Consider the following 61511-nt stretch of genomic DNA (forward strand, 5'->3'; position numbering starts at 1 on the left):
ACTTATTATGTTCAGGACATAGGTTTTTGATATTCTATCTGACCTGTGTACTATAGATTTTGGTATGTGACCATCGCTTTTACAGTACCCATTTTGTATATATGGATATGGTTATGTTGATCAGTTTTTGTTATGCATAGTGACATGCATCATGATTGCATCTTTGTGCGATTATCGGCTCCACTATGGTTGAGCCCATCGCCATTTACATGCACACACCCCACTCATGGTTTAGTGGTATATCATGCGGGTGTGTGGCGTTCTGCTGTTTAGCTCCGTTGGTCATATGACTCGGCGTGGTAGCCGGCAGTCGTCTGTTCCGCTGGCATTTAGTGTAGCAGAGTAGTAGCCGGCAGACGGTGGACTCTGTTGGCTCCGTTGGTCGGCATCGTGGTAGCCGGCAGAGATACCTCCCCGTCATCGTGTACCGTGAGTTGAGAGCATTGAGCTCCCCATTTATGATTTGGGGTCACGGGACATGAGTACTTCGACAACATCCGTCCACTCGGTCACTCATCGGGGGCAGTGAGTGCGCAGTTGTCATAGCCCTACCCACTCGGTCTCGCCATTTGTGTGTGAGAGGATTGACGGGGGTGACCAGGACGCATCATTAGCATCATATGCATTGATGTATTTATATTATTGTGATTGTGTTTGCTGCATTTGGTTGCTGCATTTTGGTTGGATGCATACCTTTGACCTGCATACAGGATTATTGACACTTTCGGTTTGACGACCCTTTTGTCTGGATAGGAGTTCCTGGTGAGTACAGCTTCCTCAGTTACCTTTCAGTTTTGCATATTCCCTATATATGATTAGGAAGCTGTATTCCATGTTTGTTGCTGTTAGATATATCTTACTACTCATGTCCATTGGTATTCGCTGAGTTGTTGAACTCACCCCCGTTGACACTATCTTTTTTCAGGTACCAGGTTATTTATGGTGTCGCTTGAAGCATCCTGTCTGCTGGTCCCCACGTCACATCAGAAGACTTATCGGTTTCACGTATGATTTGTTTGTTTTATGTATCAGTTTGTTTAGCTCTGTACTCTGATTTTATTTTTGGAGTGTTGATGTTGTTATGTGGTATTTTGTATTTATGTTATTGGTTGTGTAAGTCTAGCCGGCTAGCAGTTTTTGTGTTTTGATTTTGGTACAGCCGAGTGGGCTGCTTTATTTTTAACTGCGTGGTTGTGTCAGCCAGAGGCTGAATTTGATATTAACTGCGTGGTGTTTGTTTTCTTTTATTGTTATTATTCCAGCCGCATGTGGCTGAGGTATATAGTACTTGTAGAAAAGTTTCAGATTGTCCGCCGTACAGGGGAGATGCTGCCGAAATTTCTTCGGACAGAGACTCCTCCGGGGCGTGACAACTGTTGTTATTTAAAAGAGGGTAAGGACTACTTATATTCCTAGTGTAATGATTTGAACTTTGAAGAATACTTCTCAAACTTTATCAAATAAATGTCTATATGATTGAGTTCTAAGTCTTGATTCATGTCTCTTTCTTGTGTTTCCTTTCGTTCCTTGTCATTTCTCTTTTTTAAGTGAACCTTGAGGAGGATGAGTGCCAGTCTTGCTTATCGTCGGCTTACTTGAGAACCAGAGTGTGGAAAACCAAGGAATTACTAAGTGTGAGAGTATACTTGCTTGCAGCTTGTGTTGAGGCACGAGTCTGAAATATCAATCAGGAAGTCGTTGGTCGTGAGAGCATGCTCATTTATAACTAACACTGGGACGAGAGCCTGGAGGCGTGAACGCAAACTCACTTATAACTCGCGCTGGGACGAAAGTCTGAAGGCGTGAGAACAAGCTCACTTATAACTTGCACTTGGGCGAGAGTCAGGAATACCGAACGGGAGGTCATTGGTAGTGAGAGCATGCTCACTTATAACTCGCGCTAGGACGAGAGTCTGGAATACCGATTGGGCGGTCGTTGGTCGCGAAAGCAAGCACACTTACAAATCGCGTTGGGACGAGAGTCTGAAGGCATGAGAGCAAGCTCATTTAGAACTCGCGCTGGGACTAGAGTCTAGAATACCGACCGGGAGGTCGTTGGTTGTGAGAGCATGCTCACTAATTGTTAGTGTTGCAAGGTTGCAAACATACACCCACATTAAAAACACATAGGAAAGATCATGGATTTATAAAGAGAAAAATATCTCCATTGGCATGAGACCTTTTGGATAGAGCCCAAGAGCAAAACCATGAGGACTTAAGCTCAAAGTAGACAATATCATGTAATTATGGAGATATCTAAATTTCTTATGATCCTACAATTGGTATCAGAGCCCGGACTGCCAGAAGGTTTAACCACCGACTGTGCACAAGAACTATGGTCTTATTGAGCCATGTGGGTACAATATTGACCTCGAACAAAGAAAGTGGGGCTCCTATGTTTGGATCAAAAGGACCAGACACCAAGCAAGAAGTCCTAGTTGCGGCTAGGCAAGGAAGTCCTAGTAGGTCGGGTGGACCGAGGGGCAGGAGGACCTGGTGGGTTGAGGATCGGGCATGGGAAGCCTGTGGTCCTTTATTTAAAGGGGGGATTTTTGGTGTTACAAGGTTGCAAACATAGTCCCACATTGAAAACACATGGGAAAGATCATGGATTTATAAAGAGAAAGATATCTCCATTGGCATGAAGCCTTTTGGGTAGAGCCCAAGAACAAAATCATGAGGACTTAGGCCCAAAGTGAACAATATCATGTAATTATGGAGATATCTAAATTTCTTATGATCCTACACTAATGACTCGTGTTAAGGCGAGAGTTTGGAGATATGAGAGAAAGCTCACTTATAACTTGCGCTGGTGCGAGAGTTCGGAATACCGACCGGGAGGTCGTTGGTCGTGAGAGCATGCTCACTTATAACTCACACTGAGACGAGAATCTGGAGGCGTGAGAGCAAGCTCACTTATAACTCGCGCTGTTACGAGAGTCTAGAGGCGTGAGAGCAAGCTCACTTATAACTCGCGCTGGGACGAGAGTCTGGAATACCAACCGGGAGGTCTTTGGTTGTGAGAGGATACTCACTTATAACTCACGTTGGGACGAGAGTTTGGAGGCGTGAAAGCAAGCTCACTTATAACTCGCGCTGGGACGAGAGTTTGGAATATCGACCGGGAGATCTTTGGCCGTGAAAGGATGTTCACTTATAACTCGCGCTAAAGCAAGAGTATGGAGGCGAGAGAGCAAGATCACTTATAACTCGCGCTGGGACGAAAATCTAAAATACCGATCGGGAGGTCGTTGGTCGTGAGAGCATGTTCACTTATAACTCGTGCTGGGACGAGAGTCTGGAAAACCAGCTGGGAGTTGATCCAGAGACCTGACTAGGAATGGCTCGGAAGGTTTGACTAGGACCCGATTTGGATATTTGATCTGGAGGTCTACCCAGGAATTTGATCTGAAGATTTGTACAAGAATTTGATCTGGAGGTCTGCCCAGGAATTTGATCTAGAAGTCTGCCCAGGAATTTGACCTCCAGTAATCTGGAAGTCTGCCCAAGAATTTGGCCTCCATTAATCTAGAAGTCTGCCCAGGAATTTGACCTCCATTAATCTAGATGTCTGCCCAGGAATTTGCTCTGGAAGTTTGCCTAGGAATTTGATCCGGAGGTCTGTCCAGGAATTAATTTAATCTGAAGATCTGTTCAGGAATTTTGATCTAGAGACCTGCCCAGGCATTTGATCTGGAGATCTGCCTAGGAATTTTGATCTGAGAATCTATTTTGGAATTTTGATCTGGAGATCTATCTAGGAATTGGATCTGGAGATCTGCCCAGAAATTTTCTGGAGGCACCTTGGTGCACGCTCAGCCTTCACTTGATCAATAATGTACTAAGAGCTTCTATAAGACTATGTACCTTTATGCTCGGTCGAACTTTGCCGGACCGAGCGCGTGAAGGCACCTTGGTGCTCGTTCGACCTTCACTCGTTCGATAATGTACTACGAGCTTCTATAAGGCTATGTACCTTTATGATCAGTCGGACTTTGCCTGACCGAACGCGTAAAGGCACCTTAGTGCTTGCTCGGCTTTCACTTGGCAGGTAATATACTAAGAGCTTCTATAAGGTTAAATGTCTTTACACTCGGTGGAGCTTTGCCTGACTGAGTGCGTGTAAGCACATGGGTGTTTGCTTGGTACCCACTCGACCAAGATCGTACTAAAAATTGTAGATAAGGCTAAGTGTCCTTACGCTCGGTCATACTTTATCCAACCGAGCGCAAATACACATACTAGCACTCGTTTGGCTCTCACACGATCGGTAATATACTATAAGTTTTTATAAGACTAAGTGTTGGCACCCCAAAACTGTTTTAATGTGACTAAACAAGTTAGTCCTGTTGTTTTTAACCATGTGACTAAGTGTGCAGGAACTTAGGAGCACAAGAAATCGAGCAAAAGACGCAGATAGCGAGACGAACGGCACGGGAGAGAGTCGACGGACTCGGTGCGTCTGAGGGATGAGGTGGTGCGAAAGATTTTGCTGGCGGACGAGAAGGAGACCCGCGACGTTTCTAAAGGACGAGAAGCTGGAGCAGAAAATTGCTAGAGAAGGCGGGAAGTTGTATTCGAGTGAACCCTATTTCGGATGACCGAAATCACCCAAGCGAGCGAAGCCGGAACAAATGATCCAAACCAAAACAAACGAAACCGGAGCGGAATGCAAGACAAGAAAGAGTCAACATGGCTGACTTTTCTGGTCCGTACGCCCGAAACGAAGTCTTATCCGGATCGTGTTTGACCGCGATCTGTTACGAAGGGGATAATATTTTATCCCCTGCAGGCGCTGGAAGGCCCGACCAAGGTTATAATAAAGGCTTAGTCCAAAAAGTTAAATACAACAAGCATCTTGAGAAACAACACTTGTACGCTTCTAGTATTCATTTAGCTTTTTTTTTTGTATGATCATTGCTGTAAAGAGGCTTCTCCACCTGAAGGAGATATTAGCATGTTATACTTCTTTAGATTAACAACCTCTCCGATTGTAACCAAGTAAAAACTTATGTGTCTCTATTCTTTTGATTTCTTATTCTTTTTATGCAAGTGTTTAATTAAATTATAAGCTGAGAAAGATATTTTTGTTTGATTTTGTGAATAGTCTGCCACCAAGAGTCCTAACAAGTGGTATCAGATTCAGAACGCTTCAAGAAAACTAACCGCCTATAGAAACACACGAGATGACTAGACCTAACATTTACCCATCAAACATCGAGGGACAGTTCGCGGACTGGAAAAAGAGAAAAGAGATATTTTTCAAAACAGAATTTGATTTATTATTAATAATGAAATTCAATTTTGAAGCGTCTGAAGACAAACAAAAGTATCAATGGACGAAAAAGGAACAAGCAGACTTTATAGCAAACGACAAAGCAAAATTTCATCTACTTAGCGTTCTCCCGTCACAAAAAGTCAACCAAATCGGAGGTTACGTGTGTGCCAAGAAGCTCTGGGAAAAAAACCTAGAACTTCACGAAGAAATCTTGAAGGTCGGACTTGTAAGACGGGACTTACTTCATAACCATATCAACAACCACCAATTAGAAGAAGATGAAACAATTACACACCTTCACTCGAGGATCAAGAAACTCATCATCAAACTTTCGAATCTTGGAAAAAAGATAAGCAATCGAGATTCGCTAAGATACACACTTAATGCATTCCCTAGAAATACAAAATGAACATTATTTATAGATACCTACTCTATCTCTAAAGATTTAGAATCTATTACCATAGAAGAATTATTTCAACTTTTACAGTCCATGAATCGAGATATGCAGGTACAAAGAAAGAGTCGAAGCACGACATTGCCCAAAAGACAAAGACCGACGAACAAAGTTCAGAGTCCTCTCTCGACAACGACGAAACGATAATGATGATAAAATATTTTAAAAAATTATTTAAATCTTCAAAAATTAACCATCCGCATGGTAGAAAAAGAAGAACGATCAGATACTACCACTGCAATAAAAAAGTGCATGTTAAAGACAACTGTCGTAAGTTAATGATCAACAAGAAGAACAAGGGAAGAATAAATACAAGACCCTAAAGGTGATGTGGGACAAAACATCGTTCGAATCAAATATCAAAGTATTTTCTGAACTTGCATTGATGACAAGTCATCAAGAAGAACATGAAGAAAGCACATCCGAAATGAACATCAAGAGCATCGATGAAGGGGAAGTGTCAACAGAAGAAAGTAACTGTTCAGAAAAAACTACGGACAACGAGATTGACAAAATAAATCAGGTACGATCTCTTCCACATGATAAATTATTTAAATATATTAAAATATTAAGTAAAGATTATTGCAAACTTAATAAAAAAATAAAAAATTAAAATTAATTCTAATTAAATCATGTCTATCAAAAAAATTTTGACAAAATAAATTTAAAAAATAATATTTTACAAAAAGAAATAAAGAACCTGAAAAATCATACATTCTCATATAATACAAACTAAGTAATAAAAAATTTAATGGTCTAAATTAATATTTTTATTATCACAAAGGACAAATTAAAAAAAAATCAAAAATATATACCAAAGAAATTTCAAATTAATCCTATTGAAAAAACCTATATTGGGTTTTAAAGACTTGCCTAAAGTAAAATTTAATTAAATTTAAAGATTTCAAAGAGTACATTAAATATTTAATTTTATTATAAAATTTTATTTAAAAATGGTTGATGATCCAATAGCCAAAAAGGCATAATTGTTCACTACAACCTGGAAGTCAATTAACGAAATAAAATATTTAATTGACTAACTGATAAAATATTTAATTATAATTAAAAATATTTTAAATAGTTTCTTTTTTTTTATTTTTTAAAATTAAATATTTTAACTTAAAAATTTTTTTATCGACTTTACTTTTTCGAAAATTTATTTTTACAAACTTAGAAAAATACTGATATTATATGAAAAAAATTTAAAAAAATTCTAAAATTATTTTAAGTGCTATCAAAATAAACTTGATAAATTTTACAAAATATTAAAAATCAATTTTTTCAAAAAACTTTCCTATTTTTTTTAAATTTAATCCTTAAATTTTTTTTGATACCCCATTTTTATATGATCAAAGGGGAGAAAATAAAATTAAGACTAGGGGGAGATAGTAATTTCATATTTCACTTTTACACCTAATTGTAAAATTATGACTTTTATTTTATGTTGATTTACCTTAACTTGGGTTGCTCACGTCAAAAAGGCAAAGATTGTTGGTACCCCAAAGTTATTTTGATGTGATCAAACAAGTTAACTCATGTTGTATTTAACCCTGTCTAAGTGTACAGAAACTTAAAAACATAAGAAATCGAGAAAAAGACGCAACTAGCGAGAAGGACGGCACGGAAAAGAGTCTACAAGCTCGATGCGTCCGAAGGACGAGATGTTGCGAAAGAGCACGCGAGCGGACGAAAAGGAAACACTCAACATTTCCGAAAGACGAAAAGTCGGAGCAAAAGATTACTCGAGGAGAAGGCATGAAGTTGGATTCAAATGAGCCTTATTCTAGATGACCAAAATCACCCAAGCGAACGGAGCCGAAGCGAAATCCTCAGACCGAAGCAAGCGGAACCAAAGCAGAAGAGCGGACTGAAGAAAGTCAACATAGTTTACTTTCTTGGTCCGGACGTCCGGACTCAATCTAGGCGCTCGGAAAAAAGTTTTATCCGAATCACATTTAATCGTGATCCGTTGTGAATGAGATAAAATTTTATTCCCCTCCACCCGCCTGGAACCCTTCCAGGCGCCCCGACCAAGACTATAAATATAATCTTGATCCAAGAAATTAAATACAACAAGCATCTTGAGAAACAACACTTGTACGCTTCTAGTTTCATTTAGATTCTTCTTTTTGTGCGATCATTGTTATAAAGAAGATTCTCCGCCTGAAGGAAATGTTAGTGCACTATACTTCCTTAGATTAACAACCTCCCCGATTAGAACCAAGTAAACACTTCTATACCTCTGTCTTTTTTATTTCTTTTTTTTTATGCAAATGTTTATTTAAATTATAAACCGAGAACGATATTTTTATTTAATTTTGTGCAAGGGCTATTCACCCCCTCTAATCGACCTCCAATGGTCCTAACACTAACTACCTTTACACTCGATCGAACTTTGCCTGACCAAGCACGTGTAGGATATTGATACTCGTTCGACCTTCGCTCGGCCGGTAATATACTACAAGCTTCTATAAGGCTAAGTACCTTTACGCTCAATCGAGTTTTATGCTACAAACTTCGCCTGACCAAGCGCGTGTAAGCATATTGATACTCACTCGACCGATAATATACTACAAGCTTCTATAAGACTAAATACCTTTATGCTTAGTCGAGCTTCGCCTGACCAAGCACGTGTAGACACCTTGGTGCTCATTCGACCTTCACTCGATCGGTAATATACTACAAACTTCTATAAGACTAAGTATCTTTATGCTCGATCAGACTTTGTCTGACCAAGTGCGCGAAAGTACATTGACTATATACCTCTCCTATCCTTCTCGATCATGACTTCATTCGATAAGCCGACCTATCATAATCCGTATCACATAAAAAATCCAAGATTTTTTTAAAATTTAAGGGGGCAGTTGCATCCCTCATCCCTAAATGGCTACACCCCTATCTTACATTTAGATGTGAAATTAACTTTCTTGGATGATTTTCTTAAAAAAGAATCAGGCATTGAGCAACCCTAAGATTATGTAGACAATGGGTATAAAGACAAAATTCTCCGAATGAACATAGTATGTATCTTAGTGCAAGCTTCAAGAGCATAAAATGCTATGATTAATTCCTTTGTTAAGAATAATTACATTATATAACAACTTTGTCTCATATTTCAAAGAATATATATATATATAAACCTAACTAGTCCTAAGAGTGATCAATCCGGTCCTATAAAATTTTTTCACGGACCACCAACATAAATCGAAAAACGCTCACTACTGACGGCCAAAAAATCCAACATCAAAATTATAACAAATTCATCATAGCTAAAGATTGAATCGCAAATACTTGGACGATAACCTTGAATACCCTGCCACTGCACCAAAATAGGTATTAAAGAAGTTCAACATGATTGATAATGCCTACTTGCCATATAAGTTGAAGCAAAGTGAATTAGGCATCTTCACAAACAGCATATTAAAGACAATTATCGGAGCCGATAGGATGACATATTCCAATTTTTACTACAATACACAAGACAACTACTCAGAAGGTTTAAAATGGAAGACTGGAACCTAATCAGCACCCTGATTGAACGTCAAATAAAGTATTCAAGAAAGATAGAGGTGAAGTGGTTCATCCAACCATTTAGGGAATAGTTGGACGCTTAAAATTTAACAATACAAGAGGTAGAGCGTTCTTTATTGTGTTGGATTAGTGAGTCAATTATTCATGGAGAAACCAAAAACAATTCATTGGAAGATAGCCAAAAGAATTTTGTGCAATATGACTATCAGAAGTTTACTAAAAAACTAGCTACAAATATATCAAAAAGGTTCAACAAAAGTTTTCTTGGATAACAAATCTACAATCTCACACACATATCTATCTATCTATCTAAGATTATGTTTGAGTTCTCAAGATGAACTCAAATAATAAAAAATGATAAGAAAATTTTATATGACACAAAAATGATAATTATGTCATTCAAAATAAACTTAAGAAAAAATAAATCAAAACATAATTTAGTTATATGATTGAACTATACATACACAACACAACACAACACAAAGGATATACAAAGATACATATTGATCATTATTAGTTATTATTTTCAGGAAATGAATTAAGTTGTCAATTATTAGTTGTGTCTGACACAAAAAACAAAAACAAAAGTGTTAATCAATTTTATATGATTTTACACAGAGGTCTATAATTGCTCCATATATGACTGTATATGATCAGGACACATTGCCATATTCAACTAACTAATGTATCTATTCAAATTCAAAATATATATGAGAGGTAGCAGCATTAACTACGCAGACAATTTACTGTTATCCATTCAACTTACAAAGGGAAATCCCAAGTTCAAACAGCAAGCGTATCCTTGTTTAATTAAACATTAGCTCCACAAATAATCAAACAAATAATAAAACAGGTGCTTACCTTTAGAATTCCAGTTAATTACATGTTTACCTTGCCTTCTTTACTACCGAATGAAACGAAATACTTCAGCCGAATCAACATACAGTAAACCTTTTGTGCAACACTATCTATTCAACGTTTATACACAGGAGTATATATATAGAACATGCCTGACTACATTTGTGAGTTTAATTATAAAAATAAAAGGAAGTTAATTATTCTTTCAATTATTTATTTATTTATTTATTTATTTATTTATTTGAGTGGAAGTATAAACAAAACACCATAGAGAGGACAAAACAACTGAGAAGGAAAAAAAAAGGCTGCAGGATCCAAGTTCCTATATATGCAATGAAATCTCTGAATACTCTCCATGAACATCACTTTTTATGCTTGTAAAAGAGAAAGGCATACCACCTGACCAAAAATAGATCAAAAACGACCTGAATGGGCACATCACAAATCAATAACTTTTAGTATATCTATATATATTCACTTTCTTAATATTCTTGATTTTCAGTACATCTTATATAACCTAAAAATAGCAAATTCATATAGTGTGCTGTAAGAGGCCAAGAGGTCTGAAATACTGCAGCAATGGCTTGTTGACTCCAAGTACAGCCTTGCTTTCCTGTGGCTAGACTCATCGATTCACGCACTGTTACCTATAAGTAGCCTACTCTTTCTTTGATTCCACCCAAAATTTCTATCGAGCATAGTTAATTCGATGATGCCGACCCTTTATCAGTCCCATCACATTAAAGTGAGGCACAGTAAAATCTCACGAACGCACAGTGTGCATATAGTTTGAGAACTAAGGATATGCTTAAGCAAGAAAAAAGAAAAGTTTTTAGATAGATCAAAGGTCTCAAACTTGTTCCATGTATATAATGTGTTTGTATATATAATTTTAACCGAATAATGAAAGCATGATATAGTAATAGAAATAATATAAGAAGTAGCAATTCATTACCGATGGTCTGAAAACTAAGGAGATACATTAATTAATTAATTATAAGAGCTAGCTAATGATGGGATCGAGGAATTAAGCACGAGAAGCTCACACAGTGAGTGAGGAATTGAAGACGTTGATGGTGGTGGTGGTGGTGATCAGGAGGCGGAGGTGGGGGGTTTCTTGCGCTTCTTCTTCTCGTAGCTGACGCCGCGTGCCTTGGACTGGAGATCGCGGACGTCGCGGAGGTAGAGGCGGATGGCTCGGGCGGCGAAGGGGTTGTTCTCGGGGCAGCCTCCGTTCTCCTCGTAGGCGGCGCGGAGGCGGCCCACGAGGGCGTCGAGGCTGCCCCAGGCCTGGCGGAGAGGGCAGGGGCAGGGCGCCGGAGGGGAAGGGTGGCCGAAGAAGGGACACACCTGGACGTGCACCTTCGTCTTCCCGAACTGGTCCAGATACCGCAGAAACTCCAGGACGTGCGCGCCGCTGCACCGCGCCAAAGACAGCGGCGGCCGGTGGTTCCTCAGGTACTGTCCGAAGGTGTTCCAGTCGCGCCGCTTCTGCGACTCGTACCGGCTCAGCGACGGCGACGAAGAAGAGGATGAGGAAATTCCGGCGGGAGCAGGCGGCGGTTCCTGGTCCGAGGGGGGGCTCTCCGGATTCGGCAGTATGTCCATCTCTACAGTAGATCGAACCGAGGACCTCAGTCTCTCTCTCTCTCTCTCTCTCTATCTATCTCCGCTTGGACTGATCACAACGTTAATATATATACCGATTTCTCAACGGATTCATGGCAATATTTTGCGATTGTTCAGCGTGCTGCCTGGCAGCTAAGGCCAATTGTATAGCTGGGAGTGGAGAAAGGTTCGATGGAGGAGAGAGATGAGGCGGGGAAAAAAGAAAAAAAGAAAATAAATATGTATATAAAATTAATTATTAATGTTTAAATAAGATAAGCATATAAAATACGTTACCTTTGAGAGTAGATCTGATGTCAGAAGCTTGCGTCGAGGAAGGATTTTAACAAGCAGTGGCTCTGAGGTGAGGTTAAGTGGACAGAGGATGGCAACAGCTGGGAGGAGGGAAAATTAAAGAGCGACTGGGCGACTCCAGCAGCCCTTCCAACTTATCAGGAGTTTCTTGCTGAAAGAGAAGGAGGGGGAGTAGGAGAAGAGAAGCCGCAGGGACGGAGATGGTGTTGCTTTCTGTAAAAAGGAGGGATGAAGGGTCATGGTTTTTCAACGGGATGTACGATGCAAAAGGAAAAAGGAGGAGGGAGATGGGGGATTAGGGTTTTCTTTGGAAATGGAGACAAGTTGGCAGGAGTGATGTGACAGCAGGAAAAAAAGATTATTTTTTTTATTGTGCAATTTATGGTATAAAGGAAGTTTTATTTGGCTGCTCAAAAGTTTGGTATTGTTGAAAAAATTATTGAAACACTCTAAAAAATCGAAAGGTGTTTCTTGCCTTCGTAACTCTTAGCCGTCGAATGCCCATGCGGCAGCATGAACCGCTCCAGCCGACAAAGAATATTATAATTTATTCGTTCAGTCACTATAACAAGTTAGACATTTAACTATCTGAAATTTGGATCATTAATGTGCTAATAAATACATTTTGATACAAGTTAACCATCTAATGAGTCGATTTTTACTTTTTTTATCTTTAATTTTTAACTATCGCACTAATTTAGTGATCGAATTGAAATAGATCTTTAAATTTAAAAATCGAGTAGTACATAATTCCATAGATATATTGTATATTAGTGAGAGAAATTTATTAGCAATCATTTTTAAATCATGGTATCAATTTATAATTAATCATCAAATTGACTAAGGATTCTTTAGAGGAAATTTTTTGAGAGAACATGCATCGGTAAAAATATAATCTCTACCTATTTATCAACAGGTAGAATCTCTTCAAATCAAAAATTGACTTAGAATATTCAAGAAAAGTGGAAGGGGAGTCTAATAGTTAAAATAATATCATTCTAGATGTAAAACCTCACACGAGCTTTTAATTTTACATTCTCTACCTTTAATTCTTTCACATCAGAAAATGAACCACGAGGACTACTCCTTAGGGCCCTAAATAAGTTAAGGTGAACTAAATTTTGGGTGTTAAAATTTATTTAATAAGATAATCTAGCTGAATCAAGCTAAGTCTAAAATGAATCAAGTCTTTGAAATAGTTGTTCAAGTTTGATTTAATTTATTTTTATGAGCTTGAGCTTCACTTGGTTCATTTAGATGTTATCAAGCGTTTAATTTAAATTTAGTTTGAGCTTAGTACGTTTAGATATTATCAAGTTCTTAATTTAAATTTATTTGATTGTTTGATTGGTCATTGAGCTTGATAATAAATTTATTTGTTTATTTTTAAAAAAAAATATTTATTTATTTAGTATGTTAATAAGAGTTTTATTAATGAATATAGTTCGCGAATATTGTTCACTATGATAAAGGCAAATACTCTCGCCCCAGCGCCCCTGCCAACCCGTCCCAGGACCAACACGGAGGAGGTAAATCACGGACGGCTACTAGCCTTTGGAATAGTGACTAGCACATAAGAGAGGCATTTACCTCAACTTTGCCGAGATTCAAACCACATACCTCATTGTGGTAACACCTCATGCGCTAGCCACTAGACCCATCTTAGGGGACACACAAATATTGTTCACGAATCTTGTTCACGAACATTAACGAATTAAATATATGTGAATTCAAGCTTATTTGTTTAGTTTAACGAATTGTTCAAGCTTATTTATTTAATCGATCTTGTGTATATTAAACAAACATAAATAAACCCTTATCAAATTAAAAATTAAACTCGTTCACCAACTGTTACAGTCATACTACTCCTAACCTTAGAAGTAGAGATCACATATAATCAATCATTAATTTAGTTATCAAATCAAAATCGATTGTTAAATTTAAAGATTGAGTATTCGATCGTTAAATTAGCGATAGAAATTTATTATTCTATATTTAAATTAACGATCACTTTTAAATATCCATCAAAAATTAGCGTCTAAATTTTTTTTACAACAATTGTTAAATTTGCAATGAAAATTTATTATATCGGTCTCTATTTATTGAACAATACACTCAATCTAGCTTTGTTTTTTATTGAATGGATATACATTTACAATATTTATATCAAATTAGAATAATATTTACCGTCAACATCACTGTGCATTCAAACATGTTTAAAAACGTATAATCCTACCCCACAATATTTCAAAATATTTGAAAAATTCAAACGATTATAATCTTTACCTACAATCAAAAGATAGAGCCTCCTCATAATCAAAAACCGGTATAGAATATTCAGAAAAAAAAGGAGTATCTAATGGTTGAGACATCATATGAGATATAAAATCTCACATCGTCACACGAGCTTTTAATTCTACATTCTCTACCTTCAATTCTTGCACATCAGCAGATGAACAACTAGGACTGCCCTGGCGTTAGGAGTAAACATCAGATGATGGAAAATATAACATTTATCTGGAAGCCAAAGTTGCAAAGGCACCTCTTATTAATCCCACCACCAACCTTAAAATATATATCATTTATGGCATCAGCTAGATGCTTGTGTAACTTTTACAGTCATATTGTCCTATATAAAATAAATAGAGTTTTGATGCACTTAAAGAAAAATCTCAAGGAAAATTATTAAGAATAGACACATAAATGATGAAACTCATCATTCTCATCATTTATATGTCTATCTTTAAAAGTTTTCCTTGAAATTTTTCTTTAAGAATATCATTTCTCAAATAAATATTACTAATATACAAATAAATAAAGTAAGTTATTGTTATATTTTAGAATTTAAAAATATTTTATTACTTACGTCTATGGTCTATGGCTTGTGATCAAGCATTAATAAAAATATCATCCTTTCATCGATGGGTATTACGAAATAACTCACAACAATTAGTTAGTCATTGTAAAGTCTCTTTCTGTACAAACAAATTAAAATATATTAGTCGTTAATATTAAAGGACTACTTATATGAATTTATGTCACGCCTCCAGAAGAGTCCCTGTCCGAGAAAATTTCGGCAGCATCTCCCCTGTACGGCGGACAATCAAAATTTTCTACAAGCACTAAATACTCAGCCACAGACGGCTGGAATAATAACAGTAATGAAAATCAATCACCACGTAGTTTATATATATATATTCAGCCTCTGGCTGACACAACCACGCAGTAATAATACTCTGACTCGAAATCAACCCTACTCAACTACACTCGTAAAGCCCAAATCCGATTTTTTTCTTACCTCTTCTGCCGTTCAGGCAGGCATGTAGTAGAGTAAATCCAAATCATACGAAAAGTTCATCCAACGGAAAGATTCCATACAATATCCATATGTAAGTCCAAAACAAAACTAAAATAAAGTCTGATAGCGAAAAGCTAAAATGAAACAACTCAAAATCCAGCTGCGGAGTGGCACTACGTGCAGTGGGGACTAGCGACTGGAACTCCCTCCTGACAGCATCAAATAACAACAATGGAGGCGGGTGAGTCCAACACTCGGCAGGTACATTGATATGCAAAGTAAAGAAACAACACCTAGCACTAATCATGCGTACAGTCTCCTGATAAAAAAATAAGAATGCATCTGAAATAAACAGGAGAATACTGTACTAACCAGGTCCTGAGTATAAGGTCAAACAGTCCGAGGGATAAGGAAATCCTGTATGCATGTCAAACATAGGTATCGAACAATATGGAAAGTAAATGCAAAACACAAACACAGCAATAAATGCATCATGCATATGATGCCAATGATGCTGGTCACCCCCGACGATCATCTCATACAAAAGTGAGGCCGAGTGGGTAGGGTGTGACAACCGTGCACTCTGTCGTCACTACTCCCGATGAGTGACCGAGTGGACGGGATGTTGTCGAGTACACCTATCCTCCTACCCCAAATCATAGATGGGGAGCGCAATGCTCTCACTGTACTCAAAGACGGGAGGAATCCCTGCGGATAACACGTTGTGTCACACTACCCATGAGCGGACCAACGGTGCCTAACGGAGTCCCTGCTGCAACACACTCGCCTGAATCGACCACTAACCCATGAGTGGTGGTGTGTGCAGGTAACCGGCGATGTGCTCAACAATAATGGAGCGGACTATCGCACAGCATGCAATCATGCAAATGATGCATGGCAATAACCATATAAACATCCTGACCTAATCCATATATATAGAAAAGTGCACCCTAGGTCAACGAATCATATCGAATCAAAGGTACACAGAAGGTATAAAAACCTAGGTCCTGAACATGGTCAAGCATGGCATATCACTACCCCTATAAGCATGTACAAACAGGTAAAATATACCTGAGATGCAAAACCAATCAATCAATCAAGCATGTAAGATTTGGGTAGTGATTAACCGAAACAGATAAGAAACACAATTAATGCAACATGTTAATTTAATTACTAAGCATATCAAATGACATAAGTCAAAAGTACCCGCCTCCGAAAATAGAAAGGTCCAATCTGACTCCGAGATACTCGTCTCGCGTCAAAGTCCTGTAATACCAAACATATACGAATTATTTAGCTAAATTCCTATAAATAGCTAAATAAATTCTTTAACCCTAAATTAGGGCAAAAACCCTAATTCCAAAAACACATAAACCTATTTCAAATTCATCATCATAATAATCCAATTCCAACCTAATTCAATGTATTTACCAAATCTAACAATCATCTACATCATGCATCAAATCCCTACTCCTTACCTCAATTCGTATGTATCACTGTTGATCCAAAATCAAAGACGTTGGCTGCTGAAACAAGATCAGAGCCGCTGCTGGGGATCACAAAGTTACTGCCCAAACAACACATGTTATGATAATACACTGCATCAACATCTCAAGATTGCAAGATGAATCAAATTGAAGCCCAACATTTCATACCTAAATCTCAACTCTGTATCAGCAGTCCCTTCCCAACCAAACCACACCAATCCGTGACCTCCAAAATCACACAGAACTCGGCTGATCCTGATGGCCGGCGGCAGTGTGGTACCAAGACAACGACACCAGGAAAACTAGGGCAGAGGAGAAGAGATGAAAGTGAGGCTCGGCAGATTCAGGGCAAGGAGCTTGGTCGGCTGTGGCCCAAATCTAGGGCAGAGGGCGTCCGAGAAGAATCGGTTGGAAAAAAATCTCGAAATGGAGGAAGAGGAGAGATGGCCGGCACTGCTCGGCGTCGGTGGAAACACTAGGGCACAGACGCACCTGCGGTGGATCGGCAGTGGCGTCGGCGTCGCAGGAAGGGAAGGAGAATTGGTTTCGGCGTCGGCAGAGAAGAGGAAATCTTCTGTGGGTGTCGGCGCCGTCGACAAGGAGACTAGGGCACAGCCGACGGCTTGACCAGCAGTGGCTCGCGCTCGCCGGCGCTTGGGCAGACTCCGGGGAGGAAGAAACCACCGGACCGACGGTTAGGGCACGGCGTCGGGAAGAAGAAGGGAAGAGTTGCGGGGATGGCTTGGGTTCGGCGAGGTGAGGAATAAGAAGAGGAAATAAGGAAATAAAAAGAAACAAAAGAAAAGGAAATGTAAATATAAACATTTCCTCGCTTAAACGAGGTAGACTAAACAGGCTTTTCCGGGCCCCGTTTTTATCCCCGTTAACTCGTCCGTACGAACTCCGAAAAATCCCCGAAAAATGTCCAAAAATTCCGGAAAATTCCCTTATTCATATTCGCCTATTTCCGGTATTTTACATTCTCCCCCACTAATAAAAATTTGGTCCCCAAATTTCGTTATCTACCATCAGCAAGTACCAACAACAGATTTAGAGTATAAATGCTGAACGGTAATTTAAATCACATCCTCAAGTGAAAAGATGGGGGTATCAAGCTCGGATGGTATCCTCGAGCTCCCAAGTAGCCTCCTCGTCTGAATGATGCTGCCATCCGACTTTAACCAGCCGGATAGTCTTGTTCCGCAACTGACGCTCTTTCCGGTCGAGAATCCGTACCGGAACCTCCTCATATGTAATGTCAGGCTGAACTGGAACTGGAATATCTTCCAACACATGGGTCGGGTCGGGCACGTATCTCCTCAGCGTAGATACGTGGAATACGGCGTGAACGCCTGCCAAGGACGACAATAGTGCCAACCGATAAGCTACTGCTCCAATCCTTTCCGAAATCTCGAAAGGGCCAATTTACCGCGGAGCTAGCTTACCTCTGAGGCCAAATCTCTTCACCCCTTTCATGGTGAAACTCGCAGAAATACCTGGTCGCAAATGGAGAACCCTAAGGGTCTCCGACTCCGGTCAGCATAACACTTCTGGCAGTCTTATGCGTCTGACATCCTCTGTCCGATAATATGGACCACTTTGCCTCACGTTGAGCTCTATGAGGTCTCAACAACTGGGTCTCTCGGATTCTCTTCCTGATCGACGACTGAGCAACCATCGTAACAAGAATACCATGCTCTGTCTGTCCCTGCTCCTCAATGTCTAACTCAGAGAAATCCTGAATCAAATCTGTGACCACAACTCGGTGGCAAGCTAAAGTCCCTCTGGACTTTTGGCTAAGTGCATCGACAACCACATTAGCTTTTCCCAGGTGATAGCTAATGGTACAATCATAATCCTTCAGGAACTCCATCTATCTCCTCGGTCGAAGATTAAGTTCCTTCTGAGTGAAACAGATATTTGAGACTCCGATGGTCAGTGAGAATCTCAATGTAATATCATACAGGTACTGCCGCCAAATCTTCGGGCAAAAATAATAGCAGTCAACTCCAGATCATGAACTGAGTATTTTCTTCTCAGGCTCCCCCAACTATCAAGAAGTATATAAGAATACTCAACCGTGCTGCATCAGAACAGCACCCATACCCTGTAGAAACGTGTCGGTGTAGAGGACAAATCCGTCCTCTCTAGAAAGTAAAAACCAAAAATCGAAGCCGACACTAGTCTTCGCTTCAGCTCCTAGAAGCTGATCTTGAAATCCTCAGTCTAAATAAACTTCACGCCTTTCATGGTCAGGCGTGTAAGTGACATAGCAATCCGTGAGAAACCCTCAACGTATCTCCGGAAATATCGGCCAAACAAAGGAGGTTACAAGCCTCTTCTATTGACTCCGTCTACTCCCGACGGTAACAATCTCGATCTCATGTGGAACCACGGTATACTTCTATTGGTGACCGTGTGGCTCAAACATCTCACATAAAACAATCCAAACCAGCACTACTGATAATCACATATAGATGTTCTCGTCGAATCATCTCTAGATCTATGCAAAGGTAGTGTACGTGACTCACCTCGGATCCGTAATAGGTCACAACATCGTCCACAAAGATAATGGAAACCCATCCAAACATCCTCGACATACCAGGATCATCGAGTCCCTGAAAACATCTAAGGCACTGTAAGCCTATATGACAAAAATCAAGACACATAATGTCCGTATCACAGACATTCCTATCCATAAGATCTCCAATAATAAATCGAAAAAAAATATGATCATCAATAACATAAATCACCAAAGAATAAATCCTCCAGGGTGAGAGCAACGCTCCATCACAGGAAACACCACATATGTGGGAGCAACGCTCTACCACAAGAAATCCTCAATATGTGGGAGCAACACTCCACCACAAATAATCTGAAATATGTATCTGCAATAAATATAGGAGCAATGCTCCGCTACCAGCAATCCGTGATATGTGGGAGCAACGCTCACCACAAAATAATACATAAGTACCCCAAGGCACCTAACTATCCAGCTAGAGATTGTACAAGATCTCTCTACCACAAATCACTGTGGTTAGCCTAGGCTATAACTACCTAGTAACTAATCAAATCCATCATCAACTCTATCAGCATCCTAGTGGGTCATCCACTGATAGGAAAATTAGTTGATGGGTTAATCCAACAAACGACATAATGCAGTCACTCCACATTCTGCATTCAGTATAAGTAGAATCATCATACTGCTACCAATAATACACCTAGCACACATGCTCACACAACATATGTATGATCAACAAAAACCTCCAATTATTACACACCAAACCTACTCACAACATAGGTATAAATCATCGTGATATCTCCAACAATGCATACCGAACCCGTGTGCAAAATCAACATAGGTAAAATCAACAATACACCTCAAACAGCACTCACATAACATATAGTATAACCAACATATGCTTCCAATAAAACATACAAACCCAGGTGCACTCACAAATCAAAAAGATACCTCAAATACCACACCAAACACATATATACATATCACAACTCAGATTAAATCGACAAATGCCTCCATCAAAACACCACCGATGTACTTATACTACATCTCGGATTTAATCAACAAGACATCTTCAATAATACCTCCCGATACATACACCGAACTACATAGCTATGATCCATAAGAAACCTACAAACCATATCAGAACATGGATACATATACTATTTGCAAATCGACAGTCTTCCACAAGACTCTTACAACACACAACAATCAAAATTACATGCAACATAGACATGTAAAATGAGCATACCAGCTCAATCAAAGAGACCAACCTTATGCTACCAACACTCATGGATTACGGGTACATCTAAACAAGATTCATGCATATGTATCAAGCATGAATACATCACTCAAAAGTAACCCAAAATAAAGTAGCCTAATCATCCAGTAACAACCCTGCTCTAAGTTCAAAGGAACTAGTATCGGACAAGAAAGGTATACACACCCTGGTATAACATTGCAAGTCAATGCCATATGCTACTAAGACTATATCTAATGGGAAGATTTTATCATCATAAATCCAAATGTACTCTCCCAGTATACACTAGTAACGATTGTATCCCATAGGTGTTAAGCAATTAGCTCTACACTTCCTTACACCAGCGGGGTCACATATCCCAACGCACCCTCTAAGTTATCCCACCAAGTATATACAGTCCACGGTTAAAGTCTTCATGGAATAGGATACATCGATCCGCTATAAACTATCCAAGCCGACAATGATATACGGCTGAATCTGTCCTTTCCACGTCAGTACAAAGCATGTACTCAAATGTGCTCTAGATACATAACTAAGCACAAACAACCTAAAAGTTCAAACCTCTAAAAATAGAGTATGACAATCCTCTACTGATCAACCAACAAAACTAAATCATTCATCTACTAACTAATCAAGAATACCTTAATCCTCCATAAGCAACTAAGGTATATCAAACCACGATCAAATGGTATACTACATTATCAAATAACTAAATCAGTTCATGGGTCAATTCAACACTAATACATCATCTCAAACTAGAGAATGTCAATCCACATAATATCATATGAATAAATGTGTACGACCCAAAAGAAAAAACTAGAATTCAATATCATCGAGACACCCTCATTTTTTTTTTATCCTCAAAAATATCAGCCCACTAATATCAGATGAATAAGTCTCTACTCTCCATGAGGGTAAGTTAGCATTCAAAACATCAAATCATTATTTATCCACATAGTTCAATATCAGATGAAACAAATATCAATTTTATCATCCTGTTAACTAACCACAATTAACCAGATTTATTAAAATCTCATAGGCACATTCAACCGTAAACTCTCCAGCACCCAATTTATAATCTGATCACCAACCATAATCATCAAACCTGTAAATATCATAAATGACACTCACTATGTCACCATCAATGACAACCCAAATATAAATCATCAAAATAGTTATCCACTAATAGATCATCAAAACAAATATCTAGTAATTGATCATCAGACAACCACATAACATTTACTCTCATAAATCATTAGAAATCAACATATCATAATATCTGATCTCACAATATCCCTCAACCTCAAATCATTCTCAACAATGATCAAACATGGTAACCCCCAATGATCAATTTCCATCGTACCTGGTACCCTAATATCCAAAAGATATGAGTATAAAACTCTCCTGGCTAAGTCAACAGAAATATGTAGGTATCATCCACTACCCAGCTAACAATAGCAGAGGCTAGTATGTGCCTCCATCTCCTACGAGTAGTAACAGAAGCTAACACTACTGATGGTATGATAAGAAATATCACCAGAGATTATAATCCTTTATCTCTATTAAGGTCAACCATCCTCAATGGCTAACCCATCACAAGTAATATGTGCTAAAGCAACCAGACAGGTACTAAATAAAGAATGCTAATACCTGTCATAAACTATAAAATTAAACATCATACCTATATGCCGTCTGGAGATGTTCCATCGCTGTCCAGTCCCAAAATGACCTCGAAATTCCGTACGAGAAAAACACCGGAAATCCATATAAATCCGAAACGGAAATCCGAAACATAACCATATCGAAAATCCGAAAATGCCCGGTTTGACTCGCAAACCTGGCTAACCCAAATATCCGAATACCAAAAGCGGTATCCATAACCTGCTCTGATACCAATAAATTGGTATCAGATAAATCCCGAAAATCCAAAACACAAAAATCCAACAAGTATCGCCAAACTTGGCGCTCTGATACCATATCAATTGGTATCAGGTTATACCAACTATGCAAAATACGAAAACAAAGATCGTAAAAATCCAGAACACACAGCAAGTATCGTATACCTGCTCTGATACCACTAAATTGTCACGCCTCCAGAAGAGTCCCTGTCCGAGAAAATTTCGGCAGCATCTCCCCTGTACGGCGGACAATCAAAATTTTCTACAAGCACTAAATACTCAGCCACAGACGGCTGGAATAATAACAGTAATGAAAATCAATCACCACGCAGTTTATATATATATATTCAGCCTCTGGCTGACACAACCACGCAGTAATAATACTCTGACTCGAAATCAACCCTACTCAACTACACTCGTAAAGCCCAAATCCGATTTTTTTCTTACCTCTTCTGCCGTTCAGGCAGGCATGTAGTAGAGTAAATCCAAATCATACGAAAAGTTCATCCAACGGAAAGATTCCATACAATATCCATATGTAAGTCCAAAACAAAACTAAAATAAAGTCTGATAGCGAAAAGCTAAAATGAAACAACTCAAAAACCAGCAGCGGAGTAGCACTACGTGCAGTGGGGACTAGCGACTGGAACTCCCTCCTGACAGCATCAACCTGAAAATAACAACAATGGAGGCGGGGTGAGTCCAACACTCAGCAGGTACAGTTGATATGCAAAGTAAAGAAACAACACCTAGCACTAATCATGCGTACAGTCTCCTGATAAGAAAGATAAGAATGCATCTGAAATAAACAGAGAATACTGTACTAACCAGGTCCTGAGTATAAGGTCAAACAGTCCGAGGGATAAGGAAATCCTGTATGCATGTCAAACATAGGTATCCAAACAATATGCAGCATATAAATGCAGCAAACACAAACACAAGCAATAAATGCATCATGCATATGATGCCAATGATGCGTCCTGGTCACCCCTGACGCCAGTCGATCATCTCACACAATAGTGAGGCCGAGTGGGTAGGGCTGTGACAACCGTGCACTCTGTCGTCACTACTCCTGATGAGTGACCGAGTGGACGGAATGCTGTTCGAGTACACCTATCCTCCTACCGCAATGCTCTCAACTCCCGGTACTCACTCAAAGACGGGGAGGAATCCCTGCCGGATAACACGTTGTGTCACACTACCCATGAGCGGACCAACGGTGCCTAACAGAGTCCCTGCTGCAACACACTCAGCCTGAATCGACCACTAACCCATGAGTGGTGGTGTGTGCAGATCCATGTAACTGGCGATGTGCTCAACAATAATGGAGCGGACTATCGCACAGCATGCAATCATGCAAATGATGCATGGCAATAACCATATAAACATCCTGACCTAATCCATATATATAGAAAAGTGCACCCTAGGTCAACGAATCATATCGAATCAAAGGTACACAGAAGGTATAAAACCTAGGTCCTGAACATGGTCAAGCATGGCATATCACTACCCCTATAAGCATGTACAAACAGGTAAAATATACCTGAGATGCAAAACCAATCAATCAATCAAGCATGTAAGATTTGGGTAGTGATTAACCGAAATGATAAGAAACACAATTAATGCAACATGTTAATTTAATTACTAAGCATATCAAATGACATAAGTCAAAAGTACCCGCCTCCGAAAATAGAAAGGTCCAATCTGACTCCGAGATACTCGTCTCGCGTCAAAATCCTATAATACCAAACATATACGAATTATTTAGCTAAATTCCTATAAATAGCTAAATAAATTCTTTAACCCTAAATTAGGGCAAAAACCCTAATTCCAAAAACACATAAACCTATTTCAAATTCATCATCATAATAATCCAATTCCAACCTAATTCAATGTATTTACCAAATCTAACAATCATCTACATCATGCATCAAATCCCTACTCCTTACCTCAATTCGTATGTATCACTGTTGATCCAAAATCAAAGACGTTGGTTGCTGAAACAAGATCAGAGCCGCTGCTGGGGATCACAAAGTTACTGCCCAAACAACACATGTTATGATAATACACTGCATCAACATCTCAAGATTGCAAGATGAATCAAATTGAAGCCCAACATTTCATACCTAAATCTCAACTCTGTATCAGCAGTCCCTTCCCAACCAAACCACACCAATCTGTGACCTCCAAAATCACACAGAACTCGGCTGGAGGCTAAGGCAGAAGCAAGGCGGCTGTGTCGCGAGAGACAAGAGGAGGAGTCGAGGTGACCGGCGTTAGAGAGCTTGGTCGGCTGTGGCCCAAATCTAGGGCAGAGGGCGTCCGAGAAGAATCGGCTGGAAAAAAATCTCGAAATGGAGGAAGAGGAGAGATGGCCGGCACTGCTCGGCGTCGGTGGAAACACTAGGGCACAGACGCACCTGCGGTGGATCGGCAGTGGCGTCGGCGTCGCAGGAAGGGAAGGAGAATTGGTTTCGGCGTCGGCAGAGAAGAGGAAATCTTCTGTGGGTGTCGGCGCCGTCGACAAGGAGACTAGGGCACAGCCGACGGCTTGACCAGCAGTGGCTCGCGCTCGCCGGCGCTTGGGCAGACTCCGGGGAGGAAGAAACCGCCGGACCGACGGTTAGGGCACGGCGTCGGGAAGAAGAAGGGAAGAGTTGCGGGGATGGCTTGGGTTCGGCGAGGTGAGGAATAAGAAGAGGAAATAAGGAAATAAAAAGAAACAAAAGAAAAGGAAATGTAAATATAAACATTTCCTCGCTTAAACGAGGTAGACTAAACAGGCTTTTCCGGGCCCCGTTTTTATCCCCGTTAACTCGTCCGTACGAACTCCGAAAAATCCCCGAAAAATGTCCAAAAATTCCGGAAAATTCCCTTATTCATATTCGCCTATTTCCGGTATTTTACATTCTCCCCCACTAATAAAAATTTGGTCCCCAAATTTCGTTATCTACCATCAGCAAGTACCAACAACAGATTTAGAGTATAAATGCTGAACGGTAATTTAAATCACATCCTCAAGTGAAAAGATGGGGGTATCAAGCTCGGATGGTATCCTCGAGCTCCCAAGTAGCCTCCTCGTCTGAATGATGCTGCCATCCGACTTTAACCAGCTGGATAGTCTTGTTCCGCAACTGACGCTCTTTCCGGTCGAGAATCCGTACCGGAACCTCCTCATATGTAATGTCAGGCTGAACTGGAACTGGAATATCTTCCAACACATGGGTCGGGTCGGGCACGTATCTCCTCAGCGTAGATACGTGGAATACGGCGTGAACGCCTGCCAAGGACGACAATAGTGCCAACCGATAAGCTACTGCTCCAATCCTTTCCGAAATCTCGAAAGGGCCAATTTACCGCGGAGCTAGCTTACCTCTGAGGCCAAATCTCTTCACCCCTTTCATGGTGAAACTCGCAGAAATACCTGGTCGCAAATGGAGAACCCTAAGGGTCTCCGACTCCGGTCAGCATAACACTTCTGGCAGTCTTATGCGTCTGACATCCTCTGTCCGATAATATGGACCACTTTGCCTCACGTTGAGCTCTATGAGGTCTCAACAACTGGGTCTCTCGGATTCTCTTCCTGATCGACGACTGAGCAACCATCGTAACAAGAATACCATGCTCTGTCTGTCCCTGCTCCTCAATGTCTAACTCAGAGAAATCCTGAATCAAATCTGTGACCACAACTCGGTGGCAAGCTAAAGTCCCTCTGGACTTTTGGCTAAGTGCATCGACAACCACATTAGCTTTTCCCAGGTGATAGCTAATGGTACAATCATAATCCTTCAGGAACTCCATCTATCTCCTCGGTCGAAAATTAAGTTCCTTCTGAGTGAAACAGATATTTGAGACTCCGATGGTCAGTGAGAATCTCAATGTAATATCATACAGGTACTGCTGCCAAATCTTCGGGCAAAAATAATAGCAGTCAACTCCAGATCATGAATTGAGTATTTTCTTCTCAGGCTCCCCCAACTATCAAGAAGTATATAAGAATACTCAACCGTGCTGCAACAGAACAGCACCCATACCCTGTAGAAACGTGTCGGTGTAGAGGACAAATTTCGTCCTCTTCCGAAGGTAAAAACCAAAAATCAAAGTCGACACTCGTCTCCGCTTCAGCTCCTAGAAGCTGATCTTGAAATCCTCAGTCTAAATAAACTTCACGCCTTTCATGGTCAGGCGTGTAAGTGACATAGCAATCCGTGAGAAACCCTCAACGTATCTCCGGAAATATCGGCCAAACAAAGGAGGTTACAAGCCTCTTCTATTGACTCCGTCTACTCCCGACGGTAACAATCTCGATCTCATGTGGAACCACGGTATACTTCTATTGGTGACCGTGTGGCTCAAACATCTCACATAAAACAATCCAAACCAGCACTACTGATAATCACATATAGATGTTCTCGTCGAATCATCTCTAGATCTATGCAAAGGTAGTGTACGTGACTCACCTCGGATCCGTAATAGGTCACAACATCGTCCACAAAGATAATGGAAACCCATCCAAACATCCTCGACATACCAGGATCATCGAGTCCCTGAAAACATCTAAGGCACTGTAAGCCTATATGACAAAAATCAAGACACATAATGTCCGTATCACAGACATTCCTATCCATAAGATCTCCAATAATAAATCGAAAAATATGATCATCAATAACATAAATCACCAAAGAATAAATCCTCCAGGGTGAGAGCAACGCTCCATCACAGGAAACACCACATATGTGGGAGCAACGCTCTACCACAAGAAATCCTCAATATGTGGGAGCAACACTCCACCACAAATAATCTGAAATATGTATCTGCAATAAATATAGGAGCAATGCTCCGCTACCAGCAATCCGTGATATGTGGGAGCAACGCTCACCACAAAATAATACATAAGTACCCCAAGGCACCTAACTATCCAGCTAGAGATTGTACAAGATCTCTCTACCACAAATCACTGTGGTTAGCCTAGGCTATAACTACCTAGTAACTAATCAAATCCATCATCAACTCTATCAGCATCCTAGTGGGTCATCCACTGATAGGAAAATTAGTTGATGGGTTAATCCAACAAACGACATAATGCAGTCACTCCACATTCTGCATTCAGTATAAGTAGAATCATCATACTGCTACCAATAATACACCTAGCACACATGCTCACACAACATATGTATGATCAACAAAAACCTCCAATTATTACACACCAAACCTACTCACAACATAGGTATAAATCATCGTGATATCTCCAACAATGCATACCGAACCCGTGTGCAAAATCAACATAGGTAAAATCAACAATACACCTCAAACAGCACTCACATAACATATAGTATAACCAACATATGCTTCCAATAAAACATACAAACCCAGGTGCACTCACAAATCAAAAAGATACCTCAAATACCACACCAAACACATATATACATATCACAACTCAGATTAAATCGACAAATGCCTCCATCAAAACACCACCGATGTACTTATACTACATCTCGGATTTAATCAACAAGACATCTTCAATAATACCTCCCGATACATACACCGAACTACATAGCTATGATCCATAAGAAACCTACAAACCATATCAGAACATGGATACATATACTATTTGCAAATCGACAGTCTTCCACAAGACTCTTACAACACACAACAATCAAAATTACATGCAACATAGACATGTAAAATGAGCATACCAGCTCAATCAAAGAGACCAACCTTATGCTACCAACACTCATGGATTACGGGTACATCTAAACAAGATTCATGCATATGTATCAAGCATGAATACATCACTCAAAAGTAACCCAAAATAAAGTAGCCTAATCATCCAGTAACAACCCTGCTCTAAGTTCAAAGGAACTAGTATCGGACAAGAAAGGTATACACACCCTGGTATAACATTGCAAGTCAATGCCATATGCTACTAAGACTATATCTAATGGGAAGATTTTATCATCATAAATCCAAATGTACTCTCCCAGTATACACTAGTAACGATTGTATCCCATAGGTGTTAAGCAATTAGCTCTACACTTCCTTACACCAGCGGGGTCACATATCCCAACGCACCCTCTAAGTTATCCCACCAAGTATATACAGTCCACGGTTAAAGTCTTCATGGAATAGGATACATCGATCCGCTATAAACTATCCAAGCCGACAATGATATACGGCTGAATCCGTCCTTTCCACGTCAGTACAAAGCATGTACTCAAATGTGCTCTAGATACATAACTAAGCACAAACAACCTAAAAGTTCAAACCTCTAAAAATAGAGTATGACAATCCTCTACTGATCAACCAACAAAACTAAATCATTCATCTACTAACTAATCAAGAATACCTTAATCCTCCACAAGCAACTAAGGTATATCAAACCACGATCAAATGGTATACTACATTATCAAATAACTAAATCAGTTCATGGGTCAATTCAACACTAATACATCATCTCAAACTAGAGAATGTCAATCCACATAATATCATATGAATAAATGTGTACGACCCAAAAGAAAAAACTAGAATTCAATATCATCGAGACACCCTCATTTTTTTTTTATCCTCAAAAATATCAGCCCACTAATATCAGATGAATAAGTCTCTACTCTCCATGAGGGTAAGTTAGCATTCAAAACATCAAATCATTATTTATCCACATAGTTCAATATCAGATGAAACAAATATCAATTTTATCATCCTGTTAACTAACCAAAATTAACCAGATTTATTAAAATCTCATAGGCACATTCAACCGTAAACTCTCCAGCACCCAATTTATAATCTGATCACCAACCATAATCATCAAACCTGTGAATATCATAAATGACACTCACTATGTCACCATCAATGACAACCCAAATATAAATCATCAAAATAGTTATCCACTAATAGATCATCAAAACAAATATCTAGTAATTGATCATCAGACAACCACATAACATTTACTCTCATAAATCATTAGAAATCAACATATCATAATATCTGATCTCACAATATCCCTCAACCTCAAATCATTCTCAACAATGATCAAACATGGTAACCCCCAATGACCAATTTCCATCGTACCTGGTACCCTAATATCCAAAAGATATGAGTATAAAACTCTCCTGGCTAAGTCAACAGAAATATGTAGGTATCATCCACTACCCAGCTAACAATAGCAGAGGCTAGTATGTGCCTCCATCTCCTACGAGTAGTAACAGAAGCTAACACTACTGATGGTATGATAAGAAATATCACCAGAGATTATAATCCTTTATCTCTATTAAGGTCAACCATCCTCAATGGCTAACCCATCACAAGTAATATGTGCTAAAGCAACCAGACAGGTACTAAATAAAGAATGCTAATACCTGTCATAAACTATAAAATTAAACATCATACCTATATGCCGTCTGGAGATGTTCCATCGCTGTCCAGTCCCCAAAATGACCTCAGAATTCCGTACGAGAAAAACAAACACTGGAAATCCATATAAATCCGAAACGGAAATCCGAAACATAACCATATCGAAAATCCGAAAATGCCCAGTTTGACTCGCAAACCTGGCTAACCCAAATATCCAGAATACCAAAAGCAGGTATCCATAACCTGCTCTGATACCAATAAATTGGTATCAGATAAACCCGAAAATCCAAAACACAAAATCCAACAAGTATCGCCAAACTTGGCGCCCGATACCATATATTGGTATCAAGTTATACCAACTATGCAAAATACGAAACAAAGATCGTAAAACTTAAGCACAGTATCGTATACCTGCTCCGATACCACTAAATTGTCACGCCCAAGAAGAGTCCCTGTCCGAGAAAATTTAAAACACTCTATATCAAAATTTTCACAAGACTAATAAAGTAGCATTCTAAGGAATAATAATAATGAAAATCAATCACCACGCAGCTTATATATATATTCAGCTATCATACACAACCACGCAGAATAATACTGACTTGAAATCAACCCTACTCAACTACACCGTAAAGCCAAATCCGATTTTTTTTACCTCTTCTGCCAAGCATGTAGTAGAGTAAATCCAAATCATACTAAAAGTTCATCCAACGGAAAGATTCCATACAATATCCATATGTAAGTCCAAAACAAAACTAAAATAAAGTCCGATAGCGAAAAGCTAAAATGAAACAACTCAAAACCAAGAGTGGAGTAGCACTACGTGCAGTGGGGACTAGCGACTGGAACTCCCTCCGACAGCATCAACCTGAAAATAACAACAATGGAGGCGGGTGAGTCCAACACTCAGCGTACATTGATATGCAAAGTAAAGAAACAACACCTAGCACTAATCATGCGCATCGTGATAAAAAATAAGAATGCATCTGAAATAAACAGAGAATACTGTACTAACCAGTCCCGAGTATAAGGTCAAACAATCCGAGGGATAAGGAAATCTGTATGCATGTCAAACATAGGTATCCAAACAATACGCAGCATATAAATGAGAAACACAAACACAGCAATAAATGCATCATGCATATGATGCCAATGATGCGCCCTGGTCACCCCGACGCCATCGATCATCTCATACCAACGTGAGGCCGACTAGGTCGGCCTGTGCCAACCGTGCACTCTGTCGTCACTACTCCTGATGAGTGACCGAGTGGACGGGATGCTGTCGGAGTACACCTATCCTCCTACCCCAAATCATAGATGGGGGAGCGCAATGCTCTCAACTCCCGGTACTCAAAGACGGGGAGGAATCCCTGCCGGATAACACGTTGTGTCACACTACCCATGAGCGGACCAACGGTGCCTAACAGAGTCCCTGCTGCAACACACTCTGCCTGAATCGACCACTAACCCATGAGTGGTGGTGTGTGCAGATCCATGTAACTGGCGATGTGCTCAACAATAATGGAGCGGACTATCGCACAGCATGCAATCATGCAAATGATGCATGGCAATAACCATATAAACATCCTGACCTAATCCATATATATAGAAAAGTGCACCCTAGGTCAACGAATCATATCGAATCAAAGGTACACAGAAGGTATAAAAACCTAGGTCCTGAACATGGTCAAGCATGGCATATCACTACCCCTATAAGCATGTACAAACAGGTAAAATATACCTGAGATGCAAAACCAATCAATCAATCAAGCATGTAAGATTTGGGTAGTGATTAACCGAAACAGATAAGAAACACAATTAATGCAACATGTTAATTTAATTACTAAGCATATCAAATGACATAAGTCAAAAGTACCCGCCTCCGAAAATAGAAAGGTCCAATCTGACTCCGAGATACTCGTCTCGCGTCAAAGTCCTGTAATACCAAACATATACGAATTATTTAGCTAAATTCCTATAAATAGCTAAATAAATTCTTTAACCCTAAATTAGGGCAAAAACCCTAATTCCAAAAACACATAAACCTATTTCAAATTCATCATCATAATAATCCAATTCCAACCTAATTCAATGTATTTACCAAATCTAACAATCATCTACATCATGCATCAAATCCCTACTCCTTACCTCAATTCGTATGTATCACTGTTGATCCAAAATCAAAGACGTTGGTTGCTGAAACAAGATCAGAGCCGCTGCTGGGGATCACAAAGTTACTGCCCAAACAACACATGTTATGATAATACACTGCATCAACATCTCAAGATTGCAAGATGAATCAAATTGAAGCCCAACATTTCATACCTAAATCTCAACTCTGTATCAGCAGTCCCTTCCCAACCAAACCACACCAATCCGTGACCTCCAAAATCACACAGAACTCGGCTGATCCTGATGGCCGGCGGCAGTGTGGTACCAAGACAACGACACCAGGAAAACTAGGGCAGAGGAGAAGAGATGAAAGTGAGGCTCGGCAGATTCAGGGCAAGGAGCTTGGTCGGCTGTGGCCCAAATCTAGGGCAGAGGGCGTCCGAGAAGAACCGGCTGGAAAAATCTCGGAATGGAGGAAGAGGAGAGATGGCCGGCACTGCTCGGCGTCGGTGGAGACACTAGGGCACAGACGCACCTGCGGTGGATCGGCAGTGGCGGCAGAGAAGAGGAAATCTTCTGTGGGTGTCGGCGCCGTCGACAAGGAGACTAGGGCACAGCCGACGGCTTGACCAGCAGTGGCTCGCGCTCGCCGGCGCTTGGGCAGACTCCGGGGAGGAAGAAACCGCCGGACCGACGGTTAGGGCACGGCGTCGGGAAGAAGAAGAAGGGAAGAGTTGCGGGGATGGCTTGGGTTCGGCGAGGTGAGGAATAAGAAGAGGAAATAAGGAAATAAAAAGAAACAAAAGAAAAGGAAATGTAAATATAAACATTTCCTCGCTTAAACGAGGTAGACTAAACAGGCTTTTCCGGGCCCCGTTTTTATCCCCGTTAACTCGTCCGTACGAACTCCGAAAAATCCCCGAAAAATATCCAAAAATTCCGGAAAATTCCCTTATTCATATTCGCCTATTTCCGGTATTTTACAATTTATTTTAAACTCATCAATTTCAATTGCATGCTCTACCATAGAGCTCTTTCAGCTGTGTGCCTCTAACTCTCATTCCTAGGCTAGCAATTTCACTTTTTCTATTACTTCGATAGCAAATTCCCTAATAACATGCTCAATTCTATGAATATTTGTCAAATATTATTGGAAAATAGATCATGAAAAATTATTGAAATAAGTTTTTATATAAACACGTGACAGTATTTTCATTCTAAACATCTTCAACTTATACATACTCACATATCGAGTCATATTAAAGACATCCATTAGGAAATTTGATTTCTTTCAACTTGCTACATAATATATGTTTACTTTCTTTATTCAATGTGTAGAAAACTTTTGAAAATTTATTAATTATTTCATTCTAATACAATTCAAATCTAAACCCCAATTCTTTCATTTTCTCGTAAAACTTTAATTGACATGTCCTTTGTTTTTCCTAAAACATTTATCATAATATTAAAAATATTATTGAAAAAAAATCTAAACAAGCATCGCATCTAAATTATTTCGAATGAGAAAGCACTTCTAATATAGCAACTCCCAAAATAAATTTTGTTTCTTCCAACTATATTTGTACACCCTAACAATCTATTCATTTACTTCATCAAAACTAATTTTAGTTATTGGTACAAACTCATAGTTGTCTAATTTTTTAATGATTTCTTCTCCTGACTTCATTTTAAGTGAAGTTTTGTGACCATTTGATTCTTTATAAAATCTTTCTTATTTTGTCTGAAAAGGTATACTTATAAGGCAAAAAAATACAATGATTATCAAATTAGGATATATTCTCACTACAAGATAATATAAATGCATCAAATTCATTCATGCATTGTGGACACGCTAGCTTACCAATCGTGCTCCTTCGTGATAACATTGAGTATGTTAAAAAATCATTAATTGTTCATAATAAAGCATCATGCAATTTAAGTTTTATTTTACTTGCAACATCATAAATCTCCACCCCTACAAGCCATAGGTCGTTAAGCTCAACAATAGCAATTAGAAGTTGTAAGAAAATATTTATCTTGTCTTTCCATCTCTTTGGACCTAGAACAAGCATAGTAAGAAATATGTATTTGTCGTTGATAAACATTTAAGAGGGTAAGATATATGGTATTAATATGACTAACCAAGAATAATAGTATTGTATGATTGATCAAATGACTAAAATTCATATGTCAAAAGTCTCTACCACACATTTCATGGTTCCATTGCAAAATAAGAAAAAAAATTCATCTAAATGTTTTCATACAGGAGAGTTAAAAGAATGGAACATTATATATCCTCTGTGTGCATGCTTATAATATCATCTCATGCGACTTGTTGTTACAACATATGCATACAAGTGTGGAAGTAGGAATTAATACATAACTTTCCATGAGATATTTTTCTTCTTCTTCCCTAATACATGACTATGTTGCCTATTACAAGAGTAGTTACACATCTTACATTCAATAAGTTTATTATCATCCTTCCAAAACATCATGCAATTATTGATATAAAAAATTAATCTTTTCTGTAGGCAAACCTAAACTTCTTACTAATATTTTATAATGTAGAAATTATCAGACATTATGTTATCATAGGGAGAAACTCTAATATCAACCGATAGATATCATTATAATATCGTTCAGAGAAATGATGCTCTACCTTGATGTTTAATAGCCTCACAATAATGGATAGTTGGGAATTGATGTCATTTGAAGGCGATGAGATGGTGCGCTGGCTCCGATAGGTGGTTGCTCGATGGACAACAAGCTTCTCAAGATCTGAAGGAAACTCCTCAACAATCATGCGCACAGTTAGATGAGTCAACAAAGCGTTAGTGACCTAAGTCCGGGGTGGGAATCCCTGGCTAGGTCCTCTGACGCTCAAGTCAATTTTCTTGCTCAAAGGTGGAAGAAAATCAGTATCGAAAAAATGCAGGAAAGTAGGGTTTCAGATGCAGATGTTTGTATTGCGTACCATGTCAGCAGAGAGGATTCCCTTTTTTATACCACCTTACATAACCTCTGCGATCGTGAGGTGGTCCCCGGCTTATTAGAGTTTGTTAAAAGATGAGAGAAGTACAACTTGGACGTCATGCAATAATTTTTTGAGAAATCTTTTTCCTACCCCAGATGTACCTCTTTCGTCGTTTATAACTTGGTCCCTTGATGAAATACTCAAAGGAGTGTATCACTGCAACTGATTAATTAATAAAGAAGCTTCGAGGGTATATTTCCCAACAAGTTCGTCAGGTTGTCAAAAGGTTATCGACTACTTGTCTGTTGAATATATCTTAGTCAGTCAATAAGCTGGTCGTATATTGAGAATACCTTTTATTGAATATATCCCGGTTGATTATTAAGCCAGTCGTATATCGAGAATACCTTCTATTAAATATATTCTGGCTGGTCATTAAGTCGGTCGTATATTGAGAATACCTTCTGTTGAATATATCCCAATCGGTCATTAAGTCAGTCATATATTGAGATTCTTATAAGGCTAAGTAACTTTAAACTCGCTCAGGTTTGCCCGGTCGAGCGTACCTTATGTTTGTTCGGCCTTCGCTCGATCGATCGTATGCTAAAAGTTTTATAAGGCTGAGTACCTGTAAGTTTGCTCGGGCTTTGCTTGGTTGAGTGCACAAAAGCAACCTTATGTTCGTTCGGCCTTCGCTCAGTCGATCATATGCTAAGAGCTTTATAAGGCTGAGTACCTTTAAGCTCGCTCGGATTTTGCCAGATCGAGCGTACATAAGTAACCTTATGTTCATTCGGCCTTCACTCGGCCGATCGTATGCTTAAGAGATTTATAAGGCTGAGTATCTTTAAGCTCGCTCGGGCTTTGCCCCATCGAGCGCACATAGATAACCTTATGTTAGATCAGGTTTATAATCGGTCGACCCTATTTGAGCATCTTGTTCGGGAAACGCTCGAGCACGCCTTCAGGACTTTGATGCAGGACGATCAACAGAATCAGGTAACAAACATCACTCTGTCCCAACCTTGATCACCACCTCACCTTAACTTTAATATCCCTGTCATTTCTTGAATCTGCTTGTCATAACCCATATCAGGAATGACTAAAAGAAATATCTTTCAAAACTTTTCTTTCACTAGCCTTTAATATGTCATATAGTTTCTGATGGCAGGTGTTGATATTTGATTCATGTTCGAATGATAAGTAAATTTATCACATTATAAATCATCGATTGCATTGTGTTGTATTAGATGGTCTTAAAACCCCGAGTGGTGAAGCCACAATTGTTTAGAATGTTGTCAAATAAATTTAAATTAGGTCTTGCATATTTTTCTTATATGTGTGTCTAAGATTGCAAGGACTTAAGAGAACAAATGAGTATTCGATGGATCAGGATCCGGTGGAGTATGATGAAGAGTGATATGGAATACCTGAGAGATCGAAAAGGATGAGGAGCATCGGAGACGGCAAGATCTTGGCAGAAGAAGCAAGTGAGCAAGAAGGATGACACAGGAAAGGAGTCGATGAGTTCGATGTATCTGAAGTACAAGAAGCTACATAAGAATACTCCGATGCAGCGAAAAAGATGGCACGAGAAGTGAGCATCCAAGGAATGAGAAACTAGAGGAAGCATACGCAGGGTAAGCTAATGAGATGAGAGATTGAGTGACCTATATTTGGATGAGGATAGATTCAATCATAGGCAAACTTAAGAATAGTCGACTGAGTTAGGAGGTTCAAGTGATCAAAAAAGGGTTTCAAATCAATCAAATCTTTCCATCGATCAAACCAATGGTTCGGTAGACCAAAGCATAGGATAATTGTTATCTGCTATAAATTATCGCTGAAGTTGAATCAGTCGATCGGACATTGGGATCAGGCGTTCAGACATTGGTATTTGGCGACCAGAAGCTATGTGGAAGTTGATCTAACAGCAAGGATCCGATGTAAGTGGGATCGCAGCAACCAAAGGTTAAGATCGAGTGACAGAGGACATGTGGCAGCATATCCAAAGAAGTTATCTAAAGTTGACCAGGTTTCAGTCGGCTGGTAAATTATTAGGTCGTCTGAAAAGATGTCATGCTAGCAAAGCGATGAGTGAAAATCGTCGAGTGGATGAGCTCTATATGTCATGTCATTAGTTTATGGTCGATCGAACAACCCTTCCAATCAACCAAGCATGTCATGTCAACATCTCAAATAGAAACAATAAAAGGAGACGAGGAGCTCAGTTACAGAACACATATTTATGACCAGTGCTTTAATTACATTCTAGAAAGTCTTCCTTCTTTTCCTATTTTTTTTTGTAATTCAAAGTTCTAAGAAATTTCTCCGCCTCCAACACTTATTGAAGAGGAGATCAGGATAGTCAATAGGTGTTCCTATGAATAAGTCTCGGAGTAGCAACTTAGAGTTATGAACCAAGTAAATATTCATGTCTCTACTTTTTTTTTTTTTTGTTTGCTTTTATTTAATCGGTGTGTGTTTGAGTAGTTAGCATGAGAAAATGAAAATTGAATTAGTAGGTACGCTATTCATCCTTCCCTCTGGCAATATGTACCACTTCCACAACAGAAACAAGTGGTTCCTCTCAAGTAATAGGAGCAAAAGATTGGCCAGTAGAATATTTAATTGACTCAATCCAATAAGGCTTTGACTCGATCTAATAATTTAGAATAAAATCGGATTTTCTTAGATATACTTAACAGTATTTTCATCATAAAAAATTATATATCTACGTTTGCGATCAGAACACTGACAACATAACTTCTCAGTATTTATATAGTTTGAATGAGACTTAATGAAATTCATAAATTCTTCAACCCAATTTAGATATTTTTCAATTATAAATTCATTTTCTAACCTAGCATACATCCCAGCTTTATTCATTCATGGTAACATAAAGAGGAATAGAAATGTGACATTATTAAAAATCTAAAATAATCAATTTATATGTATAATATATAAATAGCACTATAAATGACAACACATCATATACTAACTACTAGACCTGGATACACTATAAATGTAAACATGTATATTATTGAAATAAAAGCTCAATACATCATTAAAACCTAAATGATACTGTGATAAATGATTTGTTTTCATAACACTTCATTTTTAAACCTCGGTTAGAATCTAAATATTTGAGCTCATGATGAACTTTATGTCTACGTAGACATAAAACAATAAAGAATATACTTTTTTTTTCAAAAAGTTCCATGAAAACTAAGGGCATGAATATTTACCTTATATGTCACCAATTATCTAATAAATTAATAGCTCTTTAGATGATAACAACATAGTAATTTAGATTGGGGATTAATGGTCCGAATATAAATAGGCCTTCAGTTTCACAAGGAAGATTTTAATGCAAACATATCATAAATAAATAGGTCTTCACTTGCACAAGTTTCATAGAATAATTACTATACAAATTCTCAACAAGAAAATTCACTCAATGATAATCCTATAGGATATTAACTACTAAGCTTAACATGAAAAGGTCTACATATTGAAAAAAAAATCTCATAATGTAGATTAAAGATTAAGAAAAACTAAACCAACAGGAAGGCGCATATACAACTATATAAAAAAATAAATACAATTTATTTCCAAAGAGGATATTGTGTGACACAACTACAATTATAGTAAAAGGTGAACGCTCACCCTAGACATCCCTCACAATCCGTCCCCAGATTATGTGAAGAGAGGTAAATCATGAAGTCAATTTATAGCCGACCACCAAATGACTAGAGGATAGGAAAAGTTTTTTGTCCCCAAAGTGTGATACAACTACATGCTAGGACATGAGGTCATGATTGATGAGAAGCTTACAACCTATGATAAGAGGAAGAAACAAGTCATGAGAATGTACAACCAACTCATGGTATCTCCTCATACAGGCACAAGCAACCACTCACGCACCGTGAGAGGCCACAGTCGATCTCCTATCACAATCACTGACTCCTAGAGCACCTGGCTAGGGGTGGCCGTGTTAGGGCATCGGGAGCCCTTGGCCAGGGCAGTCGAAGGGTGACATGGGTGACCTTATCATGACCCTATATGGTTATAACAATACCTTTCTTTTTGGGATCCATGAACATCTTTTTGTTGAAACTTTTTCTCTTCCTCGTCATTCTTTTGACAAAATGTGTCATTTTGCTTGATGAGTAATTGTCCTTACTCTAGGTTTCATTCTCTGGGTTTGATAATGCCTCCTTCTTTCTCTTTTTCTTAGACTTCTTTTTGTTTTTTTTTTGTTTTTGGCAACAAAGGTCAATCTCTTCTCTTTGAAAACAAGGTTAGCATACTTATGAAGCTCAAACTAACAAGACAACTCATCTAGTGTGGAAAGGTCTCCAAACACTTTGTAAGCATCCAACATAGGTGACAATAAAGTCGTGCTAGGGGACACTTTCAAAACCTACCTTAAGAGATCATAATTAACTATGCTTTCTCCTATAGCATGAAATCCATTCAAAATCTCCTTGAACTATACATAAAGTTGACTAACAATTTCTCCTTTCTTCATTCCTCAATTCTACAATTGACTCAAAAATAGATCATGTTTAGTTATTCTTGAATCACTTGTACCTTCATGAAGCTCGATGACCTTCTCCCAAATCTCCTTGGAATTTTTGAAGGGGTCAACTTTATTGAGTTTGTCCTGTTAGTATTAGCCCTAGTATCAATTATGAGATGATTGTAAAGGGCTCATTTTGTATCATATATCATTATTAATACAAGATAAAGTTGGTTATTATATTTATTTCAGTTCAATGTCAATTGAATAAGTATAATAATGTCCTTGGGTAGTAGGTTCTTATCTACAATATATCAATTGGTTGAATTGATAGTGAGATATTGTAGAGAATACTATTCTTAACTGTTCTTAGTCGAGCATTAATATACAAGAACAATATTAATGCGTTGAGACTAGCATGTAGGTCAACGGATGACTTGATCTCACAAGTCATGGATATGAGATATCAGGTTGACACATAGGTATATATTAGAGAATATATACTGAATGACCTGTCATGAGAATATTTCATGGATCGTTATATGAGTGTCATAAATATTCTCATGTGACTATTGGTATGAATAGTCCTTAGACCTGAAGTCGCTACGGTTCCCTACATAAGGAGTTGTGTACTTTGGTATCGACAAACATCACCTATAACAAGGTGGACAATAAAGTCGATCACTGGGTATGCAATGAATTATGCGGAGGGATGTGAGTGATGTAGATGGGATCTATCCCTTCCATATGACGGAAGTGATATCTGTGGGCCCCTTGATTAGTAGGACACAAGAAAACATGACCATGCACAAATGAGTCAATATGAGATATTGAGCTTATTTGATTGAGTGTGTCTACTTAGAGATCAAGAAACACAAAGGTTGATAAGAGGATGACACGGTCTATGCCTCATTGATCAACCTAGATATCAAGGATAGAGGGGTAAAGTCATACAAGATAATAGCCACGGACAAGTTAGGTCGGATCTTGACATTCTCGTCACTTGGGTAGCAATGATGCCTTCCTAGATGTCACTCATTGCTTATATATCTAAATGTTGATTTGGGTGCATTGCCAACGTTACGAGAACCTATTGAGTCACACATAAAGAACAAGTAGATTTGGAGATGAGTTCATATGATGAATCATTGGATTAAGTCTAATCCAAATTGGACTTATTGAGTTGGGCTCAATTGGATCTAATTGTTGGATTAAGTCCAACTCAAATTAGACTCAAGGAGTCAATTTGAATTAATGAAATAGTGATTCATTAAATTTGAATTGCATGAGGATTAATTGAGTAAAACTCGATTGAATTAGACTTGAGTTAGACTCAAGTGAATTAGACTTGAGTTAAACTCAAGTGAGGAGACTTGAGTTAGACTCAAGTGAGGATTAATGGAGATAATTATTGAATTTCAAAATTTAATTATTCATGTTATTCAATTTTTGAAATTGAATTTGAAATGAGGAGTTACACTCATTTTGAAATGAGGAGTTACAAGTGTGATCCTTAATGGTGTGTAAATACTCATTAAGGCCATTAATGCTAATTAAGTGTTTTCATTGGATGAAAATACTTAAACAATTTTCTCTTCATTTTGGGTAGATATTCATTCTCATTGCTCCTCTCCTCTCTTGGCCGAAATTCACTCCATAGGTTGCTAGTACAACCTTTCTCCATCTTGTGAGTTTGTGAGGCAAACGAACGCTTGTTCGTGTGGATACCGTAGAGGCATGAACGTGAGATCATGCTGTGATCCGAGCTGTCGGGAGTCCATGAGCACGTACCAAAGGTATAATCTCTCATACTATGTTAGAAAACTTAGTATATGTAGGAATTTCTCTTTTCCTTCGCATGGATCTTCTGGAGGAAATATGTTTTTTCGTTGCGCGTTTGTGTGTTTAGCAACATATTTCCTTACAGGTCCGTGTCAACCCACATTATAGAATAATGGTTGCATTGCTTGCACCTTCTTTTTATGCTTTGTAGACCATTTGATGGACTTGGGAACTTCTCCAAATTCATCAATTAGTACCTTGAAGTCTTATTTTACTATGACCATGTTTCTATATCCGTCAAATTGTACTTCATCCTATTTTTCGAGTAGGTAATTAAAGTCTATTCCATCAAAGAATGAATGTCTTCTTTGGTTAATTAGTACTCATGTGCAATTGTTTTCATCACTATATAAAAAAATTATGCAACGAAAATAACAATGGATTGAAAGCACAACAAGAAGAGAGCAAAACCAAAGTCTCTGTCATCCTCCCAAGGACCCCTTACTCCATGACTATGATCCTTAAGGTGGATTACTCTTCAAAAGCACCTCTAATTTCCTCCTTGATCAATAACTAGAAGCGGAGAAACTTCTTACAATAATGAAAATTTAAGCACAAGGGAGAGAAATAATGAAGAACAACAAGAACTTATTACAAGGAGAGTTAGAGAGCAAAAGTATAAGCTTAAGTAGTTTTCTCATATCTCCAACACTTTGTATATATAGCCTCTTCTTTTACTTAAAATTAATTATAGTTCTATTTTCTAGGTTGTCATTAGTCAATTGTCACTACATATCAATCAATTGACTACATAAGATATTGTAGATATCCAACCATTAAAGATCTCATGACATCAAATCAATAGCTCCCTATAACTTTTACCATTGGTGTTTTACTTGATTATTTTGACTAACCAGTCAACTGGATTGATAATAGTAGACTACTCCCTAGGTTAAAAACTTATGTTTGATTTAGTTTAATGTTGAGTCAATTGATCCATGACTCTAATTAACTAAACTCATTATCAGTAGGTTAAATAGTCGATTAACTCAAAACAAAATATTACACTTTGTGATTTGGAATTGATTTTATGAGCAGTTTATTAGGCAAAGTATTAGTCAGCTAAATATAGTATCAATCGATTGTCTAGTTCACTATTGCCTGAACAAAATGAACAAAAACTCATCTATTTATTTTTGTTTAAACATAAGTCGACTACCTATTTGCCTCAAGTATCAATTGGCTGAAATACTCTTCTAGTCAACCAATAATTTGAATACTACCACTTCAAAGGTTGAATGTGCTCGTAAATCACCAAGTACATGTGCACTCTACTCTCCTCATAGGAGATCACCTTCATGTTAAGTGATTCTTCGTTACCTCTAGGAATTTGTTATGCCTAGCATCCAGTCCTCGCTGACCTATTAGGATTTTCTTGTGTTACCTAGAATCCAATTGACCTCAACCTATTAAAGTTTTCTTATATTATCTAGCATCTAGTTAACTTAACATAATGGGATTTCCTTGCATTGTCTAGCATCTGGTTGACATCAAAGCCTAGAATCCGATTGGCCTCAACTTGTTGTGACTATCTTCATGTGAAGAGCCTACTCGAGCTTCCATTGTTCTACTAGCAACCCATGTCAAGCTTACCTACAGTTGCACACTTAACATATATGTGAGATCAACAACATTGCATAACTTAAACATTGCTCAAATATCAAAATCACATGTAAAAATATGCTTGGGGAATTATTGCACTAAGAGTCTGATGATCCCTCTAATGAACTATACCATCCTTCTTTGATCTTCAACAAACCTTGATCCACCAAACAAACCAACTTGGTCATGCAAAGTCATGCTCCATGAGCTACTTCAACATCATTTCAACGCTTCTCATCTTATCTGTTAGTGCAATCATACCCTTAGTGGTTAGGTTTAATTTTGGATTTCGATGTTTGGGAAAAAAGTTTAAGTTAGACCTTGCATTATGGTTTGATGTGTGTGTTTGAGTGTACAAGATTTGCAAGTTTACATAGAGCTTGGAGAGACTTGAGCTCAATAAGGTCAAGTGATGATATGAATGATGACTTGGCATGGCTAAAGCAACATTCTTAGTGGTCTAGAGGTCCATGAAGATTGGAGAAGGTTATGTGAGGAGACCAAGGGATTACAGGATGAAAGCACTACTTGGTGTTGGAGTAGATCTAGAGCATGAATTGTCATGTCCAAGTTGGTAGCTTAATAGCTTGAAGTTTATAGAAATTGAAGAATAATGAAAATGGGGCATCTGACAGATCGTAGGATGAGGAGCATCGTAGGTAGCATTGACGATAGATGATGAATGTGCATTATATAGGTGCATGGATAACATGTCGAACGAGCCAAAGGCTCGATGGATCCAAGGGATGTGTAACTTGATAGGAGACTATCATGGGTGAAGTCGAGCTATGAAGGTAAACTCTAGTGAGCTATGAGAGTTGAAAGGCATGCGTGCATGGGACAAGGGTAGATCTCAACTTAAGTGTGAGACTCAATTATTAAGATGATTAAAGACAAGTTCTAGTCAATTAGAACTAAGTTTAATCGACTTAAGTGTTAAGTCAACTAAGTAGTTCATTTAGGTCCATCTGTAAGTGAATAGAATAATTTTTTCATGATTGAGTAGATTGAGCAATTAATTGAATTAGGGTTAATCCACTTATGATGGGAATCAACCAACTGATGTTATAATAGGAAAGTAGGAAGGCGACATTGACCTGACAAAGTCACATTGCGACAGTCGATGAACTAAGAGCTACTATGGAAGCAGTCGACAAATATGAAAATTTAGTCAATTCAAGTAGTCATTGGTACACTCAAGTAGGGTAGGCAAAAAAGGCAATCGACTGATGGTGGCTAATAAACGATTGATCAGTAAGAGATCAATTTCTAACAAGTGAAGAATGAAAAGGTGTTCAAAGTTACAAAAGGGGAGCTCCACTACAAGAATAAACCATACTACGACGAAAAATTCCTTCATAATTCCATCGGTGTAGGTGTTTCGTGACAAAATTACCATGAAAAATAATTTATTAGGAGATAATTCATCGAAAAGGAGTTTACTGACTAAATTATATTTTTTTTTGGTGATTTCCAACGGAATTAATTTCCATAGTTATTATTTCCCAATGGAAAATGAATTTTTATAGCAAATACTACCGACGGAATTGAAGATTTTGTTGGTAGTCCATAATAAGATTTACTGACGGAATTACTAATTCTGTCGGTATTTCATAATAGGATTTATCAATGGAATCGATGATTCCGTTGGTAATTCGTTTCGATATTTACCAACAGAATAACCGATTCTGTCGGTATTTAAAGATTGCAATAAATAGTTTATATTTAGGCTTCAACCTATTTATAATTTTCATATATAAAAGAAACCATCACAAATGATGGTATTTCATACATACAAACAATTTAAAGTGTTTCACAATCCACACAATCACATTTCACATTCATCCATATGATCACATTTCACAATCCACACATACAAATACATTTTCATACATCTTAACAAATACATTTTATACATGTCATACAATTCATAATATCACTAACATAAATATATTAACATCCATACAACCAAACATCCATACAAACAAACTAATATAAAGTATCTAAATATCCATAATAGAAACAATCACAATCATCTAAAACAAACAAAATTTAAACATTCATACAAATAAACGTCCACACAAATAAACTAATAGAAAAAAACTACACTGTCCATCCATATTCATAATCTAAATAGTACGTCCATATATAAAATAGTAATATAAAATCCTGTAAAAGCCAAATATAATAGATTTATATCATATTTATGTATAAATAAAAATATTACATATATGTATAACTAATTTTGATACATGGATAGAAGAAATGAGCAAATAATGATCATCAATGTCAAAAGGCCTGGACTCCTGAAACATATAGTCATACAATATTTAGAAATTAGCATATTAGATTATAAAAATAGAATAAATATATTTTGTATGATTTATGTATGATAAAAAAATTGAGTTTTAGTTGAACAAATCTCAGAAAAAGTTAATCATCATAACTTGATGGATCCTGAGTGTCCTGTGAATCAAAATGAAATGGAGCTGGTGGCGGAAGCAAATTAGCTATGAATGCTCGCATATGAGCCATAAGAATGTCATGATCCTCGGCTCACTTCCGATCCTCATCGATTCGCCTCTTATCCTCCTCTAGTCACCTCTACTCCTCAACAATTATCCATTGATCCATCCTCTGGTCCATTGAGACAATTTGATTGCGCAGTTCTTTATTTTTTTGCCTTAAAGACTGCATCTCAGTAGAAGAAGAGGAAGAGGAACCATCACGATCCCTAGAAGTCCTCAAATAATCAAATGCGATTTTGGCCTGAGAACCAAGGTCGTAGAGGGTGGAGTTTTTTGTCCATCCATCGACAACATCATAATATATCTTATTCAGTGTATCAATGGATCATGACTCTCCCCCTACCGATGGCTGAGATGCCTAAGTCACTCTATTTATTATTTGATCTCGTGTGAAAAAATATAATATAAATATTATTCAATTTGATCGCAATTACTAAAGTTAATCAAGATAGAAACGATTAAATGTAATAAAGTAAATAATCTTACATGTATGGCATTCGATCTAATATCGACAAATGTGTCATCCTTCTTCTTGTGGATCTTTAGAAAGACCTCCATACAAGTAGGTTGGCGAGCTAGTTCACATTCCTGCATACACAAATAAATTGGGGCAAAATTATATAAATTTAATAATAAATATAAAAATTTCTTATTTAAGTTTAAATTAAACTCACCGGATCTATGACATGCTCAACAATAGATCTAGATCCTGACGTATGTCGAGTCATTCTGGTGCTCGGGCCACCTAGCTCTATATTTCTATTTGCTCTAGCATTTTCAGTATTTGCTTGATACCTTTCGATGTCCCCTCGGGATGATCTAGTGGCTAGCGCATGAGGTGCTGCCACCATGAGATCTGGGGTTCGAATCTTGGTATAGCTGAGATAAATGTCTCCCTTATGCATCAGTCACTATTCCAAAGGCTAGTAGCCATCCATGACTTATCTCCTCTGTGTTGGTCCTGAGACGGGTTGGCGGGGGCGCTAGGGGCGAGTGTAGTCACTTTTTGCCACCTTGATACCTTTCGGCAACCCAGATGGTTATCCATGCACTCCATATCTCGACTAACACATACGCCAACTTGGTGCCCTTCTTTCTTATATAATAAAGAAGGTCTTTGTCAAGTTTGGAACAATAACTATTCCAAGTATTTTTAAATTATTGCTCATGACCTTCCTCCCATGTATATCTTTTCTACAACTAAGTATATTAAAGGATAAATATATTATAGAATACAAATATATTAAATATACTTATGATAAATTCATTATAATAAAATGACTTAGTCTCTTGTCTACATGCCTCCATGCAGTACCAAAAGTGTAGACTCATTCTTTGAATTTACCGATAATATATGCAGCAACTCGGTGGCCATCAGGGGTTAACCTGTAAGCAAAATATTAAAGTATGAAAAATATTATAAAGAAAGTGATATATGAACTTAAATTACTAATAATAAAAAACACTTATGAGTCTCCAACAACCCGTAGTACTTTGTAGCCACGGAGTGCTACTACTTACCACTCTGCCTTAATAATGTCTGTAAAAATTACATTACAATACAACATAATAAAGTTTACTGACATGATAATATAAATACAAAAATAATATGAAAGCATAACTTACTTGATGAACAATAATGTTAATATTTAATCATCATTAACATCTGACTAATCAACATTAATAATTTCTAAATCCTCATTGCTAGACTCTGTTAGTTCAACAAAATCCTTATTGTTGAACATCTCTCCATCATCTATCTCCTCATATGTGACATTAATATCTACAAGTAATTGAGAAGTGGATTAGAGTGGTGAATCAACTAAATGTCTATCCACTTTGTCATTCTGAAATGCATCATGATTCCTAACAGTGATGGTGTTTGGCATTTCTATGGTCGAGCAACACTTCATTTGACAAACATACAACCATTCACTAGATCTTCTTCTCGTTGTAGGGTTTTAAGATAAAAGACTTGATCCACTTGTACCTCGAAAATGAAAGGTTCAAACTTGTTGAACCTTTTATTTGCATTAACCTCAATTAAATTAATTTGGATGTATTTTGGTATCTATTTTTAGGGTCGAATCATACCATGAATATTTAAACAGCATACACCTTTTTATAGATAATGCAGGATATTCAATATCTATGATTTCGTCAAGTCTACCATAGTAATCAAACTCAGTGTTATTGTTGTTCATAGATCCTTTGACGCAAACACCAGAATTATAGGTTAATCTCCATGAATCTCGTTGTGTCACATAGAATTTAAAACCATTAACATAGTAATTAGAGTACACTTTTATTTTACAGAGGAATTCTGATGTAATATTCATTATCCTATCATCTTGCACATTTGATATTATATGATTTGTTATCTATAAAAATAGTTATGATATAAATTAGGACACTTCTTAATAGACATGAACTAAAAATTTCACAAATTCTCTAACTTATATATATTTGAAATCACAATGTAAATTCGGCATCTAACTTTGTAGCTACTTCACTTGTATCAATTAATAGATTTTGTAAATATAGTTGTTGTTCGTACAAGCTGGGAAAGAAAATAATTTTAAAACAATTGAGAAATCAAGAAAATAAATTAAACTGAGAATAAATGTTTGATTAGAGAAGTCAACTACATGATGTATGGTTTGACCTCTTTACAATTTAAGAGTATGTATGTTCTTACAGCATGATATTCTTATTGTGTTAACCATCTAGAAAGCGATGCACTGATTGACTCACCAGGAAACTTGAAAATAGAAAGCATCGATGCGTCTATTGGCTGAGGAGCATCATCAGAATTTCTAGGACACTTGCGATGTCTTATTTTCACACTATCAGCAAAATAATAGGAACAGAAAGAAGATGCTTCTTCAATGAAATAAGCATTACATATTGACCCCTCAACTCTTGCTTTATTATAAACATTATTCTTTATTTTCCTCAAAAATCATTCGAATAGATACATCCATCTGTACTACATAGGACCAGCTATTTGTGTCTCATATGATAAATATGTTGGTAAATGTTCTATTGAATCAAAGAAACTAAGTGGAAATATGTGCTCCGGCTTACATAATATGATAGAAATATCTATTTCTAGCCGAAGCATATCATCCATCATAATACACTTCGCTTTCAAATCTCTGAAAAAATAAACTCAATTCTATGAGTGTTTGCTAAACATTTTAAGGAAGTAAGACATGGAAAACTACTAGAATAAGTCTTGGCGTGAATACATGACAGTCATGAATTTTCATTCCAAACATCTTTAACCTGCTCATATCCACGCATCGAGCCATATTTGAGGCATATCCATCTAAAAAATTTATTTCTTTTAACCAATTACATAAAGTTTGCTTACCATTTTTGTCTAATGTATAATAAGCATTTGGAAATCTATTAGTTGTTTCATTCTGATGCAACTCTAGTCTGTTAATTATTTTTTAAAATTTCTCACATGATTTTACAGTGTTTTTAGTTCTTCCATACACGTTCATCACAGTGTTGATATTATTGAAGAAATTTTTTTCAATATGCATGACATCTAAATTATGTCAAATAAGTAAATACTTCCAATGCGATAGCTCCTAAAAAATACCCTTTTTCTTCTAACCACACTTACCCACCCTAATAATATATTTATTTATCTTATTGGAATTAAATTTAGAAACTGATAGAAATCCATAACTGTCTAAAGCATGTACGATTGGAGGAGGTTTTTTGACTACAACATTCTTTAGATTTTTTTTTTATTTCTCCTAAAAGGTGATCAACCTAAAGCACGGCTAGTAGTGAACGAAGCCCCCAGCACGAGGCTGGTGGCTAGTGAAGCTGTCAGCACGCGGCTAGTGGTCGGCGAGCCGCCAGCACACAGCTAGCAGGGCGGCAGGCAAAACCCCCAGCACACGGCAGGCGAAGCTGCCAGCATGCGGTTAGCGGTCGATGAAGCCGCTGACACGTGACTGGCGGCCGGCGAAGATGCCAGCACCCAACTGGCGACCGGTGAAGCCGCCAACAATGTGCTGGCGGCTGGCGAAACTGCCAGCATGCGGTTGGAGGTCGATAAAGCCACCAACACGCGGTTGACGGTCGGTGAAGGGAAGAGGGACAGATGGTAAGGTCTTACCCAAGAATTACCGGCGAAGAGAAGAAACGAGCGCGTAAGGGAAAATTGGGCATGTGCCCTAATTTTACTAAGGGCTATTGACAGAATATAATTTTCATCGGTAACCTACTGATCTTCCCGACAAAATTTAAGTTCCATTGAGAAATACTGACAGAATATATTCCATCAGTGATAAATTTACCGATGGAATTTAAATTCCACCGATAAACAATTGGTAGACCATGCTTTTTGCCTTACAATTAAAGCTTTCCTGACGGAAATCATGTTTCGTCATAGTTTTCCGATAGAACTCGTATTCTGTCGGTATTCTTCGACGGAACATAATTTCTGTCAAAGGATACCGATGGAAATAATTTCCGTCGGAAATTCTGTCGATATTCTAGTTAATTTTTCTAGTGCTCGATGGAGGCTTGAGAGTTGGTGAAGTAAAGTTTGGTTAAATTCTATAAGAAGCCTCTTGTATCTCTTTTGGCCTTCCATTTGTATTTCTTGTACACTTGCATATTGTCAAAGGTTTCTTTAGTTGAACAAAAAAAGAAAGATAGTGACATAATTTCGTGTAGTAGGAGCCTTGAGGGCTGCCATATCCTGTAAATGCTTCTTAACAATAGGTATATGTTTGCATTTGTGTTTATTTTTATTCTGTTGTTAATGTTTGTATAACTTTACTAAGCTCATAGCAAGAGTAATTTAGTAATTGCTAGGTATGATAGCTATCCACCCCGCTAGCATATCCAAGCATCTCACGAACTAAAAACCCAACACTGTGGTCCCTTAGCTTGATGCCACATTCAACCTTTTCCGAATAGGTCATTAGTGTGTTGCCTTCACCATGCAAATTATCATTCACACACAAACTCCTTGAATTCTGTATGTGTCTTGTCAAATCCCTGTACATCTTAAATATATATCAAACACAAATAAATTTTCACACAGACATTAAATTACAAAATCAAATCTTATCACTTAACCACAATTGATCTAGATGAAATCTTTAAAATAATTAATAGTTAAAGCTGCAAATTCCTAGGAGCTCTTAAATAAATTTCATTAAAAAACATCTTCAAAAATACTTTTTAAAAAAATGATGAACTAGGGCATCTTCATCAAAAATATAAGGAGTTATGTTTGATGATTCGGTTTAAAAATTCCAAGAATATCACAAAATTATTTAATAAGCAACTTCTGTGACAGAGTCCACCCACTTTTTTAAACTAATAAATTATATTCGATTCTGATATATGATCTTGTGAACACAAAGCAGGTGAAGAAAGTACAGGCAAGGCATATAACTTTTGGATTATAATGAGCAAAGACAATCTCTTTTTTTGTCTCGTGAAGAAGTGCAAGGAGCAGATTGTCAACTCCCCTGCCGTATAAAATGGTAGGCTGGCGCTGCATCAGAGATCACCCAGCTCGGCATTCTTTGTTGAACATCTTTTTCCAATAGAAAATGAGGAGTTTAGTACACTTCCCTGCCTCAAAGTTGCCAAATGCTGGAATTATGCTGCTAACTAAAAGAGCTCATGAAGAAGGAATTTAGCCGTACAATGCCCCTGCTCCAAAAGATTAACACCATTATGTGAATCGAGACAAAAGGACGACCAAAATTCACAAAAGTAAAGATTACACATTGAAAATTGTTGCAAGGATATATATATATATATATATATATAAAAACTTGTGATCAGTTTAAACAACTACAGCCAGCTGCTTTCTAAGTACCATGATCAAATTAAAGAGAAGTTTTATAATGAGTTTCACGTGCCAAGACGACGGTAGTCTTTTCTGGGCTCCACGATAGTTCAGGCCTTCGGTGAGCACCAACCTCATTTAATAATCTATTATTTTGTGTTTATTCTGCCATGGACTAGCAGCCGAGTAAAGAAAAAGATCTTTCTCGCAGTAAATCTGTCATTTTTAGTTCAATGCCAGTATAACTCATCTGAAATGTCTGAATTCAATCTTTGATCATGTGCACGATTCTTTATAACTTCCAACTGATCCTTGCATGTTAAGCTCAACTATCTGATAAACCCAGTCAAAGATCAGTTGCTTGATGGTCAATGTGATACAGTCTGATTTCAGAGTTGGCACATGCTCTTTAGCAGTTCTGGAAATCCTGTAGATAATGATTGGTGTGGTGACCATCTGTCCCACCACAGGTAAGCATTTCCTTACACTTCTCTTATGACCAGTCTACCTGAAAGGAATTAAAGGGCTAAAAGGGTGGAATTCTAGAAGGAAGAAGCCAGATAGAGCTCATCTGGAAGAAAAACAAGTAACTTGTGGTGGTAAAATGAAGTTATCTGTGAGAAAGAATACCACTATTTATGTTTTTTAGGTAATGAAGATGAAGGAAAATAAGATTTTTTTATGGATAAATTTAGCATTTGTCTTAATTTCCTTGCCAAGTAGACAAAGAAAGGGTAAAAAATACTCAATTTTTTATTTTATTTTGTAATTCTTTCTTCCAAATAGGCATATGTATCTCACATTTTCTCTCCCTTTTTCTTCACCGTCCACTCCACCTTTCCAACCTTTCCTACCCCTTTCGTTCCAATGGAGAATTAATATGATAATGTTGCTTTCCCTCCGTAACAAAAAATTATTTGTGCTATAACCATGGTAATTCGGTTTCCTGGACAACAAATCCTACCGTCAAGTGCTAAGTAATGTCAAATTTCTAGTAAAATTTAGGCTTCATTTCTTGTTGAAAAATATTTTATAATAATTTTTCTATGTTTTTTCTCATATAGGAAAAAAAAAATTTCTTGAGGTTAGACTAATAGGTTAGGTTAGGCTAGGCTAATTAGGTTTAGGGCCAATTGACTATTGAATCAATGAAGTGGTTGAAAGGTGTTGAATGATTGATCACACTTGTTTCTTGATTGTCTTTATAATTATTTAGTACTCAACAAAAATATGGAAAACACAAGACACAAGACAATTTACATGGTTTGAGATATTTAGTTCCTACTCTATTGCCTAGCTATGATTCTCTAATAGATCACTCTCAAAATCTCTCTACACTTTTTTCTTCTCAAAAATCTTCCATAGGTGAAGAAATCTTTTACTATGAGTCCATTGATCCACTATTTTTAGAACTTTATTCAATAAATCAATGTGTAATAATAATTCTAAAGGTTGAAAAGTATTGACAATAAATTTACGTTTATGAGTAGACTTGCTTGCCTTTTGATATGCATCACAAAACTTTATCCTTGTTGTAACTAATATTGAAAAGCTCCTCGCCAAGTATCTCTTGGCCTTCTTTGTAATTTGCCTCTTGTTTGTGTGTGTGAATCTTCTGTCACAATCATGGCTCCTCTTTTCTTGGCATAAAACACTTAGTAAAGAGACCAGTTATAGAAGGAAGATTAATGGAATAAATATTATCCTTTTATGTTCTACTAAGATTAACTCCGCCCGTAACAAATTAGTCATGTCCTACTAAGATTAACCAACATTATAAAACTATGATAATATTCAATGAATTGATCCGTTAAACTATTTTGTTGATATTAAGTACTTAATTGATTGAAATTCAACCTTGTACTCGGTATCACATAATTAACATATGCTCAAGAGATTAAACCTTATCTCCTTCACTAATAGCACTTTATTAATGACAAAATTAAAAGAGAATTTTATATTATCTAACGCAATTACCTTAAGCTCTTGCTATTTCCAAAACAAACCATCCCTTTGTCTTTGTACTTAATTAGGGTAGTAAATTTCATAACATCTTGGGCATATGTCTTAAGCACTCCATTATCCAACTTACATTAATCAAAGTGCTCATCCCTCACATGTACCTATAAATGTAAAAGACTAAATTTTTTTGGTATCCAAAGTTCATTGGGTATAATAGAGTTGAGCAAATATTTCAGAGGTACCCAAGCACATGATGTAAAAACTCAAGATGTTGAAAGCTAAAAGGGAGACTAACAAAATTTTAATAGCTAGCCAAATACTTATTGTATAATATCTTGAGCTCCCTATATTGTATTTTTAGCCTAATAATCTAAGTTTACATTTGTGCAAGTCATGTAAGAAGATTGTTGTAAAAGATTTCCTCATCTTCAAAACGATATATGTTGGATGTTTATAAAAGTAAAACACATAATTTACTTCTACTTTATTAAAATTAAATCTTGTTGGTGATGCACCAATTACCGACACTGCAAACCTTCGAAATTGTTATGAATTCTAGCCACGGACTGCTCAAAGACGAGATCATATATAGTCACGTATCTCGAACTATCAATGTTATGTCACAATGCTTCAACCCTTAACCATGATGTGTGATGATAACTTTCTTTTATTCTTCTCAACAAGATAAAGACTACCACTCTCTCTTTTTTTCTCCTTTCCCTTTTTCTTCTACCTCTCCTTCATACTTCACACAAGAAGTATGTATTTATAGGATAAAATAAAAATGGGGAGTTACTAACATTAGGAAGTTACTAACATTAGGGAGTTACTAATCTTCATATTAATACCCCAAAGTGGGCATAAATTACTTACATATATTAATGCCTCATAGTAGGCATAGGTTATTTACATGTATTAATGTTTCATAGTGGGCATAGGTTATTTACATGTATTAATGTTATGGGCATAAATTACGTACAGTATCTGAAAAGAAAAAAAAAACTATATAATGGACGTTCAGGAGAGACTCACTAAAAAGTCATAGGTACTTATGAAGTGGAAATGGAGGATTTGAACGATATTTGCATGCATTGACTTGTTTTCTATGTTTTACATTTTGTACCATCTATGTACGTGACTTGCTAAGGCATTAGAAAGAGCAGTTTTATTTTCATGTTAGTTGTTATTCACCCCTTTAGCTATTAAATACATTTCCCTCAGGGTCCTAACAATAAGGACTTCCTCTGTTAGCTACAAGTCACACTTATTTCTAGGACTTCATGATTTGCCAAAAGGCCTCACCTATAGTACTTATAGTACATCAATATCTCATATCATCCTTCTTTAATATCAACTGAACTTTGTGTATAATTTCCCAAGTCTATCCTAACTTAATACACATGTTATATAAATAGACAAATCTAACTTACATTATAACAAATATGACTTTCCATAATACATCATCAACAACATAAGGTTAGAACACATCATTAATAATAATTTTTATGATGCGTCCATTTATGTACCTTGTGGATAGTATAATGTTTATATAAACGATGACGTATAAGAAAAGTACGTTGTCAATAAATTTTTTTCTTACGTGCAGAGTGCTCTGTTAAAATTTAATATTAACGACGTGCGGAGTGCTATGTTAAAATTTAATATTAACGACTTGTGGAGTGCGCTATTAATATTATTAAACTTATATAAATGACGGAATGCAAAAAATGTACACTGTCAATAAATATAATCTTTAATTTTTTTATAATTTTAAAATCCCTAAAACCTCCGCTCTCACCTCGTGAACCCTTAGTTAAATTTTTTCCGCCAAATCCCTAAAGTCACATGTTCCTCCTTCCTCGCTTCACTCATCGGTGTCGATAGTCGCCGTTGGATAACTACACCCTTGGACTCCACAAAGCCCTTATGTTCTTCAACGCCCAACGATGTGAGTCCTCATAGATGGCCTCTTCAGAAAAAATGAGTTTTGATCGGATAAAAAACGTTCCTTTTACCCTTGATTTCTGATTCCCAAACACAATAATGTATCGTGGAGAGGGAACTTTGGCTTGAGGGATGACCTCTCCGATCAATCATATAGGAAGAGTATTATCGATGGTTTTCTATGACACCAGCAACGCCATCAAGTTCACCTTTCCCTTCCTTCTCCATGACCATGCTCAGTTGGTTGATTGTGTACAGTGTCAAATACAAAGCCACCAGAGAGCTCCACCACGTTGAAGAGATCATAGGGGGGCGCCCATTACCTACGGAAAACCTTCAATTATTCCACCGACACCACCTTCAATCCCTTTGTCACATAATAAAACATCTCTATTGAACCTAACCAGTGTAGGATTGATTGCACCAATATTGGTAAAATCCATTTCATTTCAAGAAATTAATAAAATTAGCAGATTTGAGAGTAAAACAAATTATGTGAGAAGCTAATTGATTCACATAAAGACACTTTCTCTTGCAAACAATAGGTAAATACGTTTAAAATGTAGGATAGATAAGTAATGACTTGATTATGCTCGCACTAAAAGGAATTGAAAATGAGCTAACAAGCATCAAAGAAACGATGGCTAATTGAGACATGCTTTAGAATGCCCTAAATGAATTTCAACATTTTACCAAAGGAAAGGACGCTCGGCGTTCAAAATTTTCTAAGAGGTGTATTATACTTCATACTTATCAAAGGGCATATTGTTTTTCTAGAATACCCTTGTTATTAAAAATTTTAAAAATATAACAATATTTTTTTGCTTCTCTACTGGGCCATCCATGTGGCAACGGTCGGTCATCTGTACGGCCAAGCTGCCCGTGCCTAATTGGGTTGCGTGCAGCCGCTTGGCTGTCTGGTCTCACGATCGTGTGGTTGGTCACACGGCCTATCAAGGCAACCTCCTAGACACAGGAAACCGTCTGACCTATCCGAGTGACTACCTAGCTACCTGGCTTGTTCGGTTGACCATTTAATTGTGCATCCACTCAGCCTAGCCATGCGACTTGTCCGAGTAGCCGTTTAACTTAGCATTCACTCGCCTTGGCCGCCTTGTCGCTTGGTTGAGAGGTCGCAGCCCTATCCAAATAGTTCGGTTGCTAGGCGGCCACACGTAGCTAGATGATTTCATGTGACTTCCATGCGCTGCTAGGAGGCTGCCTTGTTAAGCATAGGCGGCCTGGTCGCGCGACATACACACATATATAGTGGTTTGATATGCTAGGCGACGTGTGTGGGCGCCTCTCACGTAGGGAGGTGCTTCCGCACATGACAAATGTCCATATATATATTAATATTTTATTAAGAATTTGTACTCTTTACTAATTAATTTTGATGAAGCCTAAAATTAAATTAAGTTAATATCATTTTTTTCTTTTCATACTAGAAATAAATACCTTGAGCATGCGACTTTAGAAAGCATACCTTTCTTGATCTTTGGCTAAGATAAACTATAGTATCTTATATACAGCTTTGATATGTTGGTTGATGTGCATGGGCGACGTGTGTAGACGTCTCTCATGCAGCGCAGGGAGGTATGCTTTCTAACGTTAATAAAATAGTAATATATATATATAAAAGAATTTGTACTTTTTATTAATTAATTTTGGTAAAGCCTATAATTAAATTACTTAATATATTTTTTTCTTTTCATACTAGAAATAAATACCTTGAACATACAACGTTAGAAAGTATACCTTTCTTGATCTTTAGCTAAAATCAAGTATAGTATCTATTCTTATCAGTTTAATATTCGATATAAAAAATTAAATTAATTTTTATAAGGAAAAATCCATTACAATAACTTACTGTTGGGGTTCTCGAGTAATGCTCTTGTGTTACACTACTGCATGGGTTGTTACACCCTTATCTAGTCTAATTTATAGACCTGGGACACTAATTTACGTATATTCATGCATTATATTACATACATATATATATAAGGAAAAAATACCTTTAACCCCCTTATATTTTCTATCAAGTTGCATTTTGTCCCCTTTATTTAAAAAATAACGTTTAACCCTCCCTTTGACTAAAGTCAAATGTGAAAAAAAAAATTGTAAAAGATAATTATGTCCTTATTTTTTTGATATATTTTTTGGATAATTTTAAAAGGGAAAAAATATATTGAATTGATGTGGAAAATAATTACAGATGTCATCAGCCCGATTTTTAAATTATTGATTAGTTGGATCGATGGTGTACACAAGGAGAAAAATATATATAAAAGGATACAAAAATATAGAAGCATCCAATGGTGTCATTTGTCACTCGCTCGAATCTGTGGTTGATATCAGTTTGTTGGTGCACCCACTCTTGGTGTCTTGCAAAACAAAGTTTGTCAATTGAGAGTTAGCTTTGTCGGTGTTACCCTCTTTGACAGTTAAGTCAGTGATAAATGGAGATGCGAAGTTTGCATGCATGCATGCATGAGAAAGCAAAAGAGCTCGAAGAAGACGAAGAAAATTTACCTTCACGTACGAAATAAAAATTATACCTTCACCTATCTATGTGGAACCTTATATAATAATGGATAGGGACATATCTAAAATTTTAAATTTAGGAGGAAGTGAAGAAAATAATTATTATATATTGTATTCAAAAGCTGCGCTACAGGGGTGATAAAAATATACATTTAAAACTACTTAATTTTATTTTATTCGTATAATTAAGTATTAATCTTTATATGTTATCGGAGGTTATATACAATTTATTGATTTTAATTAGTAAATCAATAGTCATGCATATATTAAAAATATTAATTAAGATTTTAAATTATTTAGAATTAATTCATATATCAACAAAGAAAATGAAAATGAATGTAAATTATCAATAAATTCAATTTTTTTTTCTTTTGAGATTATAAAAAAATATCAAAAAGCCAAGGCCATAATTTTTTTAACATTTGACTTTGGTCAAAGAGAGTTAAATGTTATTTTTAAATTAAAAGGGGCAAAATGCTACTTGATAGAAAATATAGGGGATTAAAAGTATTTTTCCCTATATATAATAAGAAAGGTATTTGGGGAAAAAATATGTCCTTTGGTAAATATATAAATAAGATGTGCTTTTTTAGAAATTCTAAAAGTAAGGTGCACTCTTAATAAAATGTTAAATTTTATTTATAAAGATATTTAGATTTTATAATCGGAGATAGATAGTCCGATCCTAATTCCATCCACTAAATTCAGAAAATATGATGACTCTTGACATAGCGCCTCAGTTTAACAAGTAGTTCAATTATTATATGTGTGTCCTATCTAGAAATGCAATCCTAATTATCACACCACCAAATCCGATGGCTTTAGTAAAATTCCCAATGAATTTACATGAACGTGCAAATGAGTATAATTGATAGTGTCTTTAATACGTCAAGAAATATAAAAGCTTTGTACTTTGAAGTAACTATTTTCTACTCTGAAATATATGAAGTTAGAAAGGTAGAACCAAGAGAATCCAAAGGGAACAGGAGTCACTTATGTTGCTCATATTGGATAACTTTGGAAAACTATAGGAGTGCAAGAACATTATTTAACACAAAACCTAAGGCGCTTTAAAAGTTAAAGCTCATAAATACCCTCACCTGTTTTTTGTTTTTTTTTGTCCAAAAGCATTTATTAAAAAAATTTCTACTTACCTCAGGATAAATTGAAAAGTATAAATTTGATGTTGAAATAGATATATGCACTTTTGATAAATTAAATTGATGGATTTTTTTCTATTCATACGCCCACTAGGTGCTGCTGGAGTTAGTTGCTGGCAAAACTAAATTACCTACGTCGCCTCTAATTTCCAACCGATAACAGAATTATTATATTGGCACAAAAACGGTCAACAATAATAGGCCTGCTGGCGCTATCGCTTATCCGGCCCAATCTTATTTCATAACATGAAGACGGGCCGATGTCCTTGGGGCTATGATGCGGGGTTACAGTGGTATAGTACAAAATTTATCTTCATAAGTTCGTATTTATATATGATATTATTATAATAAATTATAAAATTAACTTCCAACGTACGTAAAATACATCGCGAATTAATTGAGCCAATGCGAAGGGTTACTATGATCGCTAATGCCCCGTGATTTATTTATCTTCCTTTTAAATGAAATAATCTTGGAGAATCTAAAATAGGAATATCATCTTTTATTTTTAGGACGTATTTAATTTAAGTCATGCGTAATCACATAATTAAAATTATAAGAAATACAATAATATAATTTAACATTATTTAGTTCAATCCTAACTAATACAATACAAATTTATTTATTTGGAGATTTTAGTATATATACCCTGGTTAAACATTTTACAATTAAATTAATTTAATATATGATTAATTTTTAACAAATAAAATAAAATATTATTATTAATATTAATATTAATATTAAATTATTAGTATCATTATTATTATTAATTATTATTATTATTTATTGTTTTAGAACAATGGGAGGATTTTCTCGAGCATTTTCAGGAGTTGTTGCCGAATGAATTTCGCAACTGAAGACATCATATTTCACTATCTATGAGCCGACTCTCGTACCCAATTCTAACTTATTGTGCATTTATTCCAAAAAAAAGTCTCATGAAAATATCATAAAGAATTTAGTGCATAAGTGGATTATAACAAATTATCACTAAAAATAATATAATCTGATTCAACTCAAATTGTCTATATAACAAATAAAACATGCAACAACAAGTTAGTGTCATCCTCTCAACATCCTCCAAGCCTGTGCTAGTTTATGGCTCCACAAAACTCACTAAAACGATCGTGGAGTACCATTCCAACTCGAGCAAAGATTTCCAACTGAGTAAAGATGACCGTAACAAAACTCCAACTCTCTTCAACCATGAAGCAATGGGTGAGATGGTAGAAGTTCAGATAGTGTACCCAAGAATGCTGTAAAATGTTCCACACTGAAGCGCAACTATATAAAAGATTTTGAAGTTAGGGCATCAACAATATATTGAACACTGTCCATCAAAGGGAACCCTATGACATACCACATGAAAGAACAAAATTTTGAAGTTGGTAACAATGAGATAAACAAAGTGAAGGATCAATTGCCATCGTTATATCTGAATAGCACATCAAACAGAGAGACAAAAGAATGTACGGTTGGGATTGTAAGGTTGCAAATATAGTCTCACATTGAAAACACATGGGAAAGATCATGGGTTTATAAGAGAAAATATATCTCCATTGACATGAGACCTTTTGGATAGAGCCCAAGAGAAAAATTATGAGGGCTTAGGTCCAAAATGGACAATATCATACCATTATAGAGATATCTAAATTCTTTTCGCATTAGCATATCAAAAATGGATCATAGATCAAACTACCTATTTGCGGTGAACAGAATTTAATCAAATGGATCATATTTTAAATTAAGGAGGCATTTTGTTCTTTCCTAGGAATCGAAATGGGAATGAATATCATAGTATTGTGGAATGAGAATGGGTATGAGCTTGGGTATCATTCTTAAAAATAATGTTTGGTTAGTTGAATATTTTCAATCAGAATGAACCTAAATTTCCTTTTTTACCCTTAGAGGAAAATAAGAAAAATAATTAGATGGAAGAGAAAGTTGAATGTGAGAGAAATATATGATGAGAGAGAAAGTGTGATGGGAAAAATGAAGAGAGAGAACGTGTGATGAGAGAAAATGAGGAGAGAGAGCATGATAGGAGAGATTGATAAGAGAAAGAGTATGATAAGAGAGAAAGTGTGTTGAAAGAGAAAGAGTGATGGAAAAAATGAAGAGAGAGAAAATGAGGAGAGAAAGTATAATAAGAAAGTGTGATGAGAGAGAAAGTGTGATGGGAAAAAATAAAGAGAGGGAAAGTGTGATGAGAGAAAATGAGAAGAGAGAGTATGATGGAAGATAATGAAGAGAGAGAAAGTATGATAAGAGAAAATATGGAGAGAGAGTATGGTAAGAGATATTGAGGAGAGAGAAAGTATGATGAAAGAAAAAGTATGAAGAAAAATGAGGAGAGAATGAAGAGAGAAAATAATGAGAGAAAGAGTATGATGAGAGAGGATATAGAGAGAAAATGATAGACAATGTATGATGAGAGAGAATGAGGAGAGAAAGTGTGATGGAAGAGAATGAAGAGAGAGAAAGTGTGATGAGATAAAATATGTAGAGAGAGTATGGTAAGAGAGATTGAGGAGAGATAAAGAATGATGAGAGAGAAAGTATAATGAAAAAATGAGGAGAAAATAATGAGAGAGAATGTGTGATGAGAGAGAATATAGAGAAT

General features: G+C 37.1%; 1 protein-coding gene, 1 long non-coding RNA gene and 1 pseudogene across 2 annotated transcripts; 1 reads left to right on the forward strand and 2 right to left on the reverse strand.

Moving 5' to 3' along the window:
- Window positions 1–11036: 11036 nt before the first annotated feature.
- LOC121985270 (protein G1-like4) lies at window positions 11037–12328 on the reverse strand. The gene is made up of 2 exons (XM_042538616.1): window positions 12027–12328; window positions 11037–11900 (listed from the first exon to the last, which is right to left on the reverse strand). Exon 2 carries the CDS (start codon window positions 11727–11729, stop codon window positions 11214–11216), a length of 516 nt encoding a protein of 171 aa, XP_042394550.1. The 5' UTR covers window positions 11730–11900; window positions 12027–12328; the 3' UTR covers window positions 11037–11213.
- A 19411-nt stretch (window positions 12329–31739) lies between these two features.
- LOC122010022 lies at window positions 31740–32503 on the reverse strand. The gene is made up of 3 exons (XR_006119770.1): window positions 32182–32503; window positions 32005–32093; window positions 31740–31792 (listed from the first exon to the last, which is right to left on the reverse strand). It is a non-coding gene; the product is annotated as an uncharacterized LOC122010022 (long non-coding RNA).
- A 24435-nt stretch (window positions 32504–56938) lies between these two features.
- LOC121994232 lies at window positions 56939–57114 on the forward strand (annotated as a pseudogene).
- The last annotated feature ends 4397 nt before the right edge of the window (window positions 57115–61511 follow it).

The sequence above is a fragment of the Zingiber officinale genome, chromosome 1B (genome assembly GCF_018446385.1).
Source record: "Zingiber officinale cultivar Zhangliang chromosome 1B, Zo_v1.1, whole genome shotgun sequence".
Lineage (NCBI taxonomy): Eukaryota > Viridiplantae > Streptophyta > Magnoliopsida > Zingiberales > Zingiberaceae > Zingiber > Zingiber officinale.

Bases quoted from the DNA above. Each gene is read 5' to 3' on its own strand.
- LOC121985270 (XM_042538616.1), bottom strand. From the start codon at position 11,729: ATGGACATACTGCCGAATCCGGAGAGCCCCCCCTCGGACCAGGAACCG.